Source organism: Quercus lobata, chromosome 8 (genome assembly GCF_001633185.2).
Source record: "Quercus lobata isolate SW786 chromosome 8, ValleyOak3.0 Primary Assembly, whole genome shotgun sequence".
Taxonomy (NCBI): Eukaryota; Viridiplantae; Streptophyta; class Magnoliopsida; order Fagales; family Fagaceae; genus Quercus; species Quercus lobata.
In genome coordinates this window covers 31625578-31697666 of record NC_044911.1, presented here as the reverse complement: position 1 = coordinate 31697666, position 72089 = coordinate 31625578, and the positions used below count along the sequence as shown (strand labels likewise).

The 72089-nt window shown below is 36.8% G+C and overlaps 4 protein-coding genes across 5 annotated transcripts; 3 read left to right on the top strand and 1 right to left on the bottom strand.

Annotated features, from left to right (window-relative positions):
* Window positions 1-21541: 21541 nt before the first annotated feature.
* On the bottom strand, window positions 21542-26339 carry LOC115957737. Its single transcript, XM_031076054.1, has 3 exons — window positions 25913-26339; window positions 24143-25185; window positions 21542-21876 (listed from the first exon to the last, which is right to left on the bottom strand). Exons 1-3 carry the CDS (start codon window positions 26231-26233, stop codon window positions 21702-21704), a joined length of 1539 nt encoding a protein of 512 aa, XP_030931914.1. The 5' UTR covers window positions 26234-26339; the 3' UTR covers window positions 21542-21701.
* Window positions 26340-28361: 2022 nt separating this feature from the next.
* LOC115956736 (serine/threonine-protein phosphatase 7 long form homolog) lies at window positions 28362-38735 on the top strand. The gene is made up of 10 exons (XM_031075037.1): window positions 28362-28390; window positions 28712-28823; window positions 34101-34864; window positions 35235-35325; window positions 35440-35832; window positions 36343-36492; window positions 36589-37157; window positions 38073-38271; window positions 38524-38616; window positions 38712-38735. The coding sequence occupies exons 1-10, from the start codon at window positions 28362-28364 to the stop codon at window positions 38733-38735; spliced, it is 2424 nt and encodes an 807-aa protein (XP_030930897.1).
* Window positions 38736-38840: 105 nt separating this feature from the next.
* LOC115956735 (protein DNA-DAMAGE INDUCIBLE 1-like) lies at window positions 38841-43680 on the top strand. The gene is made up of 10 exons (XM_031075036.1): window positions 38841-38921; window positions 39053-39161; window positions 39547-39663; window positions 39931-39996; window positions 40942-41004; window positions 41122-41166; window positions 41381-41437; window positions 42591-42668; window positions 42996-43130; window positions 43633-43680. Exons 1-10 carry the CDS (start codon window positions 38857-38859, stop codon window positions 43678-43680), a joined length of 783 nt encoding a protein of 260 aa, XP_030930896.1. The 5' UTR covers window positions 38841-38856.
* On the top strand, window positions 42980-46825 carry LOC115958466 (ISWI chromatin-remodeling complex ATPase CHR17-like). Of its 2 annotated transcripts, XM_031076876.1 has the most exons (6): window positions 42980-43161; window positions 43772-43950; window positions 44062-44277; window positions 44480-44578; window positions 44691-45948; window positions 46427-46825. In XM_031076876.1, the coding sequence occupies exons 5-6, from the start codon at window positions 45378-45380 to the stop codon at window positions 46480-46482; spliced, it is 627 nt and encodes a 208-aa protein (XP_030932736.1). In that variant the 5' UTR covers window positions 42980-43161; window positions 43772-43950; window positions 44062-44277; window positions 44480-44578; window positions 44691-45377; the 3' UTR covers window positions 46483-46825. The 2 variants fall into 2 exon arrangements, with proteins under 2 accessions (XP_030932736.1, XP_030932737.1); XM_031076877.1 differs by lacking the exon at window positions 46427-46825 and having other exon boundaries at window positions 44691-45020.
* The last annotated feature ends 25264 nt before the right edge of the window (window positions 46826-72089 follow it).

Below are 72089 nucleotides of genomic sequence, written 5' to 3'. Positions count from 1 at the left end.
CATATAAGTCACAGGATATAATACCTACATCTAAATGTCTCCCTTACACAAGTAATATATATGAGATAGATTCAAGTTACACCTGGTGTAACTCCACAAGGGTTACACCTTTTTTTTGCCATAGATTTATGAGAAATCCATCGGATAAAAACAAAACATCATTATCCATTACAACATTAAATACTTACCTAATTAATAGTCTCCTCATTATCTCTCCCCTCATTAAATATTTCTTATGTCTCTTTTTCTCTCTCCTTATTAAGTCTTTCTTTCCATTTTCTTTGCAATTTCTCCCAAGTTCCTACTTTCTTAGTTTTTTTCTCCCTGAATATCACTTTCCTTATACCTGTTTTACAAAATGTTCAAGCAAAAATATTCATGGCAGGAGCTGCAAATGGCATCAGACAACTAAATGAGGAGATCTTATTGGGATGTACTATTTGATTGTTCTTTTCTTCTGATGATCTTATTGGGATGTACTATTTGAATTGCATTTTCTTTTATGCGTATTTCCATGATACGGAAGTACGTTCTCTTTTCTATTGCACTTATTGGATAACTGGTTATTTTCATAGAGGGCCTGGCTGGATTCATTTCAAGGGACTGGTATGGTAGTAGACCAAATGTGCTGATGAAGGGTTTTACTTGCTACAGTGTCACATGAAGGACTATATGTCGAGATCAGAATTTATTAGCAGAACTATAGAGGCAAGTAAACCCACTTTTCCTTAAGATCAGCAGAGGCAGAATCCATTAGGACTATTGCATCTGTAAATACAAAATTTTGTCCCACAACCAGGCTATTGACAAAGCATGAACTGGAGGCAACAGCTTTTGCTTCTCCATCTTTGGGTTCTCTCTCTGTCATTTTAATTCTAATAACTAGTGCTAACAAATCAAGAGGTCCTCATAGAATCTCTCACCTTTGAGTTTTGTAACAGTTGTATTGTTTTTGTATGAAATTTAATGTTTATATGGCCATATTTGTTTGATGTCACTGGAGTAATCCTAATACTCGCCTGAGGAAATATTAATGGAATAAATTTAATAGTAATTCTCTCACGATTTTAGGCACCACTCAAGTGATCATTGAATAATAAGAATCATTTCAAATGAAAAACACCTTGTTGGGCACGGTCAAAAGAGTATTTCTCTACATGGAAAAGCTAACTCTGTTGTCAATTGGTTGCTCTTTAAAACTCTATATTAAGATTTCTTTATGTGCATTAGGCATCTCAATTGGACAAATATTAGGCTTTTTTATTTTTTATTTTTTATTTTTTATTTTTCAAAGAACTTTGATAACATCTGTTACATCATATTATTAGGAGAGTGATTAGACTCATTACATAATACAATTATTTGTAGGAGCAATATTAGTGCTTTGATCATAATATGTCCTTTCTTAAATGTCTTAATTGTTAACTTTCTCATGTGGAAGAGTTGGTTAAAATCTATAGTAGAAGGTAAGCAGTCCCAGCCCCCAGGTTCAACTCCCTACAAATTCATTTGTTGATGATGAGGGAGCAATCTTTGCAGAGTTTCTTGAGAAAGTGAAGGAAGAAGACTTCGTTAATGCAAGTTTCTTTAGGAGATTTTGGCATTTTACCCTTAATTTTTAAAAATAAATTGGCAATATGTCCCTATTTGCAAACTATATAGGGGCGTGCCCCTGTTTCGATACTCGATTACCCTAAAATCGAGTTCAATTAAATACTCGATTTGTAGAAAATTGAGTTATACCCAATCGAACTTTAAAAAAAAAAAAAAAAAAATTTTAAAAATTTTATGGAACTCGAGTTTCAGGAAATCGAGTTCCATAAAAAAAATTTATAAGTGTGATCGCGCCATATTCAGGGATTCCTATAGTGGCATTTTTAAGCCCTATAGTGACGTTTTAAAACCCTATAGCGGCGTTTTCCTACAAAGTTTTTTATAAGTGTGATTGCCCCATATTCAGGGTGCCCTATAGTAGCATTTTTAAGCCCTATAGTGGCGTTTTCCTGCAAAATTTTTTATAAGTGTGGTCACATCGTTCAGGGAGCCCTATAGTGGCGTTTTTAAGCCCATAGTGACGTTTTAAAGCCCTATAGCAACATTTTTCTGCAAATTTTTTTTGTAAGTCCCCATACCAGGTTCAAGGAGCCCTATAGTGGCGTTTTTAAGTCCAATAGTGACGTTTTAAAGCATTATAACAGCGTTTTGGAACTCGACTTCCCTCAAATCGAGTTCCATGCATTTTTTTTTTATATAGTTTTATTGGGCGTAACTCGATTTTCTATGAATCGAGTATTTCATTGAAACTCGATTTTAAAGTAATCGAGTATCAAAACAGAGGCATATCCCTATATAGTTTCAAAATAAGGGTATATTGCTAAATTTTTTTAAAATTAAGGGCAAAAGGCTAAAATCTCCCAATTTCTTCAACTTCTAAGCTGTTTATTCTATTTGCATTGGTTTTATTATAGTTATTGTGTTGTTCAATCTTTCTTTTTCCGAAAGTCCTCTTAATTGAGGTAGTGCAGATTACATCCAATTCACTCGAATTTGAGTCAGAACATAAATTTTTGGTAAAAAAACAAGTTTGTAAGATTAATATAGTAAAATTTTTAAAATCCTCAAGATCGCTGATTTTTTTTTTTTTTTTGATACAAGATCACTGATTACTATACATGACTTACTCAGCTTCATTTATTACAGTAGATCTCGTTAAAACCCCTGTACACCTATGGTAGTAGTGACTTGCGAACTTAGCCAATTCTCTCGCCCACATGACATGAATGTTTTTCATACAGCTGCATAGAGGGTGCTCTCATTTCCTTAAAGTAACATCAAATCAATAAAAGTAAAACACCACCCATGTCCAGTGGGTGTTCTTGGAAGGGTGTATATTCAAGTAGCTCTCTGTTTACACTGGTGGTACCCCATCAGGTGAATCAGGCATGCTAGAGGTTTCACCATAATAAGCTTGTTCCTCCCCGAGTGGATGAAGATTTGCAAAGGGATTATACTTTTGAACCACCAAAACCGATGCCGTGGTGGAAAATTTTGACGATGCTAAAAAGCTTTCCACTGGTCCCAACTTTGGACAATCGGTTTTGTTCACCAAGGGTACTGTTGGGGCCATTCTTCCCACCAAGAACAGATTGTACTTGTTCAAGGCTTTTAATGCGTCCACCACCTCAACCTTGTTTTCGACCAACATTTCCTCATACAAACTGGACGACTCCTTCTCCTTGTTGCTGTGTGTGCTTTTAAACTAGATACAATAGTACTTACTCCTTGAAAGTGAAATTCAGGGAGAAAAAAAACTAAGAAAGTAAAAACGTAGGAGAACTTGGCAAAGAAAATGGAAAGAAAGACTTAATAAGGAGAGAGAAAAAGAGACATAACAAATATTTAATGAGAAGAGAGATAATGAAGAGACTATTAATTAGATAAGTATTTAATGTTGTAATGGATAATGATATTTTGTTTTTATCCGTTGGATCTCTTATAAATCTATGACTTAAAAAATGTGTAACTTTTGTAGAGTTATACCAGGTGTAACTTAAACCCACCTCTCTCTCTATATATACATAAATGAGTTCTAGGTGTATATATATATATAAATGGGTTCAAGTTACACCTGGTGTAACTTCACAAGAATTATACTTTTTTTGGACCATTGATTACTATTAGAGCTAAGGGTCAAAAAATACTCATAGTAATGTCATTATTACTCCCTAGAAATTAGCGATTTAAGCATTAACTCTTCTTATTAAAGTGGAAAAAAAATTTAAAATAAATAAATAATAAATAAAACTTTAGCATTAACTCTCCACTCTCCTCCACATCATCATCTTCTTTCTCTCATCCTCTCTCACATCTTTCTTCTTGCACTATGTACTTTTAGGCCATCACCATTGATTTCTTAACAGTATTTTGTCTTGAGGTATGGAAAATTTTAAAAGTATATGGCCAAAATCACAATTGTTTTAGAGAACGATCGTTATTTTGTTTATTAAAACAAAATAAAGATAGCTTGTATTTACAATTTAATCTTGAGCATTTTGTGAATGGTGGAGGCCCAAAAGTATAGTGCAAAAAGAAATACGGAGGAAGAAGATGATGATATGGAAGAAAAAAAAAAGAGTTAATGCTATGGTTTTTTTTTTTTTTTTTTTCCTTTAATAATAAGAGTTAATGCCTAAATCACTAATTTCTAGGGAATAATAATGACATTACTATGAGTTTTTTTTTACCCTTAAATCTAATTGTAATCAATGGTCCACAAAAGGTGTAACTCTTGAAAAGTTACACCAGGTTACCTTTTCCATTTTATAATAAACTCAGTGCTTGTGCTTTTGATTTTGTTCATTTAGATGTTTGGGGACCTTATTCTACTCCCACTTTGGATAGTTTCAAGTATTTCTTAATTGTGGTCGATGATGCAACTAGAGCAACCTAGGTATACTTAATGAAATCCAAGTCTAAAGTTAGGTCTCTTGTCACTTCTTTCTATTCTATGGTTCTTACACAGTTTGGATGCAATATCAAGGCCTTAAGAACTAATAATGATATGGAATTTCATATGCCATGGAATTTCATATGCCTGATTTTTATAGTTCCAATGGAATTTTACATCGACATAGTTGTGTTTACACTCCACAACAAAACTCTGTTATGGAGAGAAAACATCAACACCTTCTCTCCATAGCTAGAGCTTTACATTTTCAGTCTAATATTCCTATTCAATTTTAGGGTGATTGTATCCTTACTGCTAGTTATTTGATAAATAGACTACCTTCACCCTTATTGAATAATAAAACTCCCTATGAGCTTTTTTTTAAACAACCTCCTTGCTATGATCATTTGAAAGTTTTTGGTTGTGAGTATTTTGCTTCTACTATTGCTCAAACCAAATCTAAGTTTTCTCCTAGAGCTAGGAGGTGTCTTTTCCTTGAATATCCTTTTAATGTGAAGGGTTATAAGGTGTTTGATCTTAAATCTCATTCAGTTTTTATTTCTAGGGATGTTGTGTTTCATGAATTTGTGCTTCTCTATCAATCTAATTCTGGTTCTTCTTCATCTGCTCCTTCTATTCCTTTGCCTTGCCCTCCTTCTATTTCTTCTGATATTTTGGATCCAAACCTTCCTCATTCAACATAACAATATGCTTCAATCTCATCTGCTCATCTTAATGATTCTATCATTCAAGTTCATCATGAACTTGATGATGAATTCTTACAAGATGTTCCTACTGAACCATCTGAACCCCTTATTGATCCAATTCCTCTTCGAAGGTCTGCTAGGATTTCTAAGCAACCCTCTTATCTCCAAGCTTATCACTGTAATCAGGTATCCTCAATTCCCATTGTTGTTGCTCTTCATTCATGTACTTCTCATCCTTTATCCTCTCATCTCTCCTATCAATTTCTTTTCCCTTTCTATAAGCACTTCTATTGTTCTATTTCTTCTGTTGTTGAACCTTCCTACTATTAGCAAGCTGTTTCCAATCCTAAATGACAAGAGGCTATGGCTACTGAAATAGCAACTCTAGAGGCAAATAATACTTGGACTTCAACACTCTTGCCTGCCAATAAGAAGCCAATTGGTTGTAAATGGGTTTACAAAATCAAGTCTAATGGTTCAATAGAGAGGTATAAGGCTAGGTTGGTGGTTAAATGGTTCACTCAGAAGGAAGGGATTGATTATACTGAAACCTTTTCCCCTGTTGCCAAAATGGTTTCTACCGAGTGTCTTTTGGCAATGGTTGCAGTGAAAGGGTGGTATCTTAGTCAACTTGATGTCAATAATGCTTTTTTGCATGGGGACTTGTCTGAAGAGGTTTATATGGCTCTTCCACTTGGGTTTCAGAGCCAAGGAGAGATGGTTTGTAAGTTGAACAAGTCTCTTTATGGACTTAAGCAAGCTTCTAGGCAGTGGTTTGCTAAGTTTTCAACCACTTTGATTCAGCTAGGGTTTGTTCAGTCAAAAGCAAACTATTCCCTCTTCACTAAACAAAAGGGACATTGTTTCATGGTTCTTTTGGTCTATGTAGATGATGTTTTGATAGATTGTAATGATAAGGAGGAGGTGGATCAATTCAAGGTATTGCTGGATCAAAAATTTAACTAAAAGATTTGGGTGATTTGAGATACTTCCTTGGTTTGGAAATTGCAAGATCATATTAGGGAATATCCCTTTGTCAAAGAAAATACACTCTTGAAGTGTTGAGTGATGCTGGCCTTTTAGGGTGTAAACTAGCTAAAACACCAATGGAGCAAAATGTGAGATTAAGCAAATATGAAGGGGAGGAGTTCAAAAATCCAAGTGCTTACAAAAGGTTGATTGGAAGGTTGTTGTATTTGACTACCACTAGGCTAGACATCACCTATGCAGTTCATAGGTTGAGTCAATACATGGCCAAGCCAAGGAAGCCACATCTGGATGCAGTGCACAAAATCTTGCAATATTTGAAGAATGAACCAAGGAAAGGCATCTTGTTTTCATCCAAGACAGAATTACACATCAAGGGCTTTGCAGATTCTGACTGGGCTTCTTGTCCTGATACTAGGAAGTCTGTAACAGGCTATAGTGTATTCATTGGGGACTCTTTGGTTTCATAGAAATCAAAGAAGCAGTCCACAATGTCTAGATCCTCAGAAGAAGCATAGTACAAGGCAATGGCTATGGATACTATATTTCCTCAAAAATATTGGTGTTGAACATAAAAGGGAAGCTTTACTATTCTGTAACAATCAGGCAACTTTACACTTGAATCAAATCCAATGTTTCATGAAAGGACTAAACACATTGAAAGAGATTGCCGTGTGGTTAGGGATAAAGTGTTGGAAAAAGTTATTAAATTGAACCATGTTAGGACTTACCGTCAACTTGCAAATTTGCTAACTAAAGCATTAAGTTTCAATCAATTTTCAAGTCTTGTTTGCAAAATGGGAATGATTAATATACACTCAGTAGTTTCCCTTGAGGGAGAGTGAATGAAGATAATAAATAGAAGCAAGGGTAGATAAGCTTGACTGAAATGAATCAAGGATGCAAGGCAAACTACAGAACAAAGATAGAACAAAACGACAGTAGTTTAGATAAAAGCAATAAAAACGACTTGTAGTTTACTTTACTTATATAATAGTTGTTAGTGATTGGCACATGTAAGTGTTAGTTAGAGAAATTGTACAGCATGTGTAAATGTTAGTTAGTTAGTTTTGGTAGTTTTTCTTTCTTCTCTGTATAGCTAATATACAAACTCTGTAATTCCTCTTTAATTAATGATATCAGTTTTACCAGAATTCTCTGATACATCCCCTCATTAATGTATGGTAATTTCATTTAGAAATAGGATTATAAATGTCAAATAACAAATTTCATTTTGAATTCAAAAAGAGAACTCCTAAAATTTAGGATTTTTTTCCCTTCACGTTCAAAAAAGAAATCACAGTTACTACTTATGTCTAAAATTTACCCTTTTTATTTGTTTGAAAAATGAAAAAAAATATTTCTAAATTATAATAAATGCAAATTATTAACATTTACCCAAAAAAAAAAAAAAGTCTCTGAGCACGCGCATGAGGCTAGTAGTGCATAATGTTTTCCAAAAATTTTGTTAATACAACTACATTTTTTAAGTTTAAAATTTTAATTCAAATTTCACTTTCTCTTAAGTAGATTATCATGATAATCAAAATTCATTACAAAATTACTTTTTTTTTTATTACTCATTGGTTGGTACATTCAAATACATAGCAATCACCACTAATATGAAAATTAACCAACTCATATTAATTTCAAAAAGGCAAGGATATGTTTGATTTTTTTTTTTTTTTTTGGGATAAATTTTATAGAAATTTTATTGATAATTTTTTTATATATAAAAAAATTGTATTTCATTTATACAACATCACTAAGGAATGGTTGGGTCTCCTCTAACCATATATGATCATCATTACAATCACCTACAAACTGTGCCTACCAATAGCTTTACAAATCACATACTTTTTTTGGAGAGAAAAATAAAGTGAATAGTTGAAAATTTATACTATCCCTATAAATACGTTGTTTTGTACCAATGGGTAGTTATTATGAGAAATTTTTTACTATCCAAAGAAAGGTAAAAATATGTTTGAATCATCTGCAATTCATGTACTTTATCGTCATATATTTATCTACTTTAATTTAAATGTTTATAACTAAAATTATAAAATAAAAAAATAAAAAATAAAAAGTAAACTATTTGGTTACTCAATATGGTAAAATACTTTCCTACCCATTGGTAACTATTCAAACATATTTTTACCTTTCTTTGGTGAACTCCGCCAACAAAAGTGAGGTTGATTTGGCTTTAAAGCAGATGTCGCCTTTAAAGGCTCTTGGACCTGACGGATTGCCTCCTATTTTTTACCAACACTATTGGGATAAGATTGGGGTGGATGTGGCACAAGCAGTTCTGACCTGGCTTAACTCAGGTACTATCTGTCCATCTTTAAACCATACTTATATTACTTTAATTCCTAAAGTAAAATGCCCTCAACAAGTCACGGAGTTTCGCCCTATTGCCTTATGTAATATCTTGTATAAGCTTGGGTCTAAGGTTTTGGCAAATAGGTTAAAGAAATTTTTACCGGATATTATTTCTGATTCCCAAAGTGCTTTCCAATCTGATAAGGCGATTTTTGATAATATTCTTGTGACTTTTGAATCTCTCCATCATATGAAGCATAAAAAGGTGGGCAAATCAGGTTTTATGGCTATGAAGCTCGATATGAGTAAGGTGTACAACCGTGTAGAATGGATTTTCTTGTGTCGGCTTATGGAGAAGATGGGTTTTGAGGATCGTTGGATTCAATTGATTTATGGATGTATAAGTTCTGTTTCTCACTCTATCCTAGTGAATGGGGAACCTCATGATGACATTAAACCTACTAGGGGACTTAGACAGGGCAATCCTCTATCTCCCTATCTATTCCTTTTGGTGTCTGAAGGTCTTAACGATTTAATCCAACAAGCTGTGGCAACGAGTGTTATTAGAGGCTTTTTCCTTTGTCGCAATGGTCCTTGGATATCTCATTTATTTTTTGCGGATGATACTCTCCTTTTTTGTAGAGCCGAACTTAGGGAGGTCCAGACTATTCAAAATCTTTTGCAAAAGTATGAGCTCGCTTCAGGTCAGAAGATTAATCCTAGTAAGACCACTCTGTTTTTTGGTCATTCTGTCTCTCTCTTGTCAAAAAACGCCATTACAAATCTGCTTGGTGTTCTTGAGATTAAGGAATATGAATGCTATTTGGGGCTTCCTACTGTGGTGGGGAAGAATAGAAGGGCCAGCCTTAATTATATTAAAGAGAGGATTTGGGGTAAGTTTCAGGGATGGAAGGAAAAATTACTTTCTCAAGCGGGTAGGGAAGTGTTGTTGAAAGCGGTTGTGCAAGTCATTCCCACTTTTGCTATGAGTTGTTTTAAACTTCCTGTGGGTCTTTGTAATGACATTGAAGTTATGATTAGAAAATTTTGGTGGGATCCACAGGGTGATCGTAGGAAGATACATTGGAAAAAGTGGGATATTTTATGTCAACAAAAATCCAAAGGAGGCCTTGGTTTTAGGAAATTGGGTAAGTTTATTGAGGCCATGTTAGCAAAGCATGTTTGGAGGTTGGTTCATGACACAGATTCCCTATTTTATAGAGTGTTTAAGGCTAAATATTTTCCTATGGGATCCATTTTTGATGCCAAGGCAGGTTTGGGGTCTTATGCTTGGAAGAGTATTCTCAAAGCTCGTAAGGTGATATTGTTGGGTGCCTGTTGGAGGATTGGTGATGGGACCTCGGTAAAGATTTTTAAGGACTCTTGGCTCCTTGGTGATCATTAAGGCAAAGTTCTTTCCCCCGTTTCAGTGTTGTCAGAGGAAGCCATGGTGGACCAGCTGTCCACCCGGTGGTGGAATACAAGTTTGGTGGACTTTATTTTCATACCTTCTGAAGCGCAGCAGATTAAGTCCATCCCGGTATGCCATTCTGCTCAGAAAGATTTTTTGTTTTAGCCTCATTCTCGGACTAGCATGTATCAGGTTCGTTCGGTTTATCATTTGTTATGTGATTTACATAATAATGAGGTGGCTTCATCTTCGGACACAACTGGGCAGAAAAAATTATGGAACAGCCTTAGGAAGTTAAATGTTCCAAACAAGGTGAAATTTTTCCTTTGGCGAGCTTGCACTAATTCCATCCCGACTATGCTTAATTTGCATAAGCGTAGGATTGTTCCAACTTCGGTCTGCAGCCTTTGTCATGTAAGGGAGGAATCAGTTCTTCATGCCTTGTGGTCTTGTGAGGATATTTGTTTGGTGTGGGGTTCTTTTTTTGCTTCTTTACCTTCTGAATTTTCCAGGGTCAGCTCACTTAGGGACCTGCTCGAGTAGGTGTTTTGCTCCTCGCTGAATTCTTAAGTCTTTGCAATGACTTGCTGGGCTATCTGGAATTGCCGGAATAAGTTGCGAGTTGGTGAGGTGGTCTGGCCGTTGAACAAGGTTGCTGGCGTTGCGCGTCGTCACTTGCAGGATTTTCAGCAGGTCCGTCGCTGTCCCAGCATGAAGGTTCATGCAAGGAGACCTTGGTGGAAGCCTCCTGATGCGGGTTTTGTGAAAGTAAATTTAGATGGGGCAATCTTTGAGGATTTAATGGCAGCGGGTATTGGCTCGGAACGAACATAAGGAGATGGTTGCGGCTTTGGTAGAGCAGATTCCCATTCCAGACTCTGTTTTTACTCTTGGAACTTTGGCAACTAGGCGTGCAGTTCATTTTGTTCGGGAACTTGGTCTTCGTAATGTTGTCTTTGAGGGTGACTCGAACTCTTCCATTCATGCTATTAGTAATAGACTTTTATTACATTTGTCTTGTGGTCATATTATTCAAGACATTTTGTTGTTTGCTAGCTCCCTTCAGAGCTTTTTTTTCTCTCGTGTGTGTAGGCAAGGTAATGCTTTAGCTGATGCCTTGGCTAAGAGAGCTAGGTTGTCTTATCCTTTGTTGGTTTGGATGAAGTCTGTTCCTCCAGATCTATATAACTGTTATCTGTCGGATTTTTCTTCTTTTAATTAAAGTAGCCTTCTTGGCCGGTTTCTCAAAAAAAAAAAAAAAAAAAGTACATGTAAAGTTAAAACCATCTAAAATGAATATGTAAAGTCAATCTCATTATCATGGTGGGACTTTTACTATCTATTGAATATTAAAATAATTCATATATTTTATGTTGTTCAAAAAAATTAAAGGAAAAAGATAAATATGAAAGCAGTTTGCCATATTAAGTAACCAAATAATTTAGTGATTTTTTTAAGGTTTTTTCAATTATAAACATTTAATTAAATTAGATTAATCAATGTATAATGGTCAAATATATTTTAAGTTAAAACCGCCTCAGATGAATATGAAAAGTCATTTTATTTTCATTATCATGAAGTGAGACTTTTGCTATCTATTGAATAATTCATTTATTTTCTATTGTCAAAAAATTGGAGGAAAAAAATAAATAGGAAAAGATGACGTGGCTAATAGTATGACTTAACAGGAATATAGCAATAATAAATACTACAGTTCAGTTTATATATATATATAGGTTCTAGTTACACCAGGTGTAACTTTAAGCAATGTTACACCATTTTAAATTTTTTAATTGAATACAAATTTTAACAATTCAACCATTGGATTATATTATCTTCATGCATTCTTCATACTTACAAAATTTCAAGATGATTAAATATCAATAGTCATGTCATCAATCAATTATTTAAATTCAAGTTTTTGTAATTTAAAATAATGCATAAAATATGAGTTTATAGATTGAATGGTAAATAACAATTGATTGGCATGAATATTGTTGTGCATGTTAAGAATATATAGAACATGTAATCCTACAGTGGAATTTTTAAAATTTAAATCCAATAACAAATTATTAGATAGTGTAACATCGCTTAGAGTTACACCAAGTATAACTTGAACCCAACCCATATATATATATATATATATATATATACCAAATGGGGGTAAGCTACAACAAAGAGGTGCCGTCGTTAAGAGGGCACTGGGAGCGGAAGAGGGTATAGGTTACAAATGCAGTGCTATTACAAGTGTAAGCTAAGGGAAGGTAGAAGAGAGTCATTCTGATTACAAGTGAAAGACCTCTGAGGTAATTCTAAGCCTAGAGAATTATGTCTGGCGAATTAAGCCTGCTGAAGACTGAGGGGAAGGGTCCCTTTTATAGCTGGAGGGAGCTTCGGATCAGGACAGGAGACCGCTGGAATCACGGGAGGTGAAATGCTTTTACCTTCAGGTGAATATCTTTTCAGCCGAAAGCAATAGTAATTCCAATGATTTTGTCTGGGCACTGTAGAGTGAACAGTAACTGGTCACTGTTTATGAACAGTGTTTTGTCCCCTTGCTTTTCTGGAATAGTAACTCTGCATAGTGTTCCGGACTGTGCAGTGATTGCTGGTGCGGGTACTGTTCATGGAATAGTAACCGGTTTTTTAGCAAAGATGAATCTTGGTGCTTCTGGAGCATCTGGAAGCTACTCTGGGAATGATTTCAGTCTGTATCATAACCAGAGGGATACCCTTCATATGGATCAAATGCAGGAGGTTCATCATTCTGACCGTGCTCATGGTACCTGTCAAATAGATTACAAAACCCACAATATAGAAGAGGTTCGTAGTCTGCTTTCTGAGCTGTATAATGAGGAGGATCAAGACAGATAATTCCTTCTGTGTTGAAAGCTTCTGAATATGGTTTGGTGGTGAATACTGTAATTCTGCCAGTATTTCCTACAAAGTGGTAATTTGCCCATAGTTCTCCGGTGACATTCCGTAGTTCATTGTTGAAGTAGTTTTTCCAACATTCTACGAGGGCCAAAGGATCAGCATAGGAGAGGTAGGAATCCCCTTCGTACCAAGGGCCATTGTGAGTGTACCCATTGATGAGTACAAGGTGGTAGGCAGGTTGAACAGTCATCCAATTGTTACCGTCCCATTGTGGGAGAGTGCTCCAGCATCTGATGGATACAAAAGGACTCTTGATCTTTGCTACGACCTGTTGGATAATCTGGGGGAATTGGCTGATCTGAACATGGTTCGTTAGTTTAATGAGTCTAAGGAAACCATATTCAAACATTCTTGAAAGCCAGCTTGGGTTTCTATCTTCATCGTCTGCCCCGTCTTCATAGTTGACTATTAGACCAGGAAAAGGATGTTCTTTCTCATAAACCCTGTGACTGCTTCCAAAGTATTGGTTCCAAGTTTCTTGGATGAAGGCAGTTTCAGTTGCACCTGCTTCTTCTCCTAAAACCGGGAAATGGGTGGTGATCATGATTTCAAAATGCGTGAACCACTGGTCGCATGATTCAGACATAGCCTTGCTTCTAAGTATACGTTGTTGTATATCAGAAGGCAAGTTGGCAATAGCACTCCTAAGCCGGTTTTGAATCTTAAGACTCATCCTGGCGTAGTCTGTGCCCATGATAGTCGTTGTATCCATTGAATGGATATCCTCTTTGCCAAAGAGTTAACTAATGGACAATTTTCCAATCTCAATTTCTGCCTCAAGGTTAACTAGGTGCAATTCTAGTGCTCTGAGGGTTCTTTGGAAAAGGCGATTGTTATTTTGGGTAAAGGCTCTTTGAAGGTTATCGAGGACAATTTTGATGGAGGGTGGAAGGCCTGTATAGACTCCATTTGTAAATTGGAAATTCCTGGATAAAACTTCATGCAAGGTGATTCTTTTATTACCACCTGAAAATGTTATTTGAAGCGGAACATGTTCTAGAAGGGATGTTACTTCTCTGGGTTCTGGTCCAGGAGAAGCGCCTTCATGCATAGGGGCTTTCCCCTTGTTCCTGCTTGAGGATGCCATTGTCCACTTACTAGTGGAGTTATAAAAAGATTTTTGCTTTTTGACCTGCCATGTGTTAACAATGTGATTAATTTTTGAAACATATTTGTTAAAATCAGGGGATGTCATAGAGCAAATTCTTTTGTATGCAATGTGATGGGATGATAATTTATGAGATTGAAGAAGACTCAAAGAATTATCAAATATGATAGTTGGTACAATTTGATCAAGGTTCTTGGCTTGATATGGACCATCAGTGGAGGTTTGGGCCATGGTGAGATTAAGATTTTTAGAAACAGAAACTTTTTGGAGAATTTCGATCTCTTTTGGTTCTGGGTTTCTAAGAAACTTAAACTTGACTGGTTGACCAAAAGGGTGGGTAGTGATTCCTTCACTATCCGTGGTGAAAGGATATAACAGACACATGAATGGGTTTCCTAAGATGACCCTATCTGTCATATTTTTGACAAGAACAAAGGTGGTTTTGAAGCACATATTGTCTTGACATACATGAGCTTTTGGAATTTTGAATTCAATCTGCATTTTTCCTCCACTTGCGGAAGTTAACCGTTCCTTGGTTTTCCGGAAGTATTTGGAGGGGATGATTCCTTCTTGAATGCAGTTGAGATCAGCGCCCGAATCTATTAGGGCTATAACCTCAAATTCAAAGTTTTTGCTTATGACAATCCTGACTTTGGAATGCCATTTCTGGAAGTTAATCCTACTGATGGTGTGCAGGAACGATCCATTGGATGGTTCTGGTTCCATATCTGCAGTAGGGTTAACCGTATCATCTGTTTCTTCATCAGAAGGGTTTTGTAATGAGGTTCCTTCCTCATTGCCTTGCTGTGAAGTGAACTCTAGATTTTTGACTCTTAAGTCTATGAGGCCATGATCAACCCTAAGGATGGTTAATTCCTGCCTAAGGTTTCTCATCTCAGTTTTGGTATCCTTAATCTCTTTCTGGAGATCTTGGACAGTTATCTCTTTCTTGGATTTAGTAAACCTATTGTAGATTTTTTCCAAGTCAACTTTTGGTTCCTGAATCCTAGGATTGGATGCACTGGGCTCTCTGACTAGGGTTTTGTGGAAATCACTAAGTCTTTGAGATTTCTCTTCTGGGTCCTTGATCTGTTCTATGAGATCTAGGAGAAGTTCTTCTTGCTTAGAAAGAACATGGATAGTTTTGTTCCTACAACAACTATCTTGGCAAGCTAGGATTTCATCTGTGTCACTAGAGGAACTAGAAGATACTCTAGAGGTTTCAGAGGATGTCCTAAACAACTGGTGTTTCTCCTGATCACTGGACTCACTACTTGGGTGGTCGAGTTCTAGAAGTTTGAAGATTTCATTCTTGCTGGTTTGGTCACTAATGAGGGTATTGATAAGGGTTTTGGCCTTAGCTTTACACTCTTTTTGGAAATGACCTTTCTTTCCGCATTTGAAGCAAGCTTCTGATGCTTTGGTTGTGAATTTCCTTACGGGACTGGATCTACCTTTCTTATAGAAATCATTAGTTTTGAACTTCTTCTTCCTATAGTGTTTAGAGGTAGGTTTCTTCCTGTGGGATCTTTCAGAGGGTTCTTCGCCTCTGTGTTTGGATTTCTTTTTAGGGAGGATCGAAGGTAAGCCATACTGGGTACAGAAATTCCCTATTTCGTACTTGGCTTTGCTTTTGTTGGCTTGGCTCTGGATTTTGAGATCTCTGCACATCTTCATTCCCTCATTTCGGATTGTGCTTGAGATGTCTCCATAAGTTAGGTTATCATAGTCAATGATACCTAAAGAGCTAGCAAGAGTTTCTTTGACCTTCTGTCCAAACAATGTGGGTAAGCCATTGATAAACTTCTCCTTCCAGAATGGAGAGTTACAATCGCTTCTATGCATGACACGGGTGGTGAACACATCTTCATACCACCGGTATTCTCCAAGGTTCTTACATCTAAGGTTACTCAATTGGTCGTAAATCCTAGATGTGACATTGCTGGGTTTACCTATGAAGTGTTTCATGATCGTATAGATCAGGGTATTGACTCCATCGGGAACTCCCCTTCCTATTCTTTCATCAAAGATAGGGTTTTCGTTCTCATCTTTCTGAACGGCATGCTTAATGTCTTCCTTAGAGGTGGCTGTCATACAGTGGTTCCACCAATTCAACAATTTTCCAGTAAATCCTAAAACAATTAGCTCTACAACCTCAATATTTGGAATACCATCATTTAGATAGTTATTGGCTACCATGGTTATATGCTGGATTTTGTTTTGGATTTCTTATTCGGCTAAACCATCTATGTTCCATTCATAGAGCTTACCACTGGACACTGTGAATTGCATGGTTCTTTCCTTGAATTGGAGGTCTGGAGGTGTTGGTCTAGGGTACCAATTCTTGGTAAGGCTAGTTGGCGTTACCTTGGGTTGGTAAAGCTTATTTACCTGTAAACCTCGAAATTGGTCTTCTATAAGTTCTATCTCCTTTTCAGTTTCTGAGGAGGTTCTGCTAGAACTGCTAGAATCTGTGTGGTGTAGGGTTACTAGCCGTGTTTCAAGTCTGGGGTCCCTACTAGTTGAGGTTGGATCTGGTGATGGAGAGATTGGTTCCTTTTTCACGAGATCATCAAACTTTTGAGCCATTTCTTTCAGGGTAGTTTGCTCCTTTGGTTTGAGGCTAGCTTGTCTGGTTGTGGGAAGCTTGACTAAAGGGTTTTCTAGAGATTGGATTGGTTTGTTGAGGTTTCCTGGTTGGAGGAGGACCTTGTTGTCAACCCTTTCTTCTATCCTGTCAAGCTGTTTTCCTATGACTCCTAAACACTGGTTGGTATAGTTGTTTTGCTCTATTACTTTCCTAACAACCTTTTCATCTGGGGTTGTAGCACATTTGAAAGGAGAGGCAATAACATCGGTACCACGCTGGTTAAAGAGTATGGCTTCTTGAGGAGGATGGCTAGATCTAACAATTTCTGGATTGCTAGAGTTTGGTGCATCTTTTTTGGGGAGTAACTTCCAGTTGGTTTTGGTAATGACACAGTTCTTTTTATGCCATTGGAAATGTTTCTCAAAGTATTCAAAGAAAGGATAATCTGCTTTTACCTCTTTCATGAATAACTTCCATTTCTCCAAAACTTTAACCTTTTGTTCCTTGGTATGGTTGGCTCTATAGGCTTCTCTTTTAACTCTGTTCTTTTCAGAATTAAATTCCTTTTCGAGCATATCCATATCTGGAACGAACTCTTTGGTTATCACTAGGAGCTGATGGTCATATCCAGATTCTTGCTGGATAGGATTTCTAAAGTCAGATCCTGATGGTGAGGGGGGTTTAAGACTGTCCTGACTGTTGTTGTCTTCTTCTTGATCAACAACTGAGTCTTGCTTGGCTGTGTAACAAGGGGTACTAACCTGGGAGTGGTCTTTAACACCTTGAAACTGTGGACCTAAGTCTTTTCTAGATGTCTTCTATTTGAGCAGACTTTTCCTGGGTGAGGATGCTCTTATAGAACTTGATGGATTTTTCTAGGACTTTTGGAAGAAAATGCCAATTTGGTGGCAAAACTTCTATTGCTAGGGCTAATGGATCTTTTATATGGATCATGTGAGGTTCAATGTATTGTGGCTACTATGTTGGCTTTTTCCCGGACATTTTGGGTTGGATTCTGTAAGAATTCACGAGTAAGGAAATCAAGGATACTATTTTGGATTCCTTCTATGAATTTTATATCAAAATCAAAAACTGAGAGGATGGCTTGCTGTCATGCAAAAATCTGTTTCAATACAATGTTTTGGACATCTTTTTCTAAAACACGTTTTGCAGATTTGCAATCAATTTTGATTAAAAACTTTTGATTTAGTAAATCATTTTGAAATGCATAGTACGATAGATAAAATTTCTTTTTAATAGTACTTTAATTTATCTAAGTAGGAGTCCAGATTCCTGAATGGAAACAGACCAAGATTCCAAGTTAACCATCACAATTCCCAGTTTCCGGCAATCTTGCATATGACCATCAGGTATAAAATCCATTGGATCAACATGTGATCCTATGCAATTAGCAACAATCTATTAAATAGGGAGTTCTCAGTAAAATGGTGGGATAGCCTCAAAATTGATCCAGTCATCAATCAGATAAATAAGGATTTCCCTCCTCTAGTCCACAGAGCCATTACCCAGAAGACAAGGTCCTAGTCTAGCCTAGAATCCGTCTTAGTCGCCGGAAAATCTAGCAAAGAATTAAAAGATCTTGCCGACCAGTTGCTCCTCCAGGCTTCTCAATTAGAAGAAGAAAAAAAGGCTTCTCCTGCCTCTTCTAAAGCATCTACCAACCACCAACCAATTGACCCCTTTCAGGACCCCTACGAAGGCCATAATTTGGATAGCCCCTAGACTATTCTAGTAGCACTAGTCACTACTCAGAATGGTTCTAAAAAGTCCTAGATTCAATCACTATTCAGAACAATACCAGTAGACAAGTTACTATTTATGAACAATACCAGCCGACGCAAGATGAGAGAAACAATACCTGCTGACACAAAAGACAAAAAATGAATAGTGTCGTAGCTACGCTGCTCTTTCCAGGATCCCGTCTACTTTCGGTGGAAAAGGTTCACCCCTTGAAAAAGTAATTTACCCCCCCCCCCCCCTTGAAATTTCAAAGGATCCAAAGCTCCCCCAATTCTATATAAGGAAGCTGAAGTCCCATTCGAAGATAGGCTTGGTTCAACATATCTCCTTCTTACAGAATCTCTTAGTAATCCTGTATTAGGAATATCCAATCCTGTAACCAAATAGCTTTTCTATTTTTCTGTTTTCAATGTAATCACATGGCCTCAGTTGGCTTAGTTGTTTTCGTATAAATAAGTATAATATATATATATATATATATAATTGAGTTCAAGTTAAGTAAAGTTACATCATTCAATATTTTTTAATTGGATATAAATTTTGACAAATCCACCGTCGGATTACATTATCGTCGTATATTCTCTAGGCTTGCAAAATTTCAAGGTAATCAAAGATCAATAATCATGTCATCAATCAATTGTTTAAATTCAAGTTTTTGTAGTTTAAAATAGTACATAAAAGATGAAATTATGGATCGAATGACAAATAACATTTGATTGTCATAAAAATTAGCATGCATGTTAAGAACATATAAACCATGTAATCCAACAGTAAGATTTTCAAAATATAAATTCAATAATAAGTTATTAGATAGTGTAATATTGTTTATATATATATATATATATATATATATAATTTAGTTTTGTGGGTGGTGCACATGAAATGTTTGATGGGTTTAGTAAAGACATGGTTGGTGTTTTGTGGGCATCAAAATTAATATTTAAAAACCTGTGTCTTTTTAAAATACTTGATAGGTTCTACATTCAAGTCATAATTAGGGTAACTTTTACAAAATTATGCTGCTCAATAACTTTCTGTCACTATAATATTTTGCTAACCTATCATTTGATCAAATGTCACTCTAGCACCTATCATGCTTTCTGGTTAGACTGATTTTGATGTTTATTTGTGAGATTTGAGGTGGCAGCTTGGTGATTTTGGGATTTCAAGAAAGATGAGAAGCTTTGGGATTCATAATGAGATGGATGCAAAGTAGTTGGTTTTGTGGGTGGTGCACATGAAGTGTTTGATTTTGGGTCTTTTAAAATGTATGAGGTTGTCAAATGGTGCTAGCTATTTTGTTTGGTGATAAATGGAGCTGGTGATTTGTTATGGTTAAGTCTTTTGTTAAGTTTGGTAGCATTTTGTAGCGCATCTGACATATTTACAAAATAATATACTATCCTCTTCCTTAAAATATTTCATATTTTCTAGGACAAAATGGGTTTTTTCCCTTTTCGGGTAAATTAATTAGCTTTATACCCCCTTTCCCAAACTAAATAGGGAAATGCCCCTCTTTTAAAACTAGATTTATGATAAATCGAGTTTGGCTCTATAGTGACATTTTGAGGAGCCTATAGTGACGTTTTTTAACTCGACCTCAATGAAATCGAGTTATAAGTAAAAAAAAATTGCCTATAACTCGATTTCATTGAAGTCGAGTTAAAAAACGTCACTATAGGCTCATTAAAACGCCACTATAGGGCTTTAGAATTTTTTTTTTTTTTTTCTAACTCGATTTATCATAAATCGAGTTTTAAAAAAGGGTATTTCCCTACTTAGTTTGGAAAAGGGAATATAAAGCTAATTAATTTGCCCGAAAAGGGCAAAAGCCCATTTTGTCCCTATTTTCTATAATGTGTCCTCAGTCTTTACTAATTTACTTATCATAAAAAGATAATGGTTTTTTATTTTGCAACATAAGAAGGGGAAGGCAATGTTAGGAAGGTAAAATATTACAATAGAAAGGAATTTTAATAAAATTCTTTTTCTTTTAGATTTCGTTTAGGAGGAGAGAATGGAATGGAATGGAATGAAAAGGAATTAAAAGAATCATTTTAAAATATTTTTCCCTTCCCTTGTTTGGAAGTTTTAATGGAGGTAATAGAAAGTTCATTCCCTTGTTTGGGAGTTTAAGTAGGAGGGAATGAAATGGGTATGAGAGAATACTCATTTCTCTCTATTCTCTTAAAATCTCAAATTTTCATTCCCCTGAAATTGGGAGGAATGGGAGGGAATGAAATTAGATTTAATAATTTTTTTACTAAAACTCCCAAAATACCTCTGTATATTCAACTCTTTATTTTAAAATAGAGGTCTAATAGTAATATTGTCATAAAATGATTCCATTCCATTCCCTTCATGTGGCTCCCAAACAAGATTACTTACATTCCATTCATTTTCATTACTTTTCATTCCTTTCTTTTAAAACATCCAATCAAGGTTAATTAATTCCATTTCATTCCATTTTTTTCCATTCCTTTCTCTTACTTAAATACATTCCATTTCATTCCATTCCTTTATGATCATTCCATTCCATTCAAGTGAGGCTATTAATAGAAGACTAGATGAATTCTAATAAACCTGCTAAGTTCACCTATAACTCATCTATAACTTCTATTGTATATAGTATTAGAGGTTCATACTTTCACACACCCACACAAAAAAGTATTACTTTTCAAAGATAAGACTTGTTTCTCATTATTTTTATCAAATTATGATTATGATTAGACCATTGTGCCAAAAAAAAATCTCAATCGCAAAAGAAACAAATCAGAGAAAGAAAAGAAGAAATAAGTGGGTTTGGAGAAATCTGTGTCCGAATTAAAAATAAAAAATTAGCTAGGATAGGTTTGGAGATTTTTATTCCTAACACGCACTTTTAAATATAACAAGCTACTTTTTGCATAGGAATGTATGGATTTGGTTTCAAGGCACTGGCGCTCGAAGGAAGGGTAACAGGTAGGCACATATTAGATCCCTCTTCTAAATTTACCAGTGATGTCAAATATACCCCAAAAAGCTTGCTGCTAAAACATAATACTTGTTGTAGCAATCAAACAGAGACCCAATAAATTGTTCACAATCAAACGATCATTGACTCATTTCAGAGGAAATAGAACATGGGAATAAAGGCAAGGAAGAGAACACTTGTGAACCTGGCCAACAAATGTTTTATTATTAAACAAGGGATTCAATAGCTTCTTGCCCAAAACAATTATAAACGAGGAAGGAAGATGAAAGCCATATAATATCACCATTTTGAAAAAAATAAAGAATACGGATATATTGAAACAACTGGAACTAGAATACAGACAGTATATATAACAAAATTACATATTCAAGAAGAATTGGGTAACAGATTTCTGAACATTCCTTCGACAGTTGAATTATAAGCTGCCCATGCAGAGTACAGAAGATGTCTCCCTCACTTAACGCTTCTGGGGGATTGAGAGATTGCCATCAAGCATAAAAGAAAGATCATGCATTTGTGACATTATTGTCTCTACATCATCAACATTAGACCTGGTTCTTGCGCTGGAAACATCTCCACCTTTCGTAACATCTTCAGCATCTCCTTCAACTGTTGGATTTGTGTTGGGCATCCTGAAACATGCAGCATGATATTAGTCCAGCTTCTTCTTCTCTTAAAGTGCAGAAAGTTTAAACTGAAGGTAGATGAACACTTAGATGCTAGTTTATAGAATAGCCTCAATATCATTCTCAAATATGCTTTTGATTTTATAGATTTAAAAGCTATTAAAAGTATAACCAGAGGTCCTAAAAACATTTCTTGGAGTAACTGGATAAGTCCCCTGCACATTGGGTAAAACTTAGCTTCATATTCACTAAAACCAAAATGAAATTAATTAATCATATAACTGGGAGAGAGGGGAGAAGGTAAGGAAGGAGGAGCAATCCAATACTAAGCAGGAAAGGCATTCCAAATTATAAAAACCCAAAACAAAAATCAAAACAAAATAAGTCAACTTTCCACCTCAAACCCCTCTCCCAACAAAATAAGTCAATTAACTAATCAATTAAAAGTTAAAACTAGACTAAAATAACATTAAAAAAATAAAAAAAAAAAAAAAAAAAAAAAAAAAAAAGAACTTATAAATTTATTCTAATTTTATACAGGAAAATATTTATATCATAACTAGTTTGCACATAACAATTGTCCAGCATATTTCTTTAGCATAATTTAGATCTCAAACTAATTCATATGCATATACATGTATAAATCTCAACCAGGTTATTGAATGACTTTGTATCTCCTTGCCTCCACCAAATCCTCCTTAATTGCTGAAATACCTTGCAAATCTAAGGACCCCACCCTCAGAATCACAACCCTCTCAACAAATTAACACTTATTTTCATTTGAGGTTCATTTGAGAGGGAAGAGGCACCAATTGTGAAGATTAAATCAAAATGTTGTCAAAATTTTGTTTAATTGGGTGTCTTTAGATGAGAGTAGACCTTGCATTGTAGATTTTTTGGTTTATTGCATATGTGAGTGAGCAAGAGTTGGCAGTTGACTATATAGCTGGTATGCTACAACTGTCCCTCTAATTCCCTTGTTATATTATTTTTTTATCAATACAAACCTTTAATTATCAAAAAAAGAAAAACCCTTACTCTCAAAATCTATCCAAATTGCCAACCTTGTGGAAAAGGATCATTTGCTTCTCTCATAACTCCACAACTCCAGAAGAGATGACTCCTCATTTTATTAGACCAGAAACAAAGTTTTTTTTTCCCTTTCCAAAACCGTGTAGTGAACCCACCTTATTAGTCACTGAGGACTAAGTCCTACAAGACAACATGAATAAGTTTAAAAACATGCAAATGAGCTCTTATCATCACCAAGTTTCCTCTTTCAAGCAAATACATGCTCTAAAACCATGTAGGCTTCTTTCCACTCTCTCTAAATCAATATTTCACAGCAACTTTGCTTTAAAAGAAGATCACAAAGACATCACAATAAAGAATGAGATGGAATATACTCCTTCAATACTAACATGCTTCCAATCAGCTAGTCTTCTTCTCCACTCTCCCAACCACAAAATCCAATGCTAACTTTGCATTGAGAGGATTTTACCGAGGTATCAAGATGAGAGAGGACAAGATCCTAGACTCAATTCTGATTATGTAAGCAAGCTCAACTATCTAGCCAACTGGAACAAATTCAATCACTAAACTAACAGCAGGAAACCTCCTCAAAACCATAAATTAAGTAGAAATATGTTACAAAAAGCCCTCAAGGGCCTCAACACTTGAATTTTCTCCCTCAGCCCCTCTTCACCAGCAAAAGATAAACATATGTCATCAGCGATAAAATATGAAAGAAGCCCATGCTATTCCATTATTCCAACTCCCATTCCCCACCCCCAGTCTCGGCCTTCTGTTTTCAATTAAGTCTTTCTGGGCCCCATACCAGCTCCCACTCTAAAATGTAAGTTGAAAATGGCTGATGGGGCATTAACAGATAGATAACCCACAACTGATAACCATTGGTTAGTCTTTAACTAATTTTGCTGAGTGAGAAAGTGCCTATGGTTCCCCTTCAAGGCTTTACATGTATTACAACGTTTTAAAGTCTTTAACTAATTTTTCTTTTTCTTTTTTCTTTTTTTTGAATAGTTTCACTCAATTTCTTTATTGCATTATATATATATATATATATATATATATATATAAACATTTAGCAATAAATAAAATTGCAACTTCTATTATGATCTATATGACCTGAAAACCACCTCTCTAAGGAATGCTAGATAAGCATTAAATTACAGTTTAGCAGGATGTTTCAAAACCCAAAAGATTGAATTCAATTCCATTAAAAGGAAATTGACATCCCGTGTATACAAACCTGTCAGAAATAAAAGACTCTGATGGATTATTGTGCACTTCTGAAGAACCATATTGATTGCTATCTGCTCCTGAAAATAAATCTTGTTGTGAAAAGCTACCAAAATCGATATCTTGTGAGTTGTTTACCGAGCCGAACAAATTGATTTCTGATGTCTGTTCTGCAGAAGGTGTCGCCTCATTAACAGTTTGTTTCAAAGAACCATGAAAAGGATCTTGTGCACTAGTTGAGCTTGTAAAATCATTCCATGCCTCAAATGGATCATCATCTTCTTTGGTGGTCTTAACATCAGGAGCTTTCTTATTGTTGCTTTGCAATAGATCAACTTGTAGCCAATCAACATTCATGGAGGAAGAAATATTTGCATTCTCTGCTATTACACCATCCTTAACGTTTGCAGTCATTTCAACCCTCTCAGCCTGGCCAATTATCCCTGAGCTGGAATTAGTCCATAAATCATCTTGAAACAAGTCATTATTCGTGGATGCTGATGGAAGTGTATTATCGTCTCCTTTTCCATCAGTAGCATCTTTTCCGGTTTCAAAAACTGCACCCATACGAGCAGATATATCACCCGCAGAACCCACGAAAGGGTCAAATGGTTTGGTTTCTTCACGATAAGTTCCTGAATTAGCAGACTGGAAGTTTGCCTCCCAACCAGAAAAAGAGTCACCACTCTTGCTTTCCATAGACCTTGTAGCTGTCTCAGACGGCTGAAGATTCTCGAACAAATTAAGATTTGCGGAAACTTGAAAATCCTTACTTTCTGTACTCCCAATTTGTTTGTTTGAAACTTGAGATGAACTAGAAGCCACATCTCTCTTTCCATCATCAAAAAAGTTGTCAAGATCAACTTCAGCCAAATTTAAGACATTTTTTCGTTGAATTGGTGTCTCATTTAGGACATAGCTAGTCCCAACTTTCTCAGACTCAGCAGACCATCTTATTTCTAAATCTAACAAATCAGACAGGGGAAACTCGTCTTTTGCTGCACTTTGTCCTCTGTTTGATTCATTTGCTCTAATGGATGGTCCCACTGTCTCCTGAAAAAAAGAGTATACTCATTTCTCAATATATCCTTCATGCAAAAAACTTAGGTGCAATTCTTTATGCATTGTACCTTACGTACCCCAACTAAATTCAACCATATAATTACACTAACCAATAAACCACAATGTTGAATTTAATTGTCTGTACAAAAAGATGTTCTGCATTGAGACATCTAAGCAACTGTACATAAGTTTGCCCAATTAGTATACATTAAATCTTCAAAATTTAAACATATAAAACTTGTCCCCCGTCTCCTGTAATCAGAACAATACATACAACTACCAAACTTCATGATTAACACAGCCAGATATCTGAATTGATTAACACGGCCACATTGTTAAATTTAAAAAATAAAAAATAAATAAAAAAAACCTAAATGACAGCCCCAAAGGAACAGTACCTAGGTATTATCCTAAAAACCACATTTAACAAATAGAACTTTCCCTATCTCCTGCAATCAGAATAATACATACATAAAGTGATAAAACTATCAAAGTTGAAGATTTTTTCGGTGTCATATAAAAATAAGCAATTAAATTAAATGCAAAATACCATTAACAAAACCTTAAAATCCCCATTACCAATTTGGAAACAGTGCTCATGTTTTTTTTTCATTTTTTCTTCTGAAAAAGCAAGAATTTGCATTCACATTGTGCTCTATGAACATTGTAATTAAACAAAAATACATAGATACATAGAAACATAGAAACAGAGACGTACCGATCCATCGAGGTCTAAGGAATCGAGGAACCAGCGGCAAGCGAAGGTGTTGCGGAAAACGAGGGGGTCGGGAATGGGATCGAGGTGGTGGTGTCGGCCACAGAAGACGCAGATTAAGGATTGGATACCTCGAAGGAGTCGAGCTTTGCAGTGCTTGCAGCGAAGGTAAGGTGGCGATGGATCGAGTTGGGATAGGGTTTGTTGGAGTGAAGGGAGGTTTGGAAGCGACGTGTCGTCTGGGTTGTACGAAGCTAGATTGGCTTCTCTGCGAAGCGAGATCTGGACTCGTTTTATTAGATCTTCTGGGATTTCCAACGCCATTTTCTCACCCAACTGTGAGGAGAGTCACTGACTTGAACTGGGTTTCACTTCTTTCCACACACAAACAAAAAAAAAACGGTGACGTTTCAGGTGGAAATGGATTTCCTAACGACCACAAAAGATTATTTAATAATCTTGCTCTCCTATCATTTATTTTTTTTTTTTTATATAAAGAATTTCAACATGTGACATCCATTCGGATCATTCCTCATAATAGGAACGAAATTGGAAAATAGGCCTAATTTTCCAACTATCTAGTTAATAGGTCCGGTTTTGAAAGAAATTGGGTTAGTAACATCTCGACTTTATGACAGTCGATTTTGGGCCTTGTAAATCGACTCTCACAGAGTCGGTTTTGGTTGTCCGTGACATCTGATGTGGCGTTATTGCCAGGTGGCAGCCATCTAAAAATCGACCATCAGAGAGTCGATTTCCATGTTGGTGTCACGTGCCCTTGACGTGGAGCACGACCTGGAAACCGAGTGTGTGAAGGTCGATTTCTAATAGGGTATTTTTGAATTTGCTCTCTCTTTCAATCACCCACCCACTCACTCTCCCTCATCAGACGGACACTCTCGCTCACCCTCACTCACCCTCACTCACCCTCTCCTTCTCTCACTCTCTCAGCGTCACCGTCGACGACGCCGGCCCCAACCCAGTCACTCTCTTTCAGTCACCCACCCACTCACTCTCCCTCATCAGTCAAACGCCTCACTTACCCTCTCAGCAAACCGACACTCTCACTCACCCTCTCCTCCTCTCACTCTCTCAGCGTCATCGTCGCCGACGACGGCCCCAACCCACTCACCCTCTCAGCCTCACCGACCCAGTCTTAGTCACTCTCTCGCTCACCTACGCGGTATCTGAAGGAAATAGAAGAAAAAAGGTGAGTCCCTTTATGCATCTTGCAATGTAATCAGTTCGTTTTGTTTGTTTGTTTGTATTTTTTTTTTTTTTTTTTGTATAAGAAGCATTCTTCTTCATTCCCAGATTGTTGCTTCAATTCCTTCCCATTTTTCAAGTATGCTATTTCTCACTTACTTTTTTAGATTCGAATTTTATGTTCTGAAGACAAATTTCGAAGACCCATTTTAGATAACATCAGTATTTTTTATTTTTTTTTTGTTTGAGTATATTATTGTGATGAAGGAGGAAAAAAAAATGGCATGACATGTGGTGTAGCTTTGAAGGGGTTGAATTATGGTATTTGATTGCAGATAACACACATGCTTCAGATTCATCTGAGATATGTGTTAAATCTTGTCTCCTGTAAAATGTATCCAATGGTTATGTATATTTAGTAGATTTAACTCCACTACCACAAATGCTCTAAGGTGTAGGATAATTCAGCTGATGGAAATATTATGCTTCCTAAGACAGATTTTATAAACCTACAACTCTTCCAATTGAATATTCCTTTTTTTACATATTTATTTTGGGTAGAAACAAGAATTTCTGTAATTTCAGTGTCCCTTGTTAGCTCACTTATTAGTCTCTGTTACTTAGGCTGCAAACATCAGGTTGTACTGAACCACCCTAGCTGTTTACCCACTAGGTAGACTAAGGATGAACTTTACAGACCTAGTGTCAGGCCTAAATACTACAAAATTAACTGACTTTAACTTTACCTAAGGCCATGTGTATCCCAAGCTAACCCCTGCATGCACACTAATGCAGTATGTTTTTCTTTTTGTGGAACATATTATATGGTAATAAATTTGAAATAAGGTTACCATATCACATTACATGCTTTATAATTGTTTGTTACATAAACAAAGATCAGACACTCATAAGACATACAATTATCAAAGCTTTTTGATGATCCCTTTCTGTCTGCTTCCTTTCACAGCTATAAAAATCTGTGATTTTGAACTGAAATATATTGGTATTACAAAATAATGACATGCAATCAATAAAATAAACTAGGACAAACATTGGTGGCCAAGGAGCACACATCTTTCTGAATTTCTGTAGTATCAAAACCTTTCTGTTTGCTGATAGTATGAGGGGGGCCATGGTGAAATTAGGAAATTGGTTTGCATTTTTTTTCTTTTCTTTTTAAGACAATTGCAATTGACCATTAAATTCACTAATTAACTCTGTATGACCATTAAATTGGTTTTCTGCAATGTCTTATGATAAGTTCACGGATACAAGGTTGATGTTCTTCCAAAAAGGTTACTCTTACTTTGTGTTGTCTTTTTACTTGCTTTAGAGAGATAATAACTTTGAACTGATTCATTACCACTATCCTATAAGGCCTGCAATTAGCTCTTTAGCAAGTTACTTTCACTTGCATCTATTAAGTTGCTTATCATAACTGGGGAGGCTCTTCAACAGTTATACACTTATACTATTCATGTAGATGTCGTGGTTAAAGTAGAATGAAGCTAGATTTCCTTCTAAAGCTGCGTATTGTTTTTGTTTTTGTTTTCAATAATGTCTAGTATGTGCTAATTGCTTATCATTTTTGTGCAGTATGGCTGCTGCAAATGCTGGACAGATTAACCATGCGCAGCCTGGCCCCATTGACACGTCAGTGTTGACGTTGCAGCCCAACCATCGATCAGAAGCCATTTGGAATGGGCAGGTAAAACACACCACTAAAGATTTCACTTTTTTTTGTGTGTGGTGAATTTCGTTTTTTGAACCTGGAGTTTAGTTTGTTTCTAAGTCTTTTCTTTCTATGAATATTACATGTTTATTTAGAAAAAACGAATGTTTAACATTGATGCCAATAAGAGATTTTTTGACCTAAATATTTTTAAAGTGTAATTGTCTTAGTTAGCATGAAGTCATTAACTAGCTTTTAGAAATTAATAATAAATAAATAGAAAAAGATACATAAAAATCATCTTCCAAACTACTTTTTATGCTAAAGCAGCATATAGATTGAACTAATACATATTGGGAATTTTGCTAATTTAGTACTTTTGCAATTGAACTGGTAATGCCATGACAAAAACGTAATCATTTCCTCCATCATCAGCATCTTCATGGAATCTTCACAGTCAACAGCATCATAGTCTCATTTTCATCCCTCTGTGTCCTTGAAAATTCAACAAAAAGTTTGTGTGGATTGTTTTTTACACCTACCAATTATACATTTACAGAACTCTGTCAGAATCATCCTCCAGAAAGTAAAGATGATTCAAATTCTGAAGCTAAACCTTTAATTAGTAGTCGGGGGAAAGTTTGAATTAATGTCCATGATTATTGTAAGCTGACCAAGTTTTGTTTCACAACAAGAATCATAGGCTGGAAACATGATATATTGTTTTATTGATGGCTAGTGAATTCTAAGTAATAGTTTCTCAGTTTATTAATTTCTAGAAGGGAGTTACTACATGTAAGACCCGACGCTGCAGACCAATCAAACATGAGTTCAAATTAGCAATGATTCCAACTAGACCTTTAATTATTCTGAATCTTAAAAAGTACGACTATCTTAGTCCTTCCACCATAGCCACATCAAACATAACGGGAAAAGTTACAAATATTTGATAAGTGCTCCCTGAACTAATTCCTCCAAGTGAACAAGAGATCAACTACCCTTCTTGGTAACACCCATTAAATCCCAAATGCTCTAAATACTAGATCCATAAAGCATATGCAATATCACTAGGGATCAACAAATGATGGCTGTCAAGGAAACCAAAGCCTAAGAAAGAATTTACAAGCACAGTAATAGAAAGAATTAAAAAAATACAAAAAATTTATAATTCTTAAGCACAAAAACAAAAAATTTAAAAAACCTAGTTCCTGTAGACAAACAAAGAATGGATTTTTAACATGTGAATTGCAAAAGTTGCAAAACAACGAATGAAAGAACTATATATTTCCAAAGAAATTAAACAAGCCAATAGATATGTAATTATGTACTAATAAAAAGAAAAAATGAATGACTTTTTGAATGCAATAAGGGCACTCAAAAACCAATAGAATTCAGGTTCATCCAAGGGTTTTCCAGTTTCAAGGGAAAAGAAATCTCAAAAGTCTTCAAAATAGGGATGGCACTAAAAGCTAAGCCTTAAATGGTATAAGATTTTAACATAGGTTTAATTTCAATGGGATTCACTCTCTCTAGCTGACCAGTTATTTTCTTTTAATTTCCAGGACTTATTTAATGAATTGAACCTATGGTAGAGATTTCCAATAGATAAAAACTGGAAAGGTTGCTTCATAGGTAAATGTGATGAACACACAAACATGACATATTGTAGAGAGAACTTAGCAACTCCTGAAAACATGCAGCAGCTTTCTTGTCATCAAAGTTAAGAAGTCTTCCAACAATTTGAAGCTTTCATATCCTTCCCATTTTTTTTCCAAAGACGAACTACTAACAACAACCAAGCCTTAGTCCCAAAATTTTAGGTTCAAGCCTTAGTGCAATGGTAAGTGCCTTCCACCAAAAGTGACAAATGCAGATTTGAATGCAGGAATCAGCCTCTCCAACAAAATTGGGAATAAGGCTACCTACCAATCACCACTCCTAGACATCACAAAAGTGGGAGCTTTGTGCATTAAGTATGACCTTTTTATGGACACTTGTTAGACTAATCAGGGTCTGCAACATGTATTCTTTTTCCAAAGAACACCTACTAACCTATGGAAAGATGTTTAATGTGATTAAAACGTAACAAAGGAAACACAAAATATAGAGTGTTAATATAAAAAAATTGCCTATCACTTGCAAACTTGTGTAAGATTAAGTGTCATAATTCATTACATATGTTGCAGTTCTTATCTCAATATCCTGCCTGCCTTCAAAAACAAAAAATATATTGCTGAACCCCATTTATATTAATATAACAAATGTAACTCTCAAATTTTTATATGACGTGAATTATATACTGTAATTTCATTAACAATAAATACCTTTCTAGATATCTGATCGTTAGCAACATTGTGGTACATTAAAACAAATCCCATAAAAAAAAATTGTCCAGAAATTTGGGCATGGAAATTTGAGGGCAGAGTTTTCCCATAGACAACGTAAATTCTCAAACTATAAGATCTTAATATATCTAAACATATAAACAAACAAAAAAAAAACCCGAAAATTCAAATGAAGCAAAGGCTTCAAATTCTCAGTCATATATACATATAATCGTACAAATAATCCAATTCAGCACATGGGTATTGAAAAGAACAGGAAAAGAAATCCATGTATCCAAAAAAGCAGTGAAATTTAAGAAAAGGGTATGCAAAAACATCATGAAAGACTCATATAGATGGATAGATACAAAGTACGAGGTAGAGTAGTGTACCTTTGCTGCAACAAACAGCCAGCACCAAAATCTATAAAATAAATTGAACAAAAATACTGAATAGTATCATGTTTGGGCAAACAGTGTTTTAAAAGACTAATAAGCAAAAGGAAAATTGGTGAAAAGGGAAGAGATTGCTTATTGTTGCAGTCAACACAGCACAAACTCCTGCTCAGGTATGTTAAAGTCCAAATCACAATTTTCCCCTCCTGTAGACATATTGTTATCAACAACACCAAACATCACCCTCACAAATTTATAAAACAAACATTGGCAGCCTATAAAGAAGAATATTGTTGTTTAGTGAATTTGAGTCCAAAATAGCAAAACCTTCAGACTAACAAAGGATTAGGCAGGACGTTGACAGTATTTTCTGATTTTCAATGACTACAAAATCAAATCAACTACAATTCAAGATTACAATTATGATGCAAATCCAGAGGGATAAGTTAATTCCAGAAAGCACTCCTCATGCTCATCACTACAGGATAAAGAAATATCAAAGTTACTTTCCCACGACCTACACTAATAAAAGGTATTACCACATCCGAATTAGATATAAGCTTGCCAAAATAGAATGACTAAAGTCGAACTAGAAAACAGGACAAGAATTTCAATGGAACTTTCGAACCCTTGTTGAGTGACTAAAATTTATAATCCTCAAGGAAACCAAATCCTAAAAAAAAGCATATGTTGCCTAATATTAGAAAACAAAAGGGAAAATAAACTTATACCCTCCCTATGATTGAAGGAGAGAATAAAGAAAACAAGGGGGAAAGAAAAGATTGCTTATCGCCAAACTATACTCCATCACTTAAACTGCCAACAAGATCAACACTCCTTAAGCTGCCAAGCACAAAAAAAATATTCCATAGAGACTTTTTCACATGCACCTACAATTGCAAAAGTTACATAACGAGTAGAAGAACTCATCCATACAAGGCAAATCTTATATTTTTCTGACATTCAAACAAACTTTTTTAAAGCTGGCAGCTCTTACATTATATGACTGCCCAATGACAAAATTGACAATCTTAGGTTCTTAAAAGTAGTAATAAGTGCATGTAGATGGCAGTTAGAAAAAGGGACTGGAACAAAAATGGCAAGTAATGCTGAGATTAAAATACACAAAATGGAAGCAGCAGTTTATTTTTTACAATGTTATTTTAACTTTTTAAAACTCATAATTACCAGCAAGCCAACAATAAGGAATCGTGCTCCTATAGACAAGAACCAAATCGATCGAGGAAAGCCAACCACACCAAAACTAATGCCTTCAAACAGCTAACGAGGACCAAAACCTAAGAATAAATTGAACAAGGAAAAGTATAATATCACAGTTAGTGGGAACACTATATCAAAGGACTTACAAGCAAAAAAATCTACATCGCTCGATGAGATTATCACAAGTAAAAAATCTTCCCCCAAAGATGCTGTCCAAATAAAGAATGAGACCTTCTTAGGGGACTTAACACATCAAATACTCTACTAAGGGAAAGAGTTAGTCAGCGTACCTCAAGTAGCCTCATAATAGGACTGAACATTAAAGCCACCACTCCCTCTCAAACTCCATCTCATCTTATCACACCCCACCTTCATAGGGAATTTGGAGTATATTAGATCTAGGAAAGAATTAACTAACTCCAATTCCTAATCATGAAAATCTGTGTGAAATTTCAGATTTCAAATCTGCCCTTCCCCTTATAACTAGCTATCCATAACTCCACTAGACCCAATCGGTTTATTGAAATAATGTTAAGTATAGTAAGTAATACTAAGAATGTGACTCTTTTCAATGAACTAAGGCATTCTGATCAGCTGATCAGGCGTATAGGTCAGGGTACAAGTCTCTTAGAGATAAATTCTCACACCATATATCATGAAAACACCTTACTCATGCGCTGTCCCCCATCTCAAAATACACGAATTGAAGAAAACTGAAGCTAGAGAGATAGATAAACATCAAATGCAGCAAAAAATGGGGGTTTAAGAGTGATGGGGTTGGTGGGTTAGGAGTTAAGGCTTACCTTAGTGCACTTGCCTTGCGTGTAGTACAAACGGCCTTAAGGATTCTTACTTACAAACATGTATATATTAAAACTGTGCAGAAGTACAAGTGCAGCACTTCAAATCCTTTCTTTATTCTCTAAGGTACTTCTGCATGCATCTATAATATGGTCAATTTCCAAAATTGCACATACATAATCGGGTTTGTGTCTACATTTTAACACTATCTCTTCCTCACTAATTTTTCGTTTTAAATCACAAGATAGAGAAGGGATTAATTCCCTCCCCCTGTGATTTGTTTCTAAGTCTTTTCTTTCTATGAATATTACATGTTTATTTAGAAAAAATGAATGTTTAACATTGATGCCAATAAGAGATTTTATGATTTAAATATTTTTAAAGTGTAATTTTATTAGTTAGCATCAAGTCATTAACTAGTTTTCAGAAATTAATAATAAGTTGTATGTTTATAAGTTGTATGTTAATCCACCCCACATGTTAGTCCATGGTGGGTGTTATATCCACTATAAACAACTTCTATTGCACTCAACTTGTTGTCATATGTTAATCCATGGTTATGTTTTGTGCAGGATCCAGGGTCCCTTAAATGTCGTGCCCGTAGTGAAGAGTTCTCGAATCGAGAGCCAATGGTGGACGATCGAGTCATTGACATCATTAAGGCACTTGGTTTGGAGGGACTTCTCAGGACTCCGGGTAGAGAGATTGATCATGGCCTGATAACGGCCTTAGTGGAGAGATGGCGGCCCGAGACTCACACATTCCACATGCCGCATGGTGAGGTCACCATCACACTGCAGGATGTGGAGGTTCTTCTTGGACTTCCTGTTGATGGTGACGCTGTAACAGGGAGCACACAAAAAGAATGGGAGAATGTGTGTGATGAGTACCTTGGCTTTCGACCTACCAATGAAGACCATCTAGAACGTGCTGGCCAAAGGATTCTCATAAAACGGCTTTTGGAGCAAGTTGCCCATCCGCTGCCGCCTAATGCTGAAGACGATGAAGTGCATAGGTACGCACGATGCTACATCCTAGCGCTATTGGGGGACACAATCTTCATGGACAAATCCGGTGATAGGGTGCATCTAATGTGGGTGCAGCAGTTGGAAGACCTTCGCAACCCACGAAGGTATAGTTGGGGAAGTGCTTGCCTTGCATGGTTGTACCGACAGTTATGCAGGGCAAGCGATAAGAAAGCTAGTCAGATTGGTGGGTGTTTATTGTTGGTCCAGTATTGGGCGTGGGCCAGATTCCCCTTTTTGTGCCCGGCAGTTGAGCGTGGCCCACCAGTGGGTGCTTATGGTCCTCTAGTGCGTGGTCCACTGTCCCTTAAGTAAGTCTGTACCTTAGTAACTTCATTTACAATATGTGATCATTACCTAAGCTTACAATCATGTAATTTAAAATATAAATTTTTTATTTTTATTTAAAAGGGTTGTACGAATCATTTATGTCAACATTTAAAAATGTTAAACAGAGTTTCAATATATATGATTACGTTAATATACTCTAATTTTGTCATTGTCATATGGCTTGTATGTGCTTTGTTTTTATAAGGACTTTTTTCATTCTAGTGATATTATTAATTGAGGCAATTTTTATAAGATTCTATTAGTAGTTATATTTGATTACATTATAGTTTTAATCATAATATTATCTTACTTGGGAAGTTGTAGATATTGATTCCCTGTTCTTGATTGTAGGTGGGTGTGGGTCCCAAACAAGAAAAATAGGCCCGCCCAGGTCTTCAGGGACAGGTATCGGGAGCAAATAGCTTTAATGTTGCCAAACCAGGTATGAAAATGCTTTGTTCAACATGTTCAAGTACAAGATATATTTATTTGCTGAACTTTTAAATAGAAAGATAGTTGCCTAATGTGTTGCATATTTGTTTTTGGGCTGTTGTAGGTGGTGTGGCAGCCGTATGAAGATGAATACGAGAACCTTCCGCCGTGGTGCGTTGCAGGGAGGGCAGTGTGGACGGCAATCGTGCCGCTTGTATGTTTCCATCTAGTAGAGAAACATACACCGGATCGTGTCGTTCGGCAATTTGGGATGATCCAAGAAATTCCCCGCGATGTTAACACGGACCCGGTGCTTCATGGAATTGATTTGAGGGGGAAGATAGGTGTTGATTGGATGCGGAGACATGCTATGTATCTCACGGACTGGGGTCATCGTCTTCAACGGCGTTGTGAAGCAGTGCTTGGTGATATGCCTCTACAGCACGAGTACTTCGATTGGTTCACAAGGATAACTCGAAGGTTTATCGATATCCCTGGTGCTAGATTCATTCTAATGGTAACTTCTCCATGTCTTCTACATTTTACCATACTTGTTACTTAGTTTACCACTGTTTAGAGAACTCTTCTTATGTGGTCCAATGTTTGCTTACCATCAAACCTCCCTTTTAAATTGTTGTCTGCTTAAGATTGCTTATAGACAATCGAAGTTGATTTACCTTATAGAGAACTTTGGGAATATACAAATCTAATTTGGAATGCTCTAAGGTCATATCTCGTATTTCAGCCTTTAGAGTTATGGTATACATTCATCTTTCCATTTTTATTATTTTTAATTTTTTTCCTCATTTGGCATTGGCAATTTGCATTTTTCAGAAGACGATATCCGCTAACTACATCTTTAATACAAAAATTAATTTCAATTTAGTCCAATGTAACACTTGGTGTCCCTATAATTTCCAATTATTAGTTGCCGTATCAATTTGGAACCAACCTGAAATTATACTATTGATTGGCTTTCTTCATTTTGATATTGCATTATTAATATACTTGGTTTTTCCATGTGCAGATTGAAGGATATGTCCGTATGATGCGCCGTCACCCAGTGGGCACGGAGGAGCACAATGACATTATTAATGTGCTGGAGGCAGTGCATGAGATTGGCCGTGTACGACCTCGGGAACCTGAGGCCCCGAACGAGGAGGCAGCTACTCCTGCGGCAGCGCCTACTTAGAGGCCAAGCACTACTGAGAGCCCGAGCACGAGCACAGCTCCTGCCGGACGTTGCTCTCGTCCGCCTGTTGCTACCCCTCAGGTTGTCCCTACCCTCGATCCCTCTCCATCCACCGCACATCCATCCCTTAGCCCCACCATCCCTTCACCCACCCCACATCCATCCGTTAGCCCCACCATCCCTTCACCCACCTCACATCCATCCCCTACCCCTACCATCCCTTTAGCCACTCCACATGAGTCCCCTAGTCCCACCATCCCTCCACCCACCCCACATGAGTCCCCTAGTCCCACCATCCCTCCACCCACTCCACATGCCTGTCCTGGGTCTGACATTCGTCCACCCACCCCACGGTCATTTCCTGAGCTATCACCTATTCCATCATTTGACCTGGGTCTTGATCAAACCCCTCCTGACTTGCAACAGGACCCACATTCCCACAGTACATCCACTGGCCCACCCCATGTTCAGCCTGAGCAGCCTGTTGGGTTAGCTGCAGCGGCAGAAGGTCGGCCAAAACGCATATCTAAGGCACCTCCTTGTGGGACAGGGGGGCACAAACATGGACACAACGCTGGGCCGGAGGCATCTGATGAAGGACATGCAAGACCTCCTCCTTATTATACGAGAAAGCGTAAGGTTCAAAAAAGGTAACTCAAATGATACCTTATTCCTTTAACTGGACATTTCAAGCTGGTGTTGAAAAGTTCATGAAATTATTTTTGTGGCCAAAATGATTTAATGTACATTATTTGAACTAGGTGAAAGGTACAGTTGGGACATTAGCTGGAGGTAGATATTCATGTGTTTGTGAATGATACAATTCTTGTTGCTGTTATCTTCGAGGTACATTTAGCATATCAATCTTATAAAATTTTCTCTTCTAACTACATAGGTACTCTATGATCACATTATACTCCTGATTTGCCTCTCCACTTCATCCACTCGCCTCTTATCCTATGATTCATATTCTCTTTAATTTCTCAACTCTTATGAATTATTGCTCAAAGATATTGAAAGCTCTTGCTCTTCTCAACCATCAAGTCTTGCAACCCTTATCGACTCTACTTTTAATTATAGGTGGTTGAACTTATTTGGAAAGAAAGTTTAGGACATATTATTCCTCAAAGAAATAGATTAGGACTCATTGATCCTTTTGAGGGAAAAAAAGTAGGCCTTATCTGTACATTTCCTAATCCTAAATTACAATAACAATACTCACGTTACTATAGGAACTAAAAGCTCAAGAGGTGGTCAAAAGAAAAAAATATCTATTTGACAGGACTTCTTCCCATATCTATGAATTTCATTGGACCGTCATGGATGTATATGCTACTTTACGAAATATGTGAATTGTTGTATATCTTGGAAACCGATAGTTTTTATGGCCTTCTTATTCTTATACCAAGGAGTTGTTGCATGTCGTAATTAGCAAAGATATTTCATGAGTTTTGAGGCTTAAAAGATTAGCTTCTTGAAACGACAATACTGTTTTTAAGAGTCATTGATCAAACTTATGAGTCTTTAAGTCTCATAGTTTGTGGTGCATGTATAACTAATTTTAGCCATTTACCTCTGAAGAATAAAGTGGCTGAGCAAATCTCACTTGATCCATTGACAAATATGACAGGCGATGTCTGGCATGTATTCCTGAAAGGAGACTTCAAACACATGCTTTATGGCTACAAATTTGATGGAAAATTCTCCCCAGACGAAGGGCTTTACTATGATTCTTCTCGGATTCTATTGGATCCTTATGCAAAAGTTAGTGGCCTGCATGAGTTGTTTACTTTGTTGTACCTTTAATGTTTCTTTTTTATCCCAAATACTTTTAATATGTACTTATTAACTATTTACATCTATGAACAAAATATTTTCACTCCTTTGACTGCTTAAGTTTGGTAGATCATTTGCTTCCTATGTCTGGATGGTATAATTTATGCGTGGCTTTTTTTTGTAAATCCAGGTTTTGCTTCTAAAATGCAATGAACTCTGATTTCCTTTTCATTTGTCTAGGCAGTTATAAGCAGAGGTGAGTTTGGTGCTTTAGGAGCTGATGGTAATTGCTGGCCCCAAATGGCCTGCATGGAACCTTCTTTTGATGATGAGGTAGCAAATACTACATTTACTTCAATAACTGTGGGCTGTTTTTTTTTATTATTATTACTTTCTAATATTTATTAATGCTTTATATTACTATAAAGGAGCTAAAGGTTAGATGTAAATAGGCTTGTCTTATGATATAGTCAAACGTGTGTCACTTTATTGTCACAAAATCCCTGCCTAGTTTTTTAATATTTTTTTTAAAAATGTTTTTTGTAACAATTTTTTTCATGCTTCTTGTTCAATATGAGGATATTGGGGTTTACGTCCTTAAAAAAACGCTTATTCCCTATGCACATTTTAGATCCCAGGTAAAAGGAAATATTATTCCTCAAGATGAAGCACACTAAGATAACTTTTGTAATTTTATCTCAATAATTGTTAGGTACTAAACAGGAATCTAAAGCTTTTTTCTGACTCTTATTATTTGAAATTATTTCAGTGCACCTACCAATAATTTTAGCTTCAATCCAGATGGGTCTGCTGTGAACCCTGGAGCTTTCCAGCAGCATATTCGAAGTGATTCTAATCTTATGGCTCAGTTGTTTCAGGTAAAACTGTGGTCTTCTTCTTCAAAGTTATTCTTTGCATTTCAAATTGGGGTTTGAAGCATGTAAATATGGTTTTCCTGTTAAGAAGAAGTCTGGAATCAGATAAAGTCTGGAAACTTAACTCCTTGGGTAATAGGTTGGTTCTAATATTATTTGCACTACCGCACCCTCATGGTGTTCTTGAGCTAGAGCCTATTTGGAGATGATTTTGAAAATTGGATTATTATCTGAAAATGCCATGCCAATAAGTAGCAGTTGGCATAAAATTATATGTGAAAATAAAAATAAAAATGATTGGATTGTTTGTAATCCATTCTTGATTTCTATGATTTATTTTCTTCACTGGTGAGTTTCTAGCAATCTAAAATTTATGTTGAATTTACAGAATGATCCTGAACTAGCACAAGCTGTTCTAGGAAATGATCTAAATAAACTGCAAGACCTTTTACGAGAGCGTCATCGCCAAAAATCTGATTTACGACGTCAACAAGAAGAGGAGCTCGTAAGTTGCTTATCTGGTGGCTCTAACTCTTTCTCTTCCTTGGCCTTTATAGCTTATGTCATGGTGCTAAGTTTGTACCACATAAAGTACTTTTCAAGTTCTAATATATTGGCCTCTAATATATGTGTGTATTTACGTACTTACCATTTACTGATCAGATGTAGTTAAATTGTAACCATTGAGTTTCTTACATAAATAATTTAATTTGATAATGATTATTAGATGGAGAAACTGATACATATACGTTCTTGTTATTGTGTGATATAGGCCCTTCTTTATGCAGATCCTTTTGATGTTGAAGCGCAAAAGAAGATTGAAGCTGCTATTCGCCAGGTCAGTGTTATTTCTTTGTCATATGTGGCATTGATGTATCAATAGAAGCCCTTTATCCCTGATGCTTTGGCTCAGGGGTTCAACAGGTACGCTGGGTCAGGGTAGGTCATAGGTCTGGGTGTTGTTTAGCATTGGATAGAGGGGGGAAAAAGTGAAAGAAAGAACCTTTCTTTGTACTCTTGATTTTCTGCGTATTTTTTAGTCTGTTGAAATCTTAAGTTCATTGTAATTATGGAATCTATAGTAATTTAATTTTTCATTGTGCAAAAATTCTAACCTTATAATGATGTTTGCAAGTGGCTTTGCTATGTTGAAACATCTGTTACTTCTCTTTGAAACTAATTTTTCATTCCTACAAATTCCTTGGACTGGTTAATACTTACTGGTGTGCATTAATAAGTAATAACTGAGAGACTTTTATGCCTTAGGATTCTTTTGTTATTTTAAGTTTCTTCATTGGATTTTTTTGTATGTACGCATTATATTTTCTGTGACCAATAGTAGGCATGGCCCTACATGCTAGAAACTGTGATTATAAATCTTTTCCTTGTAGGATGAATTCATTAAATTCTCAGAAGAGGAGTGTGCATTTTGATTTATTGATTTTATTTTTGATGACGAATGTGATTGCTGATGATAGAAAATGATATTGGACTGTCAAAAAGTGATTCTTTTACAATGTTTACTATAATGATTCATAATATTTGCATAAAATCTTATTCATTAATGTTTACGCCAACTAATTTATTACTTGCAACTCTGAAATTTCTTTCATCCTTTGATAGTTGTGGCATATATCTTTTTTATTTTTTGTTTAATATAATCTTAGTACTATTGATATAATCATAAAATTGATTTTTTTTCGATTATCTTTTTTTCCACGCCAAGAAGGAAGATATATTAAATGGGTAGTTCGTGTTGACAATACTTCTAAATTATTTGCAGAAAGGAATTGATGAAAATTGGGCCGCTGCCTTGGAACATAACCCTGACGCTTGTGCAAGGGTGGTATGTATTATCTATTTATCTTCAACCTTGGCTATCACTATTACATACATAAATATATATATATATATATATATTTGTTTTTGTATTGATTTTAAAGTTTCTTATGCAACTCTTCAGGTTATGTTGTACGTGGACATGGAGGTTAATGGTTTCCCATTAAAGGTAACAACTAGATGGTGAAAAATATCTTAGGAATAATTCTTGTTGCATCAATGATTCTTTGTTGACAATATTCTTCTTGTTTCCTCAGCTCTTATATTTATTTATAGTTTCTCCATTTCGTAAGGCAAGTGACTATGTTTTGAGGTTTTTTGGTTATTCGCAGTGTATAGAGATTTTCAACTTGTGATGCTAATGGTTAGTGAACTTTGTGCAGGTATTGAAAAAGTTGCTCAAGGATGATGCCATATCCAAAGCAAGGATTAATACTGAGGTTGGTTACTTCATACAATTAAATTTGTAAATGGTTCGTGGGTGTGTTGTTTTCCGTGGCATGACTTATTTCTAATAGGTTTCTAATCTTTTTTTACTGAAAAGTATTTTCGTCAAAATGGGCTTCAAGCTTCAGGTCGTGGGTTCACGTCATAACCCACAACCTGAGGCATAAATCAGTAATTGGGTTCTCAAAGTTACTCACAAGTTCATCTTTTGGAGGTTCATATGGAGGCATGTTTTCAAGTTCTGCTTCAGCAGCAGCAAGATAAAGTTAGCTTTAATTATTCTATGTTTCCGAGATTCTTCTTGCTTCCTCAGGTCTTCCATTTCTTTATATTTTTTCCTAAGGGGTATTAGAAAGAAATATAAAGAAGTGGAACACGTGAGGTTGCAAGAAGAATCTCGGTAACAAAGAATCATTAAAGCTAACTTTTTCTTGCTGCTTGTAAAGCAGAACTTGAAAACGTGCCTCCATATGAACCTCCGAAAGATGAACTGGTGAGTAACTTTGAGAACCCAATTATTGCACCTGATCGGAGTAAGCTGCCAAAACGGCATGGTGCAACTTCTGCGGCTCAGGTAATTAATCTTTATTGCTTGAATTTGTACTTCATGCAGAAGTTGGGCTTATGCTCTGCTTTTTGGTCATTAGCCTTTTCTTGTTAGCCTATCATTAAATTGTAGAAATTCTGGAAGTATGCATAGGATTGCATTATTTATTTATGATTGACAAAGAATATTTAAACTATATCATTCCACCTTTTTGTTATCTTTCCTTGTATGCTTCATGATAATACAATGAATTTAAACTATTATATTTAAACTATAATAATACAATGAATTTCCTCTGTGGTTGTGTCCAACCAAGATTTTCATTGGAAGCTTTTGGCCTTTATTCTAAATAATGTTGAATGTACTGCCAATCAGTTGATGGAAACACTTCTTTATTTTAATGGAATTTTATAATAGGAAACTGATGCAGATTGATGATTTTTTTATTTACAAGTTGACCACATTCCATATAGGGAGAGTTTTAGAGAGCTTCCCCCCCCTACCTGGCTCTCTAAAACTCTCCCTATTTGTTGGACTCAAAAGACTTGTATGATTGTTTCAAAGTTTGTCCTAACTTCAAGGTTTAATTTGTTATGCAGGACCGTCGTGATTACATGGATGATTACCATGTAAGCTTCATTCTTTTCTCTACTTATTTTTATTGCCAAATAGAGGTGGTATTCATTCTTTTCTCTTTTTGGAAGCATCTTATAGCAGACTTACAGTCAAACATATTGGAATCTATTTTGTTTATTATTATTATTTTCTGTATTTCTTTTCCAGAAGTATCTAATTGCTGAAAAACTTTGTTGCTTTAAGAAATTGCAAGCTTGTTAAGCTGCTTCATAGAATTTATATCTTGAGAGGAAATTTGAAAGAATGTTGGTGTGGAGCAGTTGGCATTAGCAAAGTATTAGTGATGAGTGATTTGGAACACACCTTTCTTGTTAAAAAAAAAAAAAAAAAAATTGTTTTTTCTAAGCTTGGCTATTGGTGCATTTCAGGGATTTTCTTCATGGAGTAGAAGAGATTTCAATACTTTCATCAGGGCTTGTGAGAAGTATGGCCGAAATGACATAAAAAGTATTGCTTCTGAAATGGAAGGGAAAACGGAGGAGGAAGTTGAAAGATACGCAAAGGTCTTTAAAGAAAGATAGAAAGAGTTAAATGGTGAGTAATATTCAATTTTACACCATTGTTACCTTAAGTTAAAATAAATTCTAATGGGAAGCAAATGTAAACTTCAATTATTGAGATATGTACATAAAGTTCTCGTATTGGGTTTTGGTAACATCTGTTTCCATGAACTTCAACGTCTTTGACCTTCGATCCCATGGCATTAGTTGCTGTTCTCCAGTCCCCTAGTACATGCAAAAATAACCCATAAATGTGTGTTTTTGTTTGGTTTTGTATTTTGTTTTTGTTTTCTTCTGTTTGGCTAAGGGGAAGAGATTGTCTTAACTGGTTTAACTGGGTTGTTGAGCCATCTGTTATTGAAAGAGATGAGCCACATTAGTGCCTGGTTTTGAGCTAAACTGCAGCACTGCTTGGTTGGTTCAGCTTCTTGAGTTAGTCTTCATTGGTTTTTTTTTTTTTTTGGGTTATAGGAAAACATAATATTTGTGGTTGAACCTGATACAGATTGCAGTTGTTTCTGTACTTTGGTTAAGCTCTGTGAAAAGTGGTTGATATGGTAGAACTATTTACTGTCAATTTCATGATCTCATTAAAACTTTGGTAGCATTGGATCTAATTGTTATCTCTAAAATGATTCCTCCAGATTATGATAGGATCATTAAGAATATCGAAAGGGGGGAGGCTAGAATTTCGCGAAAGGATGAGATCATGAAAGCTATTGGGAAGAAATTGGACCGGTACAAGAATCCATGGCTGGAACTCAAGATTCAGTATGGTCAGAATAAAGGGAAATTGTACAATGAAGAATGTGATCGTTTCATGGTGTGCTTTCTTTGCAGTCTTCTTCCTCCACTCCCTTCCCTGTGTGAACTTTGGTGTATAGGTTCCATGTTCAATTATTTAAACACATTTTTTTCCTGCCACAATATGCAGATATGCATGGTTCACAAACTTGGGTATGGGAACTGGGATGAGTTAAAGGCTGCATTTCGCACATCACCCTTGTTTCGTTTTGATTGGTTTGTGAAGTCTCGCACAACTCAAGAACTTGCAAGGAGGTGTGATACACTAATTCGGTTGGTGGAGAAGGAAAACCAAGAGTACGACGAGAGGGAGAGACAAGCTCGTAAAGAGAAGAAGCTTGCCAAGGTTCGATTTGTTCCTGCCCAAACTTCTTAGAACACCATTATGCACATTCTTCTTAACTGGTTTCTGTCACACATTGGCTTCACCCACCTCACTGACATGCATCCCTTCATATAAATCTTCCATTTATTTGATCAAGCCAATCTTCATCCATCCGAATTTTTACATTTCACTACATCTCATACTTTAATAATGTATGTTTCAGAATTTGACACCATCAAAGCGAGCCCTGGCTAGGCAGACTGAGAGTCCCTCTTCCTTAAAGAAGCGGAAGCAATTGACCATGGATGACTATGTTACTTCAGTATGTTACTGTCTTTGCATGATTACTAAATATATCATGATTTTGCTTTCTATTCATGTGGTAGTTACCAGCCATGGATTTACTGAAGCTAATTTTGTTCTTTTTGTTGCAGGGAAAGCGTAGGAAATGATATTGAAATATAAAATTAAGAAATTTTTTTGGGGGATGAATCCCCCTTTAAATTACGGTGTAGCAGTAGTGTGGGCAAGGAGTGCCTCTAGTTTGCGCACTAGTTTGTTATATCCCCTTGTTTTTGGATCAGGGTTCAGAATTCATCGTTTCACTGATGGAATTGGTAATATATTAGATCTGAAGAGTTTTGGAATTTGTATAAATGAAACTACTCCAGTATTTTGTACCTTGTAGTTGATTTTAGCTGGTCATCTAATGAAATATACTGTATTAGCTGCTTAAGGCTATCCCCCCAATTTTTCTATTTGAATGTAAATATTTCTTTTTGTTTGTTTCTATTCGGTTGGTCGAGGGTCCCAAATTGCAGCCCTTGTCTCCCGAAAAGTTTACAAGCACCCAAAGTCAAATCCAACTCCTGGAACCAACCAGCAATAAAGTGCCTACTCTCAACTGCTTTCCAGGAATTTGACCAATCTATCAAATTAGAAAAGTTTCAATCAGAGGAGAAAAAACACTGCTGCAAGTTCCAGGCACAGTCGCCATGTCTAAACTGGAAATGCCACCAGGGTCCATGATCTTTTACCGTGATCATTGGGAATGTGTTGGACTGTTTTTTCTGTAAGTATTCCCACAGTAAATTTCTCTTTGTGTTTATCTATAACTAGCCATGGAGACTGAAGTGCCCAAAGTACCAGCCAAGAAGAAAGAACCTAGCAAAAGGGCTGCTGCTGCACAGAAGAAGAAGCCCTTGGCAACTGTTTCGGAGATATCTGATGATGATGATGATGATTATAATGATATTAATGAAATTGATGATGATGATGATGATGATGATGAAGATAGTGAGATCGAAGTTGTAGCTACTCCAGAAGCCAGGAAAAAGGGCGGGGGAAAACTGGCTGCAAATGCTAAGGCAGTTAAGGCCCCTGCAGCGGCAAAGAAGAGAGGTGCAGCGAATAAGCAGCAGCCTCAGACATTGGCCCAGAAGCTTTTAACTGACATGTTAAAGCCTGCTGAAAATTCCAGGATTTCACCGGAGAAGATAGTGAGAAAGATGAGGGCATCTCCATTCAACAAGAAAAGTGGTTCTGTGTTGGGAAGGGTTGGTAAGGTAAATGAAGTGACTGAAAATGAAGAAAATTGGGGTTCTGCTTCTACTTCTGCCAGTACTGAAGAAACTATTGAAGTTGCACCAGCAAGAGCAAGACCTCAAAGGGTGAACCAAGTTAGAAAACAAGGTATGTGTTGAGTGACTCTGAAAGTGAACATGCCACTGAGGATTCTGAATTTGATGAAGTGACTGATGAAAGTGAAAACAAGAAAACAAAAACAAAAAACAAAAATAGCATCACCTCATAAAAAAGCATATTCAGGCAATTTTTTATGCCCAGTTGTGCTTAATGACCATAAGCCTTTATTATGAACATCGCATTTTTTACCATATAATTAATAAATTGCAATAAAATGTTCGCCAATTTTACTATTATGATTTGGTAGCTTGTAACAAGTGCAGATGCTCTTTGATAACCTTTTTTTGATGCTGAGTAGAGATGAAAATGAAAATGAATTGATAACATGTTGGATTACTGTTTTGGTTGAGTTGGTTGCATTTTCTTTTCTTTGACTTTTCTTCTGAAATGGATGCTGGTGTCTTTATGAAAGTTTATTCTTAATAGCACACCAAATAAGTATGGAATGCTTCAATTAAAAATGCAGGTGCTATGGGCCAGGTAGTTGCCCATCAAAGAGGGTCGCATGGGCTAGAGAATTGATAGACGAAGAAGCAGAACAGTTCTTCATGCATCGTTTCATAAGAAGGCAGATTGACAAAGACCTTGGCTTGCCCAGAGAATGGCCTTGAGGATACCATATTCTGCGTAAAGTTAATGGAAGGAGACCTGCTTATGCTTCCCAGCAACTAATATAAGATCTGCATAATACGTTTTATTTTTAAGTCTTTCATTGGTCAAGTTATGAGAGAATAGCATGGTGCCTTTTGATGTATGAACTTCCTCTATAGATTGTTTGGCTTATATTTTGTGAACTTGTCCGATCAGCTTGTGTTAAGATTCTTTCAAATAGTGTTTCAAAAAGGGACAGTATCATTTTGAGCAATTCGTGACTGATGGTTTCTCCATTTGAAAAACCAGTTTTAGTTTCTCGGAACAAGTAGTGAGCATTTTATAAACACATGGGTTATGACTTTATGTTAAGTGCCAACTTTGGCATCAACTTTAGCTCTCGTTTGATCTGGCATATGTATTTCATGCAAGACCTACAAGGGTTATGACTTTATGTTAAGTCCCATTTGGTCCATTTCGGTCTAATTTGGTTCACTTAGGTCCACTTTGGTTAATTCGGTCCAATTCAGTATATTTGGTCCTTTTGGTCTATTTTGGTCCAATTCGGTCCACTTAGGTCCATTCCGTCCATTATAGTTTTAATCATTCGGTTCACTGCAGTCCAATTCGGTCTATTAGGTTCATTCAGTCTATTTTAGTCCACTTCAATCCTATTCGGTCCACTTAGGTCCATTCAGTCCAATTCAGTTTTGGGCTCGAAGTTTTATTTTATTTTTCTTAATTTTTAGGTTGAAAAGCATGAAATTTTATTCTATTTCTGTCAAACTCTTTAGTTTTAGGTGAAAAAATACAAACAAAATACGTATTGGAAATAAAGATATGGGCCCTAGAAAAGCAATAAAAATAATAAAAATTCAAAAAATTACCTGAAAATTAAAATTTCAACAATATAGGTATAATAATTATATTTGGAAAGAAAAAATAAATGCTACAATTCTAAAATTATATAATAATTTAAACTTATTGTAATATGTAACATGTATTCCATAGAATGGGGGTGTACAATTTTTTAAAAATCTTCTTGGATATGTTTAAATTAGAATGGCACGTAAGGGTCAGTGGAAGCTTGAAATCTTCAATAATGAGTTGATCTATCAATCTGATTGTGGAGAGCTGAATGTTGGGGTCAATTTGGTGAAGAATGGATCAATGATGGATTATAGCTCAATCTCATCGGTTGAATGTGTGAGGACGGTCTCTCTAGGCACGTCAATGTCTTACACCACTAGGGAGACACTTGGAATGCTAAGGGGCGTAGAGACACGTCAATGTGTTTGGTACTATATTTCAAATAACATGTTTTAATGTGTAAAAAAACATTACTCAAATTTTTTTCTTTCTCTTTTGGCACTTAAACTGTACCAGCCTTGTGATTTTATCGTGAATATGAATGCAAATATTTGAATAATATAGCATGATTCGTTGAGATGAGTGGCGTTTGAATTCGTTGAGATGAGGACGGTTACAATATACCGTCTATCAAAGTCTTACATTAAAGCCTATGTGATAAAGTAAGAAAGTTTCAAATTTGAGCTTTTAGACTTGGTGTGGTTCTCTTTAGTCTAAAATTTCATTAAGGTATGTCCTTGCAATATATGGAGACAAATAACCTAATTCATTTAATTTGACTCTTGCAATTTAATTTCAGCATTGTAGTTAGTTTTATGCACAAAATAGGAAACTTGAGTTCATTGTTATATCTGTCGTGACTTTTTACATCTATACGTTTATATTTAAAGCAATAAGTTATAAAAATACCCATTTTCACTTGCCTGTTGAAATTAGTTCCCAACTTGGGATTAAAAAAAAAAAATTCCCCCAGCGGAAGTCGACCATCTTATAGTCGATTTCCATACAAATCGACCTCTTATAGTCGATTTCCATACAAATCGACTATCAGAGGTCGATTCCACTGGGGTTTTTTTTTTTTTGGTTTTTGGCACCTACTCAGGAAATCCCCAGTGGAAGTGGACTGTGTTAATACCAAATCGACTCTCAGAGAGTCGATTTCCATAGGAAATCGACTATTAGGGAGTCGATTTCTACTTGGGTTTTTTTTTTCCATTTTTTTTTTTTGTTTTTGTTTTTGGCACCTACTCGTGCAGCAGTAAACCATAATTGGTTTCCCTTCCCCTGCAGTAAACTAGATCCAGAACACATAACATGAGCAGCGGTAAACAAGTAGATACAAGCATATGATACTGGTAAATGGCTCGTACATCATATGCAAACAGCTGGATTCAAACAGTTACTATGACCATTATAGGTTCTCTATTAACGGACAAAAAACATTCAATACTAGCTATCATCGCTTCAAAGGAGGGCCCTGTGGTTGAATTTGCCAAAGTAGTAGCTACTAATGCCAAAGTAATATAATTGCTGGCATTATAGGCAGCTGCACAACGCAACTATAGTAACAAGTACAATGGACAGCAAATAGTTCAATTACAACAACATTCAACAATAACCAAAATAACAACTAATAAATACAACATAGTCTCCATATTTGCCTACCACTTGTCCATACTAAACCATACTGATACAACATACTCTACATAGTCACCAAGCACTTCTCCATACTGATACAACAGATTCTACATAGTCACCTAGCACTTGTCAATACAGAAGATAACCACAAGTCCCACGTACAATGTCACTTAGCAAAACCGAGTTTCCGCTTGCCTGCCAAAAATTAAAATACGGTCATTAGTTTCCAAATGCAAAGAACTATAAGAAAATGAAATTCTGAATATATTATATAAAAACAGTGAGGGCACTTGCCTAGTTTATAGCAGTACCACTTGTCGATGCCCCACGGGAATTGGGACAACTTCTACGGTTATGCCCCTCTTGATGACACACTCCGCATCGTTGCCTCGGTTGAGTCTCCCTCAAGTCCGGATCTTCCCTCCGGCTTCCCCGTTCTCGCCGTACCCCATCCATTTCATTCCTTATTCTTGACTTCACAGGACGACCTATGCCCCGCAACAGCAGTGGATCAGGCACCCATCGTGGTCCGGAAACGTCCCTCCACTCAGACTCTGACTTTGGTACCACAAAATTATGTGAATATGTGAGAATGGCGTTGTTCAAACTGTAACATGGGTCAATATAGTTGGTCGCATTAAGATGCAGAACTTGAAGAACTTTAATTGCATGTGAACAAGGGATCTTCAAGTTTTGCCACTTTCTGCAACCACATGTTCTAGCAAATATGCGCACTTCATGACTGTGGTTTCCCCCTCCACCTCTATGGTCATTGTACGGGGTAACCACCTGATATACACCCTCTGCATGATTAAATTTCCTCACAGTGTGTTCTGCACTTTTCTGCTCATTTCTGCTATAGATCTCCATTGCATAATCACTCCACAGCTTACCTCGAGAGAGATCAGAAGTAATTTGTTTATGTCGATCGTGGAAATATGCAACAAGTTTGCACCAAGTGAAATGAACCATTGCAGCAATGGGCAAACCGCGGGCACCTTTAAGTACCCCATTAAAGCACTCGGAGATATTGGTTGTCATTGCCCCGTAACGTCTTCCACCATCATGTGACTGGGTCCATTTCTCCACTTCCTCACTCACTAGATATGTGTACGGCATATAACGTTCAATCCGCGTATCAGTAGGGTCTACACCCCTCAGTAAATTAATCTCGGCCTCCTTAATGGTTTGCATTATGGACTGAAATTTAGCTTCATTACTCGCATATCCAGCTTTCAAGGCCAATGCCTTTAGAATCGGGTTATCAAAGTGTCTGTTGAAGTTGCTAGCAACATGTCGAAGGCAATATCGGTGATATACCTGTTCTCTTCCGTCCTCACGTCTAGGCCACTCTCGAATGGCACATTTGATACCTTTATGTCGGTCAGAAATAATACAAATTCCATCGTTAGGTATGACATGCTCTATGGAAGTCCTGAGACACTCTAAAAACCACCCCCAACTAGCCCCTGACTCCTTGTTCACAACAGCGAAGGCGAGAGGCAAAACCTTTTGGTTAGCATCGGTTGCCATTGCAATCATCAATACCCCTTTGTATTTACCATACAGATGAGTCCCGTCAATACTAATCACTGGCCTGCAATATTGGAATGCAGCAATGCATGGAGCGAATGCCCAATATACATAGCGTAGTACAGCAGTACCTTCGTCTGGCCTAGGTATGGTGTGATAGCTGTACTGGGTACCTGAGTCCTCATCCAAGTATGCCAACAACAACTTTCGCAACTTTTGGTAAGACTCCTCCCAATCCCCAAATATCTTAGCAATTGCCTTTTGTTTTGCGTCCCATACTTTATAGTAAGAAAGCTCATGATTATACTTAGTACGTATGATCTCCCATAGGTCATCAATACGTGTAGTGTGATTTTTTTGCAATCTCCCCACAATTTCTGATGCAACAAAATGCGAATCCATCATTCTACCATCTCTTTTTAGGCCAAAGGGTATACAAGTGTGTGGACCCACATAAGACGTAACCATCCACATACCACTGAATTTAGTCTTCATGTATGCCCCAACATACCACTTGCAGTTGTCATCAACACATGCGGCGCACAATTTCGTTTTGGTCGACCTCCGGATTATAAAATTTCTATTATCCTTTGCTGCGTATATTATCAATGCATGTTTCACCGCATCTTTATTTGCAAAAGTCAACCCTTTAGAAAAATGCATCCCATCTTCCCAAGTAGAGACAAATGGTATCTGAAGACGTGAAGGATCAACCATATCTTCCCAAGTATTTGAGTAGAATGACTCAGCAGGAGCTCTGTAGCCAGTGGTCGTATTTCTATTATGCTGGACACCAATATCATCATTTGCATCACCTTCATCATGGTCCTCCATACTTTCCTCTTCAAAATTGGGAACGACTTCATGTTCATCCACATCGTTCTCAAAGTCGCCTTGCTCAATCCTCTCTTCGTACTCATCCACAACCTCAACATTTTCACCATCATTCGCAACATGATCTTCGTCTTCGTCTTCCTCCTCTAAATGTGTCTCTTCACGATAGAGGGTTTCACTAGTATTAGCAACATGATCTTGAGATGGGAGCGTATAACCTCCCATCGTATACCCTTGTGCAGTATACCCTCCCATTGTAGTGCATCCATCATCTAGGGCTGTAAATTGTAAAGCCGTAGTTGTTTCTTGCACCACCTCAGTAGTGTTATCTGCAGCCGCCTCCAAACTTACATACAACACAGCAGCATTTACTTGGGGCATTTTCTGGATCCTATTAAACATCATCTTTACATGTTTATCTTCTTTGATCGCCATATACCCATAATTTATCCGTTCATGAAGGACTTCTTGTGGGTAACGATAAATAATCTTGATGTCATACCAAGCAGGATTCAATTTCAATTCGTCCATTATTTTCCTCTTCAAATCATTCAACGTCTTCAACTTACGACGGAACATCATGTAGTAGCATTCGATACCCTCCCCTATAAATGGGAATCCGTCAATCCCTTCAGGATTGTGAAGGGGTCCACCGAAGTATACATTTATATCAATATTCTTCAAAGATTGTGAACCTATTAGAGAGCCAAGCCAAGGAAATTTATGTTAGTGACATATTTTATCTCTTTCATTTAACATCAATTACAAAACTTTTTCTATCTACTCAAAGTACAAAAATTACAACGGATCTAAAAGTGTAACAATTGCATATACTCACCCCACATCACATACAAACACACTCAAACAAATAAAAAAACTAAAAACAAAACTCACCCCCATTACAAATTTTAAACTCAGCTCTAACAAAAATATAAATAAAAATATCATCATTCCAGTGCTACGGAAATTAATGGCATACCCTATTACACTACTATTAATGAAATAACATAGAGCAGGGTTCATCAGACAAAAGAAAAAAAAAAAACACTAATGTGAATATGATCATGATCAATCAAATTAGGCATATCATCTAATTTGAAAATCAAGGCATTAATATACAGTGAAATATACTAGATGTGATATACAAACTCAAATTTTGACAATGGTAGTCATAAAAATCATACAATAAAAAATCCGTCATGACAGTAAATTTGTTTCGGATCAGCTAATATGTCATCCAGAAAATGGAAAAATGCTAGCTGCTTAATTAGGTGCAACTGGACCGGTGACCCAATTATTTTCATAGCTTTTACTGTATTCAATAATGTCTTTCTCATGGTTGGAATTTCATAAAAGTTGGAGGTTGCACAATTCTTTGAACCTGTTTCTTTTTTCTTCCCTTATGTGTCTATTATTTATATATTTATATAAATATATAGTTGTATAAATATATAAATATAAATATATAGTTGTATAGATATATAAATATGTATATATTTATATTTATATAAATATATATATATTTATATTTTCATTTAGTTGTGTAAATATATAAATATAAATATATTTATATAAATATATAGTTGTATAAATATATAAATATAAATATATAGTTGTATAGATATATAAATATAAATATATACATATATTTATATTTATATAAATATATAAATATAAATCTATATATTTATATAAATATATATATATATTTATATTTGCATTTAGTTGTGTAAATATATAAATATAAATATATTTATATAAATATATAGTTGTATAAATATATACATATATTTATATTTATATAAATATATATAAATATAAATCTATATATTTATATAAATATATATATATTTATATTTGCATTTAGTTGTGTAAATATATAAATATAAATATATTTATATAAATATATAGTTGTATAAATATATAAATATATTTCTATAAATATATAAATATAAATAAATATAAATATAAATAAAAAAAAATATATATAAATATTTAAACATATAGTTGTATAAATATATATATACATATTTAAACAACCAACTAATATACATAAGGAGCCCTGCTTGGGCTTCCAGGCCGGTTACTCAAAAAAAAAAAACTAATATTATGAAACAAATATACATATTTAATACAAACAAATATCTTATCAGAAAAAAAAATATAAATATTTAATACAAACAAATATTTTATCAAGAAATGGCATGACAAATTCAATGCAAGCAACACTTTTTAAAGCAGCTATATACACTAAACAACCAACTAGATAGTGAGGAGGAGACCCTTACTTGACATGAGGATGAGCAAATATACTGTTGAGATTGTATGAGAGTGAGAGGAGCAATGTTTTGCTGCTGATGTATGAGAGTTTATGAGAGTTGTTGAGAGAGAGGTTTTGTGATAGAAGTTGCTGAAGTTGTGAGTTGTGTGAGGTAGTCAAAATATTTTCTGAGAGTTGTGTGAGAGGTTGTGTGAGAGTTTTTTATTACTGACCAATCACCCAAAAATAAAACACAGATATGACCAATGCCAAAATAGTGCTGGTCAGACTTTTCTTTATAAGCTTTGCACATTCAAAATAAACACAGTAGGCTGGTCAGATATTCTCTGCACGCCCAAAAGAGATCAAAAACAAAACACTGTAGGCTGATCAGCTTTGCACGTTCAAAATAAACATTGACATGACCAATCACTACACAGCCCAAAAGAGACCAAACTGGCTGACCTGCTCAGCCACTCAAAAACAAAATAAACATTGACATGACCAATCACTACACAGCCAAAAGAGACCAAAAACAAAAACACTAGGCTGGTTAGCCACTCAAAAACACAGACATGATGGTATTCTCTGCACGCAAAAGACTCTACCATCTATTCTCTGCACGCAAAAGACAAAAAACATGGACGACCAAGACGTTAGGGGGTGGGCTGAACGTGTAAAAATCGAGTCTGTAAGACTCGATTTTACTTTCAGTAAATCGAGTGTCTGATACTCGATTTCTACATGTTCTCCACGTAGAAATCGAGTCTCAGACACTCGATTTCTATGTGGATTACACGTGGAAATCGAGTCTCAGACACTCGATTTCCGCGTGTAGTCCACCTGGATTTTTGGCATGAAAAACCAGGTAAACCGAGCCTTAGAGGGTCGATTTAGAGCCTGTAAATCGACCCTCTAAGGCTCGAGTTGTTACAATCATAAATTCTTTCAAAACGGGACCAACTAACTGAATAGTTAGTTTTTTAATGCTAGTTTCCTACAATCTCCTCATAATAGCTCATTCTCACTACTCTCCTAACATTCACATTGGGTAAAAATTCTTATTTATTTTAGGATAATTGAGATTTTTTTTATGTTATCTAATTACTTTTCAAAAAAGAATCACATCAAATTATATATTTTAAACTCTATTTTATTAAAATATTAATTTTTCTTAATTTTTTAATTATTTTTCTCCTTTTATACATAACAATCACCATCCACTTTTTTAATTCAATCCATGTAAAAAAAGAATAAAAAAATAAAATACAAATGAACAATTTCATTGTAAACTTTCATGTTTACTATAGTTTTGGATTGGTATTGCACAATTTTATATAAGCTAATGTGTATGGTTTTTGGGATTGCTTGGCCAAAAATTTGCCCTTAAGCTATTTTTGCATAAATTGATACAAGTACTCTAAGTTATTACCTTTGAAATTATTTAATTATGTTTTTTTTTTTTTTTTTTTTTTAGAACCAATGTTTAGTTCTTAGCAAGAATACCATTTTGGGGTCATTGAAAATTTCTTACATGGCACACGCATGCACAGCTATCACCTTTGAAACTGATGTGACTAATAAATATAAGAATGCCATGTCAACATTTAAATTGAACAAAAAAAATTCAAAATGATAAAAGTACATCTTGAAATTTCTAAAATGACCACTATATCTATGTCTCAAATCTTCAAAAATTGTTTACAAATGTTTGAAAGCTACCAAAAAAAAAAAAAAAAATCATTTCTATATAAAAATATGAATTATGATTGTAAATGTGTTAGTTGATTATTCTTATTAGTGTAATTTCCAATGATTCTATTTTGATTATGCTTCTGTTTTATGTTGATTTTGATTGTTATACATTTGTACTTTATAATGGTAAATAGAAATTTTTATTTCATATCTATTTAAATTGTAAGGACTCAATTTGTAACGATCCCAAAACCAGTCCTGGGTTCGTACGTTAAAAGGTTCAAACAATATAATTTGTAGAGTGTGGGGCTTGAAAGGCTAGGCCTTGGTCACCGAACGGTGGTTGGTCATGGTGTTTATACAAAACTAAACCATGTTCGCTCGAGAAATCTATCTCCTCAATACGGTCTGGGAGACTCTGGTTCTTGGCCTTTTTTCCCAGCCCCTTTCTCTAGATTGCTTACTTTCCCTTTTATATTAGCTTGTACCCCTCATTCAACGTCCACGTGTGGGTTCGACCTTCCAAGACGAATACTTGTCCCATCAGCCCATACCCAAAGTGGTTGGGGGTGGTTGTAAAAGTTGAAGAGTATGATCCTGTCAGGTACAGAGTGCTTTATTGCAATACTGGCAGCCTTTTACTTGGGCTGCTCCTGCACTGTGCTCGCCTTTTCTTTTAGGGGCACTATGGGATGCCGAGCACAAGATTGTCCTCGGCCATATCCTTAGGCCGTTCTGGACTCCCATTGTGCGTCCTCGGCATTATCTTTCCTCGGCCCAGGCCTTAGGCCTTAATGTAAAATGGGCCGGGGTCATAAACTCTCTGACCCCACATAAATATATAGGAAACTTTTGGATTTTTCATACAAACCAAATGCTTGAAAATGTTTTCTAGAATATTTTTAGGAACACAACTAAAAATCAAAAAACAAATATTATCCCTAAAAATGTGTACACTAAAGGAAAAAAAAAACTTTGATAATAAATATTTTACACTAAAACAATTATGTTGTGAAATTAAGATTTTATCATTGTGTTGTGAAATAACAATTACGCTATTGAGGTGAGTTTAAACGGAGATTGCAAAATGAGGTGTTTATAATCATTAGTTGATAACATGTGCAATGCATGGGAAAGTTTAACAAAATTATAAAATTTTCTTTCATTCATTTATTATCTTAAATATAAAAATGATAATTATGGTAGTTATTAATAGGCACTTATTAAAATTGTATTATGGCAATACATAAGTAAGACAAAAGGAATCTTGCTAACATTTTTCATAATATACATAATAGTACATAGTCATTTTCTTCTTTGGATAGTACCCTGTTTGGTTTAGAGATAACTCTATTTTCAATTCTCATATCTCATTTCTCATCACTCTAAAATCTAATTCAATTCTCATATCTTTATCTCTATTTTTCTGTAACTCACTTCAGAATTGTGTTTGGTTGTTATTTTCAAGTGTAGTTCTCACTTAAAAAACCCAATTTTAGACAAAGTTATGGATCCCACCCACTGACCAATGACAGAGGACTAGAACGGATATATTCACTCCCCCTTGACTTTTCTTTCTCCTCCTTCTCTTTTTCCTCTGACTCTTCTCTCTCTCTTTTCCCTTCATCTATCTTTGCCTCTCACTCTCTTCTTTCTCATTAGATCAACTGATCAAGCCCTTGTTTGTGTTTGAAGCTCGAAACTCTCCAGCCATCATTCTCCTCGCCCAAATCAAACAACACCTCAAGAATCCCAGATTGGTATCTCTCTCTCTCTCTCTCGATTTTCTCTTAGTTTTTGCTTGGTTTCATTAATTTTGGGTTTACTAATTTTGGGACTACATTTCATTTGTCTTTTGTCCTAGGGCGGCTCCAAGACCAACCTAGGGGGTTCAAATGAACCCCCTGACCTGGTCCTAAAAAAAAATTTATATATAATTTTTTTTTTACCCCTACAATAAAAATTTGAGCACCCTAACTTTAAATTTTTTGTTAAACCCAATTGAAATAGGTTTGAATATGATTGTTAGTTTTTCTCTATGTTTGATTTGTATTTATGTTTTCTTAGTTTTTCTCTATGTCTGATCAAGTATTTTGATAAGTGCTCTGCACATTTCCAAGTCCAAGAAATCTTTTACTGTTCACTTCAATTCCAAGAGAGTGATAGTGTGCATATTTAAAAAACCATACAATTCAAAAGCAAAATTTTATTACTGGAGTATTATTTTTTTTAGTTTCACACTTACTCCCAGGCCCTAGCCCTACTCCTAAGTGTGTTACTATTCTTATTTATTTAATATTTTTTATTCAATTGATATAACTTATAAATATAAATTATATAATAAGTTATTATTAATTTGATAAAACTGTATAATTAGTTATTTAATTCTATTTGTTTACACATCCAATGATTGTTGTCTTAACGATCATTTGAATGTTAATATTTTTTAAGATTATTGTACAATATAGTTGTGTTGTATATAACATGAAAGTTATATATACAGAAAAAAAAATAATCATTTTATTTTTTACTCACACCTCCCCCGCCAATAAATTCATGGCTCCGCCATTATTGACCCCCCTAAATAAAAATCCTAGAACTGCCACTGCTTTTGTCAAACTTGAAGGGTTGAATGTTGAGTTTATTGATTATGGCTCAAATATCCAAATAAAAGCTAGATTAGAGACATGCAAGACCGAAATACTTTATATGTCCAAGATGTTTCACATAGATAAAGTACAAAGATGTTGCACAGAGATAAAGTTCCAAGTTTATAAAATTTAGCTATCTCATAAAAATACTTTATAAAAAAAAAAAAAAAAATCCACAAATCTTTAAATGGAGGAGCTTGACTGCTTGAGCGTGGTTTCAGGCATTGGATCGAGGAGCTTCAGTGACAAAAGATGGAGTAAAGGAAGGAAGAAAGAGGTTTAGAAAAATAAATAAATAAGAGAGAGAGAGAGAGAGAGAGAGAGAGAGAGAGAGAGAGAGAGAGAGAAGAACCATTGGGAGTAATGAGAAGAGTTGGAACTGATGGTGACAAGTCTTGCATGGGTCCCACATAGATGTAAATATTTACCATAATACCACAATAACTCAATTTTCATAACTTGAAAACTTTCAAAAGTTGTTTTCATTTTCACTAACTCAAACTCAAAATTTTGAGTTTTGAGTTATGAAAATTGAAAACAAAAACTTAGCCAAACAACTTAACATGGTGTGGATCCCACGAAAAATGAGTGATGAGTTATGGAAAATGAGTGATGAGTGATGGAAACTTGTTAAACCAAACACTCCCTAAACTTCATGGAAGAAGAATAAAAGGAACTCACTAAAATAAATAAGGGTAAATTCCACAAACCACCCCTGAGGTTTGGGTTAATACCAATTAGGTCCAAGACATTCCAAAATTGACCAATTTGGTCCATAAAGACTATTTTGTCCCTAAACACCACTAAACGTTAACCTCCGTTAATTTCTCTCTCTTCTCTCTGTCCCTTTTCCCTCTTCCCTCCTCCCTCACTCTCTCTCCTCAAATCAGCCATAACCACTCCTCAGATTAGCCACAACCACTCAGATTAACTACAACAAGAGCCACTACACAATCTTACTACCTATACCAAAACCCAGTCAAATCTGCTCCAACAATATCCAAATACTCCAACACATAGAAAACTCACCACGACATCAAAACCCAAAACCACCCCCATCGCAAATTCATTCCATATTGGAACCCACCACCACCATCACCGGCCACTAAACCCAGCAACCACCTTTGGCCACAAAACCCAGTGACACCGGCAACAAAACCCAACCAAACCCAAATCCAAAAATTCCAATCACCACTTCATAACCCACAACCACCTCACTGCAAATCCACCCTAGATCAAAACCCGTAACCACCTCCATTTCAAATCCACCCCAAATCAGACCCACCACCACCACCACCGACCACAAAACCCAAATAAAAAACCTCAAACCCACAACAAACCCGCCGCAGATTGGAATCCACCACCACCAAAATACCCACAACAACCCAGAACCCATCACCGGCAACCAAAAACCACCACAAAACAACCACCATAATCATGATCCACAAACCACCAAACCCATGCACCACTGCCGTTGCAGAGAGAAGAAAGAGATAAATGAAAAAGGTGAGTCAGAGAGAGGAGACTGGGTCAGGTTGGAGAGAAAGGCCTGAGGGAAAAGAAGAGTAAAGTGCAGAGAGGTTAAGATTAGCAAAAAAAAAAAAAAAAAAAAAAAAAAAAAAACGCGGAGAGGTCAAAGGGAAGAAGAACGAAAGAGGTAGAGAGAGAGCAGACCTGTTACGTTTGAGAAAGGAGAAAAAAGAAAAAGAAAAAGAAAAAGAAAGAAGTAAAATGACTAACGGAATAGCTAACGGGTTAGGGATTAAAATGTCTTCAGGGACAAAATTGTCTTTATGGACTAAATTGGTCAATTTTGGAATGTCTTGGACCTAATTGGTATTAACCCAAACCTCAGGGGTGGTTTGTGGAATTTACCCAATAAATAAATAAATAAGCATTTGTTACAACCAAAACAATTCTGGCAACAATATTAGAGTTGTTGCAATAATATTAAAATCATTGCAATGAGCTTCTATCATCAATGGTAGTTTACTGTAGTTTAGTTACTAAAAAATTTAAAGATAGCACCACCAATGGAGCATTTTTTTTGTGGGGTGAGTTGTTAAAAATAGCAATATAGCAATTTGGTACCACCAATGCTAATGCTCTAAGGAATTTTCAATTTTGAGAAGACAATTTTTAAAATTTGAGGGAGGGGGGTGGGTGTAGACGAACAAATTTTTGTTTAAATTGTAATTTAACTAAAGGCTCTAATGGAAATTTTGAAAAGCTAGGGGAGGCCATGGCCCCCCTTAGCTTTGCCACTGTATTGTTGCAACAAACAATTTGATACAAATAATATTTTGTGACAAATGGACTATACTTCATGGCAATTATTGTAATAAATTGCAAATAATCATAAAAATAATAATTTGGGTCAATTTATTACAATGATATCTTTGTTATAATAGCTTATCGTTTCAAGTTTATCATTACAATAAATTACAAAATAATTTTTAACGGGTTATTGCAATGACATTTTTACTGCAATAGACTATTACTTTAAGATATTTATAATCATTAGAATAGGTGTACTTGTTGAACTACCTATCATTGGGAAACAAATGCTAGTCCATCCAAATGGTCCAAAAATTACTCCATATCCAACTATATAAATAGTGAGTCATCCACAGATCCACAAATGCAATGCACTACATTGCACGTAGGATAATGCACACAATAATCCCTTTCTAGTTCGAGAAACATCAGATATAGAGAAATAAAGGATAATTGTAGTAAACCCACTTGTGGTTTGACCGGTTTTAACAAAGCCTACCCATGGTTTAAAAGTTATCACTTAACCTACCGGAGGTGCCTTCCGTTAGACAAAAGTAACCCAACTCACCCTTTTCACCATTAAAAGTAGGGGTAAATGTGTCTTTTTCATTATATTTTGTCTCTCTCCCCTTTTCTCTTCTTAACTCCTCTTTTTCCGTTTTTTTACTCTAATTCGATCTCCCTCACCTCTTTCTAATCTCTATCTATCTACTTAGTTAGATTTACAATTGTGAAATTTTTTTTCTCTATCTAATTTCTCTCTCTTTTATTTTGCTAAATTTTCCATCTACTCTCTCGATCTCTAACTTTCTCCATTTTCTTCTTTGATGACTCCGAGCATCATTGCTCCACTTTCTACTTCCATGGTTAGCGGTGACCCTTGGCTTCCAACACCGTGTCCTTTGCTTTTGGTGGAAGTGAGAAGAGAGCTGTGGTTGGCTCATCCAACAAAATTTCTGGCGAAGTTTGCATTAGGGGTGGGCTGTGAGGTCTTGACAGAGAACAACCTATACCCATTTGTTGTGAAATTAAAACTGGGGTTAAGAAGTTTGGATCTAAATGTGTAAGGAGGATTAATTGTGGTTGGGAGGGCATTTGAGCATGTGGGTTTTGTGGTTTTGAATGGAATACTTGGGAGATCAAGGTGGTTTTGGTTTTGGAGGAAGGAAAAAGAAAAGAAGATGAGTGCGTGTTTTTTTTTTTTTTTTTTTTTTTTTAAGCCTTAAAAGACTTTTTTTAGTATTTTGGGAAAGTTTTTGTTTAAATCATTAATCTTTGATAGAGGTTTTGGCTTTGACCTTGAGTCTTAGAAAGTTTTTGTTTTAAGTTGAGGTTCTAGATCCAGTTTTGGGTTGATCTGGGTTTTGCTTTTAGTGTTCTTGAGTGAAAATATAAAAACTCTTACAGTTCTTACAAATATCACTTTTAGATCTTGATTTTTTTTTTTAACGGTGAAATGAGAGAAGTGGGTGGGTTACAACTGTCTAACAGAGGACACCTTAAATAGGTTAAGTAATAACGTTTAAACCATGGGTAGGCTTTGTTAAAACCGGTCAAATCACAGGTGGATTTAATGCAATTACCCCAAGAAATAATCATCAATAGTCATTGTCTATATCTAGTGACCAACCATGAACCTAAGACACTCACAGCAAAGTTCATATATGCAAGCATCATTGTTGCTATGCAAGATGCATTGGTAAAGACTTTAAAATTACTTAGAAGAGCTAGGAAGAAGTTAATGGAAAATATTCCAATCAGTTGCATACATAAAAGCTCTTTGACTCTCCTACTTTAGTTGGTCAAACTCAAAAGGTACATATTCACACATAGTTCTTTTATTTTATCTTCTTGTTTTAATAAATCATTGCCTCCCAATATAGTGTATAGGAGTGTCTTAAGCAAAAACAAAAATAAGAAACAGTGGAAAAGCTAAAACTCCTAAAATTGCATAACAAAGCCTCCAACCCCACTCAAACTTTTCCATTCCAAAATTAATTGTTAATCCTAAAGCAATTCCCAATTAATATGAATGCTAATATTTCATATCTAACTTCTGCACAAAATTAGGCGAAGCAAACTCTTAAATATATAATGGAATAGCCTACAAAAAAAATGTGTACATGTATATGCATGAAGTTACCATTTATTTTATTAAGGGAAATATAAGAAAATCATTGTTGAATATACGTCTTTATGGACATTGAATTGAAGTACATCATTGGATTAATATATATATATATATATATATTATGTCTCTTCGGTCCTCTTTGAAATATAAGGGGAAAAAAAGGCGACATGTATATGCATGGAATCACCACTTATTTTATAAAGGGAAATATAAGAAAATCATTATTGAATATACATCTTTATTGACATAGAATTGAAGTACATCATTGGATCAAAAGAAAGTAAAATTATGTATCTTTGGTCCTAAATAAAATATAAGAAAATAAAAAATTACAGGGCTTTAATCCTAATTAGAATCTACAAAACAAAAAATAACAAAAAATAAAGCAAAAATTATAAGGAATTGGTCTTCAAACTAGAGATTCAAATCCAGATGCTAGGTTACAAAAGTAGAAAGGAGTTAGGCACCCATTTTACTAAACCTATAGATCAGTCTTTGAGAGATAAATGATGGTAAACTTGTTATGCACTTGATTTACTCAACATGTTATGATGCATATGCATGAGCAGTAAATATACATACATACATACATACATATATATATATATATATATATATGTATGATTGTATGTATGTATGTATGTATTTTATACTTGCAGTTCTCCTTCAAATGATTTGATGGCAAATTTGAAGGTTATCTTGACTCCTTACTTGATTGGTCTTCTTATTCATGAATCTTCTACCTAGCTTGTGGAGGTAGTTTAAGTGTGGGTGATCGTGCAAAATCATTTATGTTGGGGTCGTTTGCTTGGTGCAATGTTGATGAAGAGTTTGATGTGTGCATGTAAATGTATATGAAGAGTTAAAGAGAAGTAATGTTGCAAGAGCAACCAATGCAATCAAATGTTCTCTAAGCTTTTTCTCTCAAGATTTCTGTAACAGCTCACTGTTTCTGGTTTCTAATAACTCTTTTTCTATTAAAAAAAAATAGCTGAAAACTATTTTCTAACTTTCTTTATTTAGTTTTTTCTCTAAAAGTTTTTTTCCATGTTCTCCAGTATTTTTTATAAAAATTATCACTTTTTTTTTTTACTATATTTAGTAGCAATCTTAAATGAATTGAAAAAAAAAAAAAAAAAAAAAAAAAACTCCTAACTTTCCTTATTTAGCTTGTTATGAGATAAAGTTGTTTTCCAAAAAATATAATAGAAAACAATCTCTAAAAATAAGTTATACTCTTTCTATTGACCAAAAATTGTTTTTCTTTGACTCATTTTTTTTGATAGTACCTGTAAGGACACGATTTAGTGACGAACCTAAACAGTATTGGGTTCGTACGTAAAAGGCCCAGACAATATGATTTGTAGAGCGTGGGTGTAAAGAACTAGGTTAACTGTGGTATCTCCCTCTTAGATTTACCCTCAAGCCCGTTGAAGGTTTCAGAGTTGGTAAAATGAACGTCTTTCTTTAGTGACTAGTACAAATCTCACTCTCTTCCTTCTTCCTTTCTTCTCTCTCGTTTTTCTCCGTTTTTTCCTTCTTCTTCTCTTTTTTTTTGTCGATCCCCCCTCCTTTCATGTTCTTCCTTTCGTTTATATATCTCCCTTTGCGCTCCATCCTCGCCGCACACGTGTAGGTTGGGTTCGGAGGATTTCTTTCTGTCCCGTCTGGCACCTCCTGGAACTTCCTTTTGGCAGCTGTAAGGCTGCTTCCCCACTGTTCAGGTATCACCTCCACATTAATGCGGCCAGAGAGTTGGTTGAGAGGTCATTAATGCGGAGGTAGCTGTAGTTTCAGATATTTGTTTGCCTTATCTCTTTCATCTTTGGTCGGCTACTCTATCCTTTGAGATGACTGAATTCTGAGATTTGATCGCAACGAGACCACGTCCTGATCGTCCCCGGACGCGTTCTGCCGAGGACTATGGTGTCCTCGGACAGGTATATGGCCTCCGATGGGCCACTGGCCCAACAATCCTGAACCCATTCTGAATCCTATGGGCCCATCAATCGAACGATCCCCACAATAGCCCCTCAAAATCCTACTTTTCGACTCCTCAGGAGAAAAAGGTGGATTTTGACGTCATAAGCCTGTACCTGTGCGCGTTTTGGGGCATGCCCCTGACGCTTCAGCACCCCGGTTTTGGTAGCATTAAATTCTGACAACTCCCTTGTCTCCCACGTTCGACGGTGAGATCCAAATCAAACGGTAGGGGGCTTCTCTTGTTTTGTGAGCGGGAATTTTACCGCTCACAACTTTCACATGACTATAAAGGCGCTCCCAAACTGAGCCTGCACCTTGTCCTTAATGGTTACGTGGTTCCAGAGTTTATACATTGTATCTACCTTCTTCCAGTCTTCACTGTTCTCCTGGCGACTACAAATAATCATACGTTGTCCGAGGTCCTTCCTTTGAACCTGTAAGTCATCTTGAAGCTTTTGCCATTGTTTTTCTACACCAAAAAGTTTTTTCTCTACTTAGTCTCTTTAGAAAAATGGGGAAACAAAGGAATCCCTTTCGATGTCTCGTCGACTCCGAGGAGGGTATTAGAAACTTCCGCTTGAAGTACAATATCCCACCAACGGTAGGGATGAGGTATGCAGCCCAAGGGGAGTGGGTTGACGCTAGGCAAACTGGGGAAGTGGTTATCCCCATGATCGCCTTTATTGAAGGAGGGATGACCATCCCCATGGGTAGCATCACTAGGGGTTACCTTAATTTCTTTAGGCTATCCCCCACCCAATGTGCTCCCAATATGTTTAGGGTTCTGGGAAGTATAGACGCTCTGAATCAGAGAATGGGTTTAAATCTATCCCATCACGACGTGAATTGGGTGTACAGCCTTCACCGCCTAGCTGACCAGGACTACTATCTCAAGTCGAGATATCCTGAAGTAAGGTTAATTCAATGCCTCCCTACTTCAAATAAGTACCTAAAAGAAGATTTCCTCATTTTTTCTGGGGAATGGCATGATGGTCTATCTTGCCCGACAGTGGAGGGAACCCCAGGTGGGTGCGAAGTTATAGACCTATGCTACTTAGCTCATGATCACATTTTAATTACCTTTATTATTTTCGCGTCTTACAACTTTTAACTTTAAAATCAACGGTTTTGCAGATAGACGTTACACGAAGCCCAATCTCAGATTGGTCAATAAAGCGAGCCTAGACAGATTATTGAGAGCTGAAATATACGTAAACGAGGCTGATGGTCAGCTACGAGCAGCACATTTAATTCTTGGATATACCCCCCTTTCTTTTGGCTTTCAGGCGCCGAAGTGCGTGATTAGGGCACGCGATCCTCGGCTTCGCCGTATCAGTGTTGCCTACGAAGGGTTCATCGTTCCAGAGGGTGTTCCACTTCCCGAACACACACCTCTCACAGAGCCTCTTTTTGTGGCCAGCGTCTCGGCGGGGCCTTCTTCACCCTCACCTTCCCTCAAGAAAAAAGGAACCAATAGGAGAAGGAAAAGGGAAAAAAGCAAGGAAACCGTTGTAACAGTATCTGAATCCACGGACGATTTTGAGATTTTCGATCAGCCCTCAAGCCCCGAGGAAAACTCTGACGAGATGGGGGTACAAAGGAAACCACAGAAAAGCTTGATGGAGCTGATAGAAGGTCAACAGGGAAAGTCTGCACCTGCCCAAACAGTATCATCCCGGGTTTTACCTCTTCCAGCCAGGTCTCCTCCTCCAGTCCCTCGCCACCCTCCTCGATCATCTCCGCAACCAGCATCGCCCAGTACTGCCGAGCAAGAGAAGCGTAGAGAACAGAAGGGTAAGGGGGTAGCAGATGCGAGCAAATCCCATCCCACTCAAGAGGAGGATGTCCAGCGAGCTGCAAAGCAGCAGAAAACCAAGCACCCCTCTACGAGGGGCCAAGAGAAATCCGATTCCCCACATCCCGATTCGCAAGCGTGGTTGCCAGTTCCTATACTCGGTGGGGAGCTCCTGCGAGATGATGCCTCTGTAAGGGACTATAACGGCGGCATTGGGTGTCATGTGGCCTCAGCCATAGAGGAGGCCTTATTGCTCCCAAAGGATATGGCTGAGCTAAAGAATGTGAGGAAGAATCAACTCATCCTTGACAATAAACGATATTTGGGCATGGTGAGAAGCTGTCTTTTCTACTGTTTCATTCTGTGACTGTTACTTACTAATGCGCACTTTTTATTAACTATAACACTAACTCACCCCCCCTCCCCTTTTATTTTTTACAGATCATCCAAAATACCTTCAAGCTAGATGAGATGCTCAATGCTTGTTCCAACCAGCTAGATGGTGAAAGGAAAAGAAGGGTAACGGCTGTACAAACCTTGTCCAAATCTGAACAGGATCTAGCCGTCGCAAGGAAAAAGCTACAGGTCGAAGAAGAAGCTCGCAAGAGTGCCGAATCGACCTCAGAAGGTTATCAGCAGCAGGCCGAGGAACAAGCCAAGCTTCTGCGCGAGGCGAATGCCGAGCTGAAGAAGACTCAGGAGCAAGTTCTTGTTCTTAAGAAGCATCTAGAGGAGACTCAAAAATTAAGGGAGAAAGCCGAAAAGCTTAAAGAACAAGCCGAGAATGCAAAAATCGAGTCTGAGAAGGCAATGGATGAAGCCGAGCAGAGGGGCTACGAGATTGGGATAGCTGAAACTGAGAAGGCGTTAAGAGCCGAAGTTCCGGAGGTTTGCCGCATCTTCTGTGCGAGAACCTGGAGCGAGGCTCTTAACCGTGCTGGGGTTGAAGCCTCATCTGAACTACGTAAGCTAGAGAACGTGTATTACCCCGAGGCGATACGCTCCTCAGCTCCTCAACCACACCAGGCTGATACTCCGGCCCCGGCTATTAACCCCAGCGAGGAAGTTTTACCTCGCAATTCCCCTCCAGGAGCTTCTCCAAACAAATCCACCATTGCTTCGAAGCCAAATACGGTCTCCCAGGGTTTTCAACAAGAATTGGACTCCACAGTTCAATCAACTGGGGGCATTATCAATTAAAAGTAAAAAGATAGAAACTATTTTGTAATTTTAATTTAGACACTTAATAGAGGACTTTCTCGCTTACTTTCTTATCATTCTGGTGGTTCTAAGTTATCTTTACACTCACTTACTTTGTCGTCGTAATTTTGGATGAGTTCATTTGAGACGCCTCTTTCATTGTATGCCAATCTTACATTCGAAGCTCTCTCTTTCTGACTCCTTGACGAATGTTCATAGGGCATTGCTTTCACTAAGTTTATGATTTAGAAAACTCATCGCCACTCTTTTTGTCGTTTAATAATTCAATACACAACTTAGCAGGTGAATTTCTACCGAATTAGTGGTCTAAGGATTCGACATAACATAGTTTCTGTTTGACACCTCCATATGAACGATAGGATGTTAATTTCCACTAAGTTTGCGATCCGAGGACCTGGCATTACTTAGTTTCTGTTTAACAATTCAGTAGGAATGACAGGATGTTAATTTTCACTAAGTTTGCGATCCGAGGACCTGGCATAACTTAGTTTCTGTTTAACAATTCAGTATGAATGATAGGATGTTAATTTTCACTAAGTTTGCGATCCGAGGACCTGGCATAACTTAGTTTCTGTTTAACAATTCAGTATGAATGATAGGATGTTAATTTTCACTAAGTTTGCGATCCGAGGACCTGGCATAACTTAGTTTCTGTTTAACAATTCAGTATGAATGATAGGATGTTAATTTCCACTAAGTTTACGATCCGAGGACCCGGCATAACTCAGTTTCTGTTTAACAATTCAATATGATAGGATGTTAATTTCCACTAAGTTTGCGATCCGAGGACCTGGCATAACTCAGTTTCTGTTTAACAATTCAATATGATAGGATGTTAATTTCCACTAAGTTTGCGATCCGAGGACCCGGCATAACTCAGTTTCTGTTTAACAATTCAGTATGATAGGATGTTAATTTCCACTAAGTTTGCGATCCGAGGACCCGGCATAACTCAGTTTCTGTTTAACAATTCAATATGATAGGATGTTAATTTCCACTAAGTTTGCGATCCGAGGACCCGGCATAACTCAGTTTCTGTTTAACAATTCAATATGATAGGATGTTAATTTCCACTAAGTTTGCGATCCGAGGACCTGGCATAACTCAGTTTCTGTTTAACAATTCAATATGATATGACAAGATGCGAGACTCATAGGATGCATATTTGACGTAAGTTAAAAGAGAATATTTGAATTAAAGCTTCTTTGCTAATAATAATACCTTTTGAGATTGTTTACATTCCAAGGATGGAGTACAGGTTTTTCATCTAAGTCCTCTAGATAGTAAGCCCCTATTCCAGCTACAGAAGTAATTCGATACGGTCCCTCCCAATTGGGTCCTAGTTTTCCCCAACTTGGATTCTTAGTGGCCCCCAGGACCTTTCTCAGCACCAGATCGCCTACGGCTAACGGCCTCATCCTCACATTGCTATCGTAGCATTGCTTGAGTTTGTGCTGGTAGTAAGCTAGCCGAACCATCGCGCTCTCCCTTCGTTCTTCAATCAGGTCCAAACTTTTTTCCAACATCGCATCGTTATTACTCGAAGAGAATGCACTGGTCTTTAACGTCGGGAATCCAGTTTCCAGCGGAATAACGGCCTCGGCCCCATAGGTCATGGAGAAAGGAGTTTCTCCCGTCGAACGCCGAGGTGTTGTCCGATACGTCCAAAGCACATGTGGTAGTTCCTCCACCCATCTTCCTTTCGCGTCGTCTAGTCTCTTTTTAAGCCCATAGACAATGACTTTGTTAACAGCTTCAGCCTGCCCATTGCCTTGCGGATAAGCTGGAGTGGAATATCTGTTTCTTATTCCCAGTTCTGAACAGTATTTCCTAAAGTAATTGCTATCGAACTGGAGTCCGTTGTCCGAAACAAGAGCTCGTGGGATTCCAAATCGCGTCACAATGTTCTTCTAGACAAACCTCTTCACATCTACGTCCCGGATGTTCGCCAAGGGCTCAGCTTCAACCCATTTAGTAAAGTAGTCTGTGCCGACCAGCAGGTACTTCTTGCTTCCGATTGCTTTAGGAAAAGGGCCGACAATGTCCAGCCCCCATTGTGCAAAAGGCCAAGGACTTGAGAGAGGATTAAGAACTCCTCCGGGTTGGTGGATATTCGGAGCATATCTTTGACACTGATCGCACTTCCTAACGTACTCCTGTGCTTCTTTGTGCATATTCGGCCACCAATAGCCTTGCGTTAGTGCTCGGCATGACAAGGATCTTCCTCCTGTGTGACTTCCACAAATACCCTCATGCAACTCTTTCAGGATTAATTCCGCTGTCTCAGGGGGCACGTAGAGCAAGTATGGCCCAGAGAAGGACCGTCTATATAGCTTTTTATCCTCGGATAACCAGTACCGAGGTGCTCTCCTTCGTATTTTCTCAGCTTCTACCTTATCTTCAGGCAATACGTCACTGTCGAGAAATTTTAATATAGGGTCAATCCAGCATGGCGTCAAACTAGCTTGGCGAACTTGGCAAACCTCCTTTTCTGGTGAAGCGGGAGTACGCAAGTCTTCCACGATAATTACCCGAGGGAAATTTCGCACTGGAGAGGTGGCAAGGGTCGCTAAGGAGTCTGCATGGGTATTTTCACCTCGTGGAATATGTAATACATCAAAAGATTCGAATTCTGTTCGCATATGTTTAACCAGGCTTAAATACCCTTGCATCCTTGGGTCCCTGGCCTCTAACTCTCCAGTCACCTGACCAATGACCAGCTTCGAGTCCGAGAACAGTTTCACCGCCTTTCCACCCATTTTATGGACCATGCTCATTCCCATTATCAGAGCTTCGTACTCTGATTCATTATTAGTAGCAGAGAACCCTAGTCTTAGCGACTTCTCGATGATGACTTCTTCGGGGGATATCAGAACCAATCCCAGTCCAGCTCCCCGTTGGTTTGCGGCCCCATCCACGTATACCTTCCATACCGGTCCTCCTGGCGCTGATATTACGCCAACCGATTTTTCATCCATGTGATCTTGATTCTTACTAACTTCCTCAGGACACTCAGCGAATTCAGCTACCACATCGGCGAGAACTTGACCCTTCACAGAGGTGCGGGGCATGTATTTGATGTCAAAAGCACCTAGAATCGTTCCCCACTTGGCAATTCTGCCGGTATAGTCAGCACTTCTAAGTATGGATTTGAAAGGCAATTGGGTTAAGACAACTACCGTGTGAGCTTGAAAATAGTGCGGAAGTTTGCGTGTTGCATGGACGACTGCCAGTATGGCCTTCTCTAACGACAGATATCTCACCTCGGCTTCATGGAGGGACTTACTTACATAGTAAACTGGCCTCTGGACGCCACTGTCTTCTCGAATCAAGACGAAACTGACAGCGTGAGGAGCTACCGCCAGATAGGCATACAACACCTCATCCACTTCAGGGCTAGACATGATCGGTGGTTTGGATAAATAGTCTTTTAACTGTTGGAACGCCTCAGCGCACTCCTCGGTCCATTCGAATCCCTACCACTTGTGTAACAGACGGAAAAAAGGACGACACCTTTCAGCCGACCTGGAGATGAACCGGTTCAACGCAGCGGTCATCCCCGTCAGCCTCTGGACCTCCTTTGGATTTCGGGGCGCTTGCAAATCGTTAATGGCCCTAATCTGATCTGGATTCACCTCAATTCCCCTATGGGTCACCATGTACCCCAAGAATTTCCCAGAACCTACACCAAAGGAACACTTCGAAGCATTCAGGCGCAACTTATGCTCTCTTAATATCCCGAAGACACTAGTGAGGTCCTCTACATGTTCAGTCACTACCTTACTTTTCACCACCATGTCATCAATATAAACTTCAATACTTCTGCCCAGTTGTGGCTCAAACATTTTCGTCATCATGCGTTGGTAGGTAGACCCAGCGTTTTTGAGACCGAAGGGCATCACCTTGTAATGGTAGTTCCCAATCGGGGTCACGAAAGCGGTTTTTTCCTGATCATCAACGGCCAGCGGTATTTGGTGGTATCCTTGAAAGGCATCCAAGAAACTCATCCTAGGGTGGCCCACGGTTGCGTCCACCAACTGGTCAATCTTGGGCATGGGAAATGGGTCTTTAGGGCAGGCTTTATTAAGATCGGTGAAGTCAACGCACACTCGCCACTTCCCTGTTTTCTTCTTTACTACCACCGTATTGGCCAGCCATTGGGGATAAAAGACTTCTTTAATAGCCCCAGCCTGTTTCAGCTTGGCGACTTCACTTCTAACTGCCTCGGCATGCTCTTTCGATGGTCGCCGAGGGATTTGTCTCCTAGGGGGAATGGCGGGGTTCACGTTGAGCCGGTGGCAAATGAAACTTGGGTCTACTCCTGGGGCTTCATACGGGTCCCATGCAAAGACGTCCACATTGGCTCGGAGGAACTCCAGCAAACTCACTTTTTCTGGCAGAGGCAGCTTAGCCCCAACCCGGAAGAATTTTTCTGGATCATCAGCGACAATCACCTTTTCCAGATCTTCACACTCTACCCCATTGGTTGGTACGTCTAAACCTGATGCTGGGATCTTTAATTGCTATGATTCATTGTCGGCTGTAGCCGAGGTTTCTGCCTCAGGTCGATGCCGTATAGCCGCTACTTGGCATTGCCGAGCAGCTGCTTGGTTCCCTACTATCTCCAGCACTTGGTCTCTGGACGGGTAC

Excerpts from the sequence above, each read along its gene's own strand:
- LOC115957737 (XM_031076054.1), bottom strand. The coding sequence starts at position 26,233 with ATGGCGTTGGAAATCCCAGAAGATCTAATAAAACGAGTCCAGATCTCG. Across the intron at positions 25,186-25,912 it reads CCTTAGACCTCGATGGATCG|GAGACAGTGGGACCATCCAT; the intron begins GTACGTCTCTGT and ends TCTTTTTTTCAG. Across the intron at positions 21,877-24,142 it reads GAGTCTTTTATTTCTGACAG|GATGCCCAACACAAATCCAA; the intron begins GTTTGTATACAC and ends TGCATGTTTCAG.
- LOC115956735 (XM_031075036.1), top strand. The coding sequence starts at position 38,857 with ATGAGGATATTGGGGTTTACGTCCTTAAAAAAACGCTTATTCCCTATG. Across the intron at positions 41,167-41,380 it reads TTAATGGTTTCCCATTAAAG|GTATTGAAAAAGTTGCTCAA; the intron begins GTAACAACTAGA and ends AACTTTGTGCAG. Across the intron at positions 42,669-42,995 it reads TTTATTGCCAAATAGAGGTG|GGATTTTCTTCATGGAGTAG; the intron begins GTATTCATTCTT and ends GGTGCATTTCAG.
- LOC115956736 (XM_031075037.1), top strand. The coding sequence starts at position 28,362 with ATGTCTTATGATAAGTTCACGGATACAAG. Across the intron at positions 35,833-36,342 it reads GTGCTAGATTCATTCTAATG|ATTGAAGGATATGTCCGTAT; the intron begins GTAACTTCTCCA and ends TTCCATGTGCAG. Across the intron at positions 38,617-38,711 it reads AACCTTCTTTTGATGATGAG|GAGCTAAAGGTTAGATGTAA; the intron begins GTAGCAAATACT and ends ATTACTATAAAG.
- LOC115958466 (XM_031076876.1), top strand. The coding sequence starts at position 45,378 with ATGGAGACTGAAGTGCCCAAAGTACCAGCCAAGAAGAAAGAACCTAGC. Across the intron at positions 45,949-46,426 it reads GAACCAAGTTAGAAAACAAG|GTGCTATGGGCCAGGTAGTT; the intron begins GTATGTGTTGAG and ends TTAAAAATGCAG.